This window comes from Tauraco erythrolophus, chromosome 3 (genome assembly GCF_009769465.1).
Source record: "Tauraco erythrolophus isolate bTauEry1 chromosome 3, bTauEry1.pri, whole genome shotgun sequence".
In the NCBI taxonomy this organism is placed as follows: Eukaryota; Metazoa; Chordata; class Aves; order Musophagiformes; family Musophagidae; genus Tauraco; species Tauraco erythrolophus.
In genome coordinates this window covers 72,734,045-72,805,529 of record NC_141467.1, presented here as the reverse complement: position 1 = coordinate 72,805,529, position 71,485 = coordinate 72,734,045, and the positions used below count along the sequence as shown (strand labels likewise).

The 71,485-nt window shown below is 43.8% G+C and overlaps 1 protein-coding gene across 3 annotated transcripts; it reads left to right on the top strand.

Moving 5' to 3' along the window:
- The first annotated feature begins 51,339 nt into the window (after positions 1 to 51,339).
- On the top strand, positions 51,340 to 70,132 carry TPD52 (tumor protein D52). Of its 3 annotated transcripts, XM_086609418.1 has the most exons (8): positions 51,340 to 51,478; positions 57,089 to 57,204; positions 58,892 to 59,040; positions 59,958 to 60,059; positions 61,101 to 61,127; positions 66,109 to 66,150; positions 67,534 to 67,582; positions 68,672 to 70,132. In XM_086609418.1, the coding sequence occupies exons 1-8, from the start codon at positions 51,355 to 51,357 to the stop codon at positions 68,786 to 68,788; spliced, it is 726 nt and encodes a 241-aa protein (XP_086465544.1). In that variant the 5' UTR covers positions 51,340 to 51,354; the 3' UTR covers positions 68,789 to 70,132. The 3 variants fall into 3 exon arrangements, with proteins under 3 accessions (XP_086465544.1, XP_086465545.1, XP_086465546.1); XM_086609419.1 differs by lacking the exon at positions 61,101 to 61,127; XM_086609420.1 differs by lacking the exons at positions 61,101 to 61,127; positions 66,109 to 66,150.
- Positions 70,133 to 71,485: the final 1,353 nt, after the last annotated feature.

Sequence of the window (71,485 nt, the reverse complement as noted above, 5' to 3'; positions counted from 1 at the left end):
CCCAAACAGAAAGTGTGGGATTTGTCCTCTTGTTTTCACGTGTATAAAACAAAATACACTGGACATACATTTCAGATACTGGACCACGGATCAGAGGCTGGAAAAGTCTGAATTAAAACCCAAATTGGCAAGGCTTTCTAACAAAAATGTTATTGTGCCCATCTGCTGCAGCTCTTAGACACCTGAAAGTCACAAAGTCAAAGCTGTTACAATATGGCAAAACAGACAGAAAATAAAACTTACACAGGTAAATATCGTTAAATCATTGTGCCAAGCCAGAAGCCTCTGCAAACACAGACTCCTGAGCAGATTTATCCAGCTTCAGAAAACTGCAAGTGGTGGGGAGGTACTCATGGCACATACAGCTCAAATTCAAGTACATCTCTTGTTGCTCGGAAGCCCTGTGGCCTAGCAAGTCAACCTACAGGACAAACTGCATCCTACAAAAGCAGTCTTTTTAAAACCTGAATATATTCTATGGCTTAACAAGCTACGGACTGTAGCTTACTTTTCTTTAACCTTCACCTCTGATTTCTGCAAGGAACCTGCTGCTCTGAGTTTGTCCTTTTCAAGGCTTCTCTGTCCATGAGCATCAGCTTTGAATTGAACCACAGGGAGATGGGAGAAGAAAAGCAGATAGAAATGTGCTTGGCAGCATATAGAGCCAGAAACTAACAGAGCTGCCTGCAACAGAGCATGGTGAAGTTTCAGCTTTTTTGAGACATCACCTGTGGGGTGAAACCACATACAACCAAGTTGCTGAGAAAGCTGGGCAGCAGGCATAGATTAAGACTATGTCTCTATTACACCATGCAGTTTGCTGCAGAGTTGGAGCTCTTTAGAGCTTGGGCACCAAAGGGAACTGATAGAATGTCTCAAGTATAGACCAGATCTACAGATACACAAAGGAAAACAATTTAGGTTAGTCCTAAAAATACAGCTGGAAATCACTAGTAGAATTGTCCACATTCCCCTCAGTGCTGGATATCATAAAAGACACCCACCACCTTTCCATTGTTCACTCAAACCTAACTGAGGTTCCTTTGTACTCATCAGATGTGGTCTTAGGTTGTAGCATCTCGTAATTGTGCAGGATGTGATCTACTCCAGGGATTAATTACAGCTCATGAGGAGGCTGTGACCCGTTTTCTGAGACCTTCACTTTAAATATTGCAAAAGTTTACTGTCAGAGCATATGGACGTGGAAGGGAAGGGGCCTCACTTCACACTGCAAGGAGGGCTAGAGAGCCAGACTCCACGTTCTCCTGGGAAACATGAAATTAAAAAAAAAAAAATCATTGACAGGATAGAGTAGAAAAGCCATGCTAAATATGACATATGAAATACGGGTTGATCAGCAGCATTGTATTAGTATAGCTATGGCTGAAGTGTAAAACAAGAACAGACCCAAACTGCATATTAATTTACATACTTGCATCTGCAAAAACTTCAGTATGGACTTATGCAAGGGTAATGAAAGTTATCTTGTAGTAGAGTTGAACAGAGAAACTGATATTAGCTGTACTAATGAAATAGCACTTTTGATAATTTAAGCTGCATCTTCACTAATCCTGCCCAGAGAAGCTAAGGGCTTTTGTTCTCAAAGAAATAATACTGTGGATTTATAAAAAAAAAAAAAGCCCAAGGAAAGGGTGTTGTTAGGAAGAAAAATATTTGAAGTGGAGATACTGCTGATGAAAGAGGGGAACAATTCAAACAATGGAGAAGAGATAGAAAAGAGCGGCATTCTTCTTATGTTCCTTTAGCAATCTCTTCTGAGGTGTCCAGACCCTCATTTGGGAAGGTATTTGTGCTCACTCAGATATCCCTGCTCTTTCATCCTCTGTCAGGCTTCAGCATGGCACTTCCCACATCTCTCAGGTGTGCTCTGCCGGCTTAACTTTGATGGAATAAATGGGCCACAGCATCCAAGGTGGAAACGTGATCCTGCTATCATTGAATGTGTTTACTGGGGACTGAGAATACCTAGAGGAGAGCCCGCTTATTCCTAGGGTGACAACCATCATTATAAACCTTCAACCTGTTACTAAAAACCCTGTAAAAGAATAAAAGTCAACTAGAATGGATAATCTGAGGTATTCACTAGCACTTTCATTTGAACAAAATCTCATATAATTTCTTCCAAGACACAAAGACTATTAAAATCTCCTTTGGCGTGGCCTTTAGGATGGTTAATGACGGGAACGAACATTCCTTTGGGCTACATAAAGAGGAAAAGAATAAAAATCATCAAGGGCTTCACTGCTGTAGCTACCGTGCAATTCTGTTTCCATGAAGAAAAAACAGACCCAGAAGGGACAGAATTTTTAGCTTCACTTTCACCAGAGGACAGATTTGATTTGAGGAACAAGGAGTCTGGGGAGGAAGGAAAACACCAGGAACAACGGGAGTTGGGGGAAGAGGCAAGACAGGAGCTCAGCTTTTAAATTTCAGAGTGTCCTGGGGGACTGGGCCAAAGCCCCTCTTTGACTCAACCACCTTAGGGCCCCATTGGTGATGGTGGGTTTCCTCACATCCCAGAGGAAACCGGTGAGCACAGTAGCTGGGTCCTGCCCCTGTCGAGTGGCTTTACAGCCCACCCACTTGCTAGGCTGGGCCCGTCCCACCACCCAAAGAGGTGTAAAACCAGCAGACCTTCAGTGCGGACCTCCTGGTGCCAGCCTGAGGAGTGGGCAGCCCCTGGAAAGCAGGGCATGAGGGTCAGCAGGAGGCAAGACAAAGAAATGAAGGGAGGATGATGACGGAGGAGGTGTTGACTTGTGGAGTTGCAGCGATAGCAGTGTCGGAGCTGTGGTACTGTGGAAACAAAAAAGGAGCAATATTTGGGGGAGAGAGGGATTATTCTGAAGGATGAGGTCGCTGCTTCTTCCAGTTATTTCAAGTGCTGCAATAAAAGCAATTACTTTGTACAAACCTTTGCACACTGCCAGATCTAAGGTGAAAGAAAGAGTAAACAAAGAACTGGAGCAACATCAGCGTGGTGCGTGCACCTTCCCCTTGCCCCTTATATCTGCCTATTTAATTTATTTATGCATTTGAACTTGCTACATTTCCCCTTCCTTCCTCTCCACACCCCCTCTCCCTGCAGGGCTCTCCTTCCCCTCCTGCCTGGTCCCCCTCACTGCCTGCCTTGACAGTCAGCTGCAGATATTTTACATTGTGTTAGTTTTCATGGGAAGGGTGAGTTAATTAGCTCACTAAATACTTTCTTATCTCTGCCAGGCAAAATTAGGGAGTCATCTTTACGGGAAGCATTTCAAGGTAAAAGAACTTCAGTTCTATTTTCTCCTTGTTTCTCTTCCATACAAAGCCCAGTGTTTTAAAGCGCTGATTGTTCCAAACTTTAAAGTAGCTTGGGTTACTTTTTGGTGTTTCTTTTGGTTGATCATACCAATTCTGCCTCAGCATTTTGGAACATAAAAATATAATTTTCTTCTTTCCCCCTCTGCTACTGCATGTATTATCAGGAGTCTATAATCATCCTTTTGGTTTCTTTTACCTATTTTACAACGCAAAAAGTCTTACCCATGCAACACAAACAATTTAATTTGAACAATAATAGAAAAACAACTTAACTGGAACCCACTGCCATAATTCTAAGACTTTTTCCCAGTAAGTGCTTTGAGGAAACAATGGTGACTGGAGCCAGCAATGATTTGGTTTATTTTCCAAAAAGGGCTGAGCTCTGCTGAGTCAGTAATGCGCAGGGTTGAGCTGAAACTGCTAAAAATATTTTCCAAACAAGGCCTGATGAAAAAGCTTAGAATACTATTCTCTAAAAAAGAAAAATATTGTTCCCTATAATGGCACAGCTATTTAGTTTTTATTGCCTTGAAAATGATTCAGTACTTAGGAATACATATAGGAAGAGTTATATCATAGACTCTGTAGCATACATTTAAATTGTAAGTTTTCCTTCATTATTTCATGAAACATGCTTCCTATTTTTATTATTTTGAATAGGCTCCTCTGTTGGAAAAGTGTAAAGTTGTTTTCAAACAGAATTGATAAATTCCTTAGTTTTAGGTTCAGATAAACTATGGCTGAACCCCCAAACGCATTGCTCCCAAAATTGGCACATACATTTTGAGGAATAAAAGGAGATATTGGATCTTTATCTGACTATAGAATTTAAAATTTTCAATTCTAGTGGCTGAGACTTCTCATTTTCAGGCTTTCTCAAATGTAAAGGAGATTTTTCTTTAAATTTGTTTTGTAAAGCAAAGGTTTGAATTCTTACCAATGAAATAATTCCTGGAAGCTGAGCTTTAAAGAAAGCCCTAGACACTGGAACACATTCTACAGAATTTTAAAAAGTGCAAAACAAATCTCTTTGGGTTGAAAGGTGTTTAAAGCAAAAAATACCTATATCTACACTGTGGACATGTAAATATCCCAGCCTTCTCAGACAACACTGGTATTCTTCTCATGCACCTATTGATCTGAGGGCATTTCAAAGACTGGGGGCTTGTGCGGTGGGCTTCATGGGTTGTGCGGTGGGCCCTTTGAAGTTTCTCCCCCGCCGTGTTTCAGTTATAAATTGTAATTTCTGAGTGTGGTATTGGTAACCTCAGAATATTCGTTATTCTCTGCTCTGCTATTTTGATACTTTATACATAAACTTCATCTCAAAATTAGGTTAAAAAGTAGTCCTTTATATGAAAGTAGGTTTCTGAAGAGCTCTTTTATTTACTTGCTTGTTTGTTTGCTTGGGGGACAGTCTTTAGCTGGACTTGCCAAGCCCTCTTCTGTTTTAATTAAACAGCACATTGGGAACAAAAGAAAAATATGTAGTGGATTGTTTATTCAGGAGGAAATGTTTGATTTAATTTAATAGATTATATTCTTGAAAAGACACTGAACCAAAAATAGATCCTGAGCCAAATTCTGCCTTAAGCAATCTTAAGTGCCGCCAGAGCTTTGCTAGGAAGAGGGTCCCTGAGAAACTGCAGAGGCTGTGGTGGGGCTGTGTTACACCTCTGCGGGACTGGGAGGGGAGATAATAACCTTCCTCCGACAGCTAGAAAAACTGGCCTTCAGTCTGCTCTTCTGCCAGCTGCAACTTCTGCCTGTGCCGAGGAGAAAGATTGGGGAATGTGACACCCCCATGGCAGGGAGACTCCCTGGGCACATCACAAACCAGCTATGAATGACTGCAGAGAACAGGGAGAGCGACTGCCTCTGGGGCAACTGAGAGATACCAGCTGAAATCACCAGTCTGATAAAAAACACCATCGTTTTGCACAGTCACCTTGAACTGAGTATGGAAAGTTCATGCATCTCTTCTTTGGTGCTGACTGCCACAGGCAGTTTGAATGCTTCATTCTGCTCTTGGAGATGCCTATATAAACCAAGAGCCTGAAACAATTGTTGCCAGTTGTCCAGTAATTTAGTCTTCAGATCAACGTTTTCTATAATAAGGGCCCTTTCTTGCTCGGTCTTGAGGTACCTCTGCAATGCAGGTACACGTCGCTGAGCTGGCGCTGCAGTGAGGAGCATGCTGGCTTCCTGCTCCCACGTAGTGTAGCTCTATTCAGCAAAACAAACAAGGACTAGTCTTGGAAAGGGCATGAGGTTAGTAAAGGGTAGTAAAACCTTACAAATTTTGATTGCACTTAGAGTAATTCTTCCCCTTGTTTTAAAGACAGACGAAACATCCTGTATGTATTACAATGAAAACATCCCATGCCTACTTATCTTCCTTCTCAACTCTAGGTCTCAGTGAACGCAGAAGCAAGGGAGAGGTGGGGAGTGGGAAAGTATGTAGGCCATTACGGTGAACGTTTTTGTCTCTTCCAGAAAAACCAAACCACAAATAAAGAATTTAAATTGCTGGGAGTCATAGCTGTATATTTCAGGAAATTGGGAAATATCAGTCAATTAGGAAATAAAAAGCAGAAGGGAAATAAAAGATTTCCCAGTGTCATCAACTATGCATTGTCATGATGTAGCTTTTCCCCTTTTTGGGTGGAATGAGACGAGAAGAGAGCATTTAATGTTGTCAGGTCTGGGCATCCTAAAAGGCAAACCGATAGCAGTGGCCAGCACACCAGTGGGTAGTTTTCAGCAGCTTGCTGGACACTGTTAGGGAGCAATGGCTGCTGTTGAGGATCCTCCTGTTCAAGTTCTGCAATTTTATCACATTAAAGCTTTGATCTTTCAACCCTCATCTCCATCCCTTCTTTACAGAAAGCAAAATGCTGAACAATAGCGGATACCTAAGGAAGCATGTAAGAACAGGAAAAATACAGAAACAAAATACATTCCTTGTCTGCAGCCATTTGCATCTTGGGACCACCTTAGACAGAAGGGGCGATTTGTATTAAACACTATTTGATGGCTTTTTCTTCCTTTTTTGTCCAATTACTCCTTGAACTTATAGAAGCTACCCACTTTCTCAGTGTCCTGTGACAAGGAGCTCCACAGCATAACGCGGTAATGTGGCTGAGAAGTATCTTACATAGCTTTAACTGTTTTGTTTAGCACCTCCTGATTTTTTGTGTTGTAAGAGAAAGTTGTTCTCTGCTTTTATTTTCTGCATCAACCATGATTTTATCAGCCTCTGCCATAAGTCCTCTGCCCCTTCAATTTCTTTTCCCTGAGGAACCTATGACCTGGAAAATAGAAGCGCATTAAATTCTTCCAGGTACATTTAACAGAACAAGGAATCACAAAGTGTCTGCTCACAGAAGCAAAAGCCACAGCCTTAGTCTGTGCTGCAGAGTCTTCTTTCTTGAAGGAACGTCTTTGTGCAGGATAACACTCAAATTTGAGTCCTAAAAGCGAGACCTTGACCTTCTGCCAATCCAGTTAAACTAGCTTTACAAGCATTGTAAATCCTGGGCTAGAACAAAGATTTTGAACAACTACACATCATTTTGAATCACAAGCAGCAACAAAACCTTCATGTTGCATTCGTATGACTACTTTAGTGATAATTTTAAACTTTGGAGATATAAAATGTTACTTTCAAGGCTTTTAGAGAAAGGATATATTTCAGGAAAGTATTTTTAATATTTTCAGTTAGTGTTGCTCCTCTTTGGCTTTTCTCTCTTTAGTATTAATTGTACCATATTTCCCAACGAACTGCAGCTGCTCTCCAGTTTGGGGGGGCTCTATTTTGCAGCTGTATTTGCCATATACAGGAATTTGAAGGTGTTAGGAGGGTCTGATCCTCTTCTGCAATGTCTCTACTGCTCCACCTGCAGGCCTGGGGCTTATCTTTAAATGCCCTTTAGGCCAAAGACTTTTGCGTTTCAGAGGCAGAGCTATGTTGAAACAGTGCGCGTGTCCTGACTTCAGTGGAACTGAAGACCTGGCAAGAGATTTTATTGCTATTCAGTTCGGGAATAACTTTACACTGGAGAAAGTGAAAACATTTATCTGGCACCTATAAACCACAATATTTGGTTGGACTACAAGTGTTTTCCTGCATCGCTTTGCCCTCACAAGCTATTCTGATTACATCTGCAAGTGCCTAGGACAATTCTGGAAAATGGCTTGCAGGTGCGTTGCAAGACAAACCCAGCTCTGCCGTAAAACTTTGGCATGAGACCCCAGACTGAAATCACGCTTTATCACAGACAGCTGAGAAGCTCAAGGCCAGAAGGAAGGATGAGACCAGCTGGGAAACACTAAACAAATCAGCCTGAACACCCACCCTTCATTCTGCTCAAATGGCCTTGAAACGTGTTTACAGACGAAAGAGCTGTGAATTGTGCTATTTGACTGTGCCGGGAATTACTGTAGGAAATCAGAGTAGGAAGCCCGGGTTAGCTTACTACCGTCACAAAATTTAGGAAGTCATTTTGCTTTCTGTTAAAATACTATTTTGCTAAACAGCTTTTGATAGCAGAGCCTTTTCTACGTAGCATTAAATTTACTGCTGGCCTTGTTTTGGTAAGAAGCAAAGTACAAGGAAGGAGCACCTTGCAAAGCAACGCCACAAACCCCTCTGACTCTGGAACTGCTTGCAAAACAGGATTGAAGACCAAACAAGGAATCTGATCATGGCCACAGCGAAGATAAAATGATGTTTCATATTCAGAAAGGGCTCTGGCAAGGTGCTTTCATTGCTGGTCAAATCTTCCTTTTCGCTAGGTTGGGAGAGATGCCGGTGTCACCCTGGGCTGAGCACACTGGCAGGAGGCAGCGGTGTGATGAGCAATGGCACCTCACCATGCCTAGTGGGGTTCTGATGACTGCTCATCAGTGTGCTTTCTTTGCTGGTTGTTAGCGGTTCAGAATATGGTGTCTAAGAAGCAGGAAAGCTTGCAGAGGATAATTACAGGACACTTTTTTTGCCTGCCTTCATGAGCACTTCTTATAGAATCATAGAATGGTTAGGGTTGGAAGGGACCTCAAAGATCATCTAGTTCCAACCTCCCTGCCATGGGCAGAGACCCCCCCCGCCATCTCATCCGGATGATCTCTTAGACCTCCTTTGCTTATCATGCTAATTAGACTTCTAGTTTTACAGCTTCAGAATCAATGCAGCCTCTGCCAAGAATCAATAAAATGCAAAGCAGCAGGCAGCCAGTATGCAGCCCATTAGATGCTCATGCCAGGATGCTTTCCTATATGAGCACACCAACAAACCCGAGAGGAATATCTGACAAGGGCTCCCTACCTTTAGGGTCTTGCATATCTATGCAATGTCCTTGGGACACAGCCTTCTAGAATTGGATGTGATGTGATTTTTAGCATTGTTACCACAGAAACTAAGAAACCTGGAATGAGCTAACTTGTTATCCCTCAGACCTATGCTGCTCCGGGCACAAGAAACCCCTGCCTGGTCTCAAACAGAAAAAGCATCCATTGTGGCTGTGAGCCTTCTCCCAAATGTCCATCATCTCAGTGTAAATCATTTTTATTCATTAATTTAAACCCCTCTGTTTCCACAGTGTACATGTTGTCTGTATTTGTGCATTTACTGTTGTTTGCTCTGAAGCTGTGTTTTGTTTAAGCATGGGAATATTTTTGTGAATGCTTTGGGTTTCCCACACAGGATTCACAAAGCATTTACAGGACAGCCTTTGTGTAGATTATGAACCTTCCTGGGCCTTGTACCCCAGTGTTTAGTACTCATAGGGCACCAGAAGCACCGATGGTTCATAACACAGACAAATGTGATGCGCCATGAGATGTATGCATCTCGTATAACGTGTCCCACATGGTCGAGTTTTCACAAGGGACATTAAAACCTCTGGAAAGTCACTGAGCCTTCATGTCCCAGTCATGGCAAAGCTGCCTGCTTTGCTTTCCCAGGTTCTGTGCAGGATGCAATGCATGATTATGATTTGAAACAGCTATTGATCTATTACCTTAATCTTACTGTTAATGGCTACTATCTGTGGCTCATTTTCCCAGGCACTTTCAGTCCTAGCTTCAGAGAGGAGAATTGAACAAATTTTGCTCTGTCAGGCAGCAGCAGACTTCATTGCTTGCTCCAGGAGAGGCCAGGATGCCTCAGGATGAGAGCAGGAAGGCTGATTCAGTTAACATGCATCAGATAGAAGAAGAGATTAGGGTGCTTTAGGCTCCCACGTGATGAGGACTAGCCCATGTGTCGGACATTGACAGGATCCTGTGCTCATGTAGCTACATCTGCCTGCTGTGTGTGGAATTCATTCTCCCTTCTCCCTTGGAGAAAACACCCGAGAGATCTTGAGACACAAGCAATGGCATTTACTGCCCTAACACCATCACAGCATGAAGAGCTGCCGTGCCCATAGCCGTCTGGTAGCAGGTTGAAAATGTCACAGCCTACCTGAACAGTTGGCTGGGATGAGGAGAGAAGAGCCCTTCAATTTGTCCCAAAGACTGGAGTGCAGTTACCTATGCCATGCATTCCACTGAGACTCACCGAGCGAACCTGTAGCACACAGGGCTCAGCACCAACACAGTGAGCATTGCCACACTGGGTACACACATGGTGGCAAATTTCCAACGAGTTCCCAGGGAAGCAGTGAGAAGCTCTTCTGTAGAAGATTGTTGCTCGTGGAGATGCTCCATTTCATGTCAGATAGTATCAATCTGAAGGAAATGACTTTGAAAGCACATCCACGCAGGCATGAGAGACAGACTGGAATCTAAATAACGTAGCTGTCCTCGGGGCGAGCTCTCCCCACACATGCCTCAATATCTGACCCTTTCACAATATATTTGTGGGGAGACATGCACATCAGGAAAGATGGTGAGCGAGAATTCCTCTCTCCAGCACTTTGGGCAAGCATGGTTCTGCTCTTAAAGTTAAAAAAGGAGGAGAGAAAAGAAAGTGAGAGAGCCCTCGCAGCTGGTTCCCCTCTACCTTGGCTAATGTTTGCACAGGACCAGGGGTACGTCAATGGGGCTCAGAGAATCATTAACTGCCCCTGGAAAGTTTCGTGGCCTCAAGGTCACAGAGCAATAGTGCGCTGAAAGACTATAGGAGTGCAGCAAAACCTACAGGAGTGCAGCAAAACAAGTCTGTTGGTGATGGGGTGACCAGAGTACCTTGTCCATGAAAGGCAGAGCTCTAAGCACACCTATAAAGCTGCAGCCACGTTTGCTCCTGGGATTCTTCATCCCTGATGCTGACACAGCACAAAGACGTGAACATTGGACCTCCTAAAAGTTTTTTCTTTTTTTTAAAATAATTTTTATTTTTCTTCTTTATTGCAGTTCCAGGGAAAAATTAGCCCTAGATGCCTAATTGTACTTACATCTGCTAAATTTCTGGCATCCCAATTCTAGTCGCCTTGTCTTCAAGGTCTTGTTTTCCTGACTGGACAATGCGCTGCTTGCTCTCTGGTCAGTACCAGTGTTGCTGGGAAGACTAAACGCAGCTCTCCCCCACAAACATCGGACAGCTCCCTCACTTGCAGTGCGATTAATGAAATCTCTTTCCTTGGATGAGAGCAGAAAGTCACCTCCTTTCCTCGTGTCCTTGAGCACATGCAAAGCCCTTATCTGAGGTCACTTCTTTCTTGTAGCCCACAAAGCACAGGTGAGAACTGTCCTCTCAGTGTGGGGCTCATATTTTTCCCCTATTTCTCACTCCACAGCCCAGGTGAAGATTGATGTTCCGCAAAGAGCATTCGGAGAGGAGGAATGCAGATTCATCTCCCCCTTCCCAACTGTGTGCCCTCACCAAATAATAGGTAGGTGTCTGTTTCCTCTAAGTACATCCTCTCTTCTACCTTCCTGACTATGAGTCAAACTGCACCTATCCTCCCTCTGAAGTGCTGGCATCCTATTTCCAGGACAGACCTACAGCTTCTGTGCTGCTTTGAGTTGTCTGGTGGCTGAGGTCCCCAAGCTGAGGATGAGTCACAGCACTGCAGCACAGCTACCCTGCAGTGTCCCGTGCTCAGAGGTTCATCCCCAGACATCAGCTCAAGGCCACAGCACCTTCGTCCTGTCCCACATCCTCCCTCATTCCTTATAAAATCACTTGGTGCACGGCATCCCTGTGCACTGACATCCAGCCAGAAAGGTCTCAGTCTTAGTATTTACAAACTTAGAGGTCAGTACATCTCACTTGGCATGAGCACGAAAAACACACCAACCTTGTGGGAAGACTGATTTCAGATCACAAAGAATCAAAGAGTGGTTAGGGTTGGAAGGGACCTTAAAGATCATTTAGTTCCAACCCCCCTGCCACAGGCAGGGACACCTTCCACTACACCAGGTTGCTCAAAGCCTCATCCAATCTGGCCTTGAACACTTCCAGGGATGGGGCATCTGTGTGTAAGTTTACTTTTGTGCAAGGTAAGCATGATCCTGAGTTTTCGAGGCGTGGTCTCACCTGTTTTTTTATTACAAGGAAGATGCGGCCATCAGATGCTGCCGGCGTGCAATGCCCTCATACACTGTAATTACCATTTTGACCACTGGATGTTACTGTTGCTCCAAACATCTGCAGAGGAATGCAGGGCAATGTAGTCTAATTTTTTCACCTAGAACCTAGCTAAATCAGATAGTGACCCGCGGATAGGTGGATCACCTGTTTATTGTTCATTGTTCAACAAGGCCATTGTTTATTGTTCAACAAGGCCAAGTGCAAGGTCCTGCACGTGGGTCGGGGCAATCCCAAGCACAAGGACAGGCTGGGCGGAGAATGGATTGAGAGCAGCCCTGAGGAAAAGGACTTGGGAGTGCTGGTGGATGAGAAGCTCAACATGAGCCGGCAATGTGCACTGGCAGCCCAGAAAGCAAATCATATCCTGGGCTGCATCCAAAGAAGCGTGGCCAGCAGGTCGAGGGAAGCGATTCTGCCCCTCTACTCAGCTCTCGTGAGACCCTACCTGGAATACTGTGTTCAGCTCTGGAGTCCACAACACAAGAAGGACATGGAGCTACTGGAACGGGTCCAGAGGAGGGCCACAAAGATGATCTGAGGGCTGGAGCACCTCTGCTATGAAGACAAACTGAGAGAGTTGGGGCTGTTCAGCCTGGAGAAGAGAAGGCTCTAGGGTGATCTTCTAGCAGCTTTCCAGTACCTGAAGGGGGCCTACAGGAAAGCTGGAAAGGGACTTTTTACAAGGGCGTGTAGTGATAGGACAAGGGGAAATGGATTCAAACTGAAAGAGGGCAGATTTTGATTATATATAAGGAAGAAATTTTTTACATTGAGGGTGGTGAGGCAGTGGAACAGGTTGCCCAGAGAAGTTGTGGATGCCCCATCCCTGGAAGCGTTCAAGGCCAGGCTGGATGAGGCTTTGGGCAACCTGGCGTAGTGGAAGATTTCTCTGCCCATGGCAGGGGTTTTGAAACTAAATGATCTTTAAAGTCCCTTCCAACCCTAACCATTCTATGATTCTATGATTCTATGATTCTATGATTGCCTGCCCATCAACTGAAGATTAATAATTAGAAAGTCGTTATTCAGATATAAGGGAATGTCTGCACTCAACAACATGCAAGCAAATGATTCAATTAATGGTACTGGACTGAGATTTTAGTAAGGAAGCAGCAAGTTATATTTTAAAGCATTAGGGTTGGGAAGTCTAGCACATTGTCCAAGACAGACAAATGGTTTTGTATGTATTATTCTAGTGGTACACAACACCTAGAAATAAACCACTATTTAGGTACCTTCAACCACTTAAACTGCACTCTACTCATTAATACACCTCCCCTGAAACAATTAGTAAGCCTTACGTGTAAGCAATCTCTTTTAAAAGTTTTGAGTTTTATTATTATTGTTTTAATAATATGCAAACATTTTTGAACACTTCCCAGGTGCCTAATTATATTTGCTCTTTACTACATGCCTCCTCCCAGCCTTTCTATGTAGATCCCACACACTTTGTGCATGCAGCTTTCACTGATGTATCCTAAAGAAAAGTCATCCTATCAGATGAGCACAGTTGTTACAGTTGAGATGTGCCTAGAGCAGTTCATCATTTATTGATTGACACCTCTGTGGAATACTTCCTTTGTGCATACCGTGTTGCAGGAACTCCTGTTTTCATCTTCCCAAAATGAGAAGTGCCTTTTAAATAAGCATGATAATTTGTCCACTCATAGGTGCAACACCATATGGGTGGACAACGTGTCCACCTATAGGTGGGCACAATCATTATACACTCTGCTGAAGCTGACAGAAGTTCAGTACGTGACTGCACACCAGTTGTCCACAAAGATGGTTCTGCGGTTTTTGGTGTTTCCTCTGGGTTCCTGACGTTTCAGGAAACATCCAGGAACTATTCCCCCAGCAAAGCAGTGTTTTCTTGTAATATCATCTTATGTGTAGACCCAGTAACTTATTTATGCATTACCTTATCCTTCCACACTTTGAGTATCTCCAAGCAGGCATCTCGAAGAACAGGTTTTGCACACTTTTCTGAGATCTCCATGTGATTTTGGAGCCAGTTTGTCATGTCTGAAGGTACACCTGGCTTGAAATCAGAGGTAAAACTCCTGCTCAAGATGTGAAAAGTATGAACACTCACAGCCAATACTCAAATAGGGAACTACTCGCTGAGAAATTGCTTCGCCTATTTTAGCTGCTTAATGTAAATGATTAATGCTCTAATGTGTTCCATTTAGGTTCAGACATCACTGGGTTTGATGTCTTGGTCATAAGTAGGTCATCTAGCTCTCTTTTAGTCAGTCAGCAGGAAGAAAGAGACACCTCCAAAGGGGTGAGCCAACTGATCTATGTATGAAACCTAGTCCAGAAAGAGATGAAACTCCATTTAATGTGTTGAATGGCAAAAGGAAGGCTTCATCACTGTGCCTACCAACACAACACAGTCATTAAAAAAAAAAAAAAAAGGAAAAAAGCTTTTGACTCAATATTATTGCTTAAAAAGTGGTTGGCAAAAATTTTCCTTTGATCCTGAACTACTTTCTTTACCTCATCCTAAAAATTTCCTAGAAACTTGATACTGAAAATAGTTTCTTTATCAAAATTTCCCTGTCCCCATTTTGTATGCAGAAGTTTCTACTCTGTCCCTGGAAAACTGCTAGTGGGATGATGGGATATTTTAACATAGAAAATATAGGACCTTTTTAAACTGACATGTAAATGTTTCTCCGTATTTGAACCTCCTAATTTAACTCTGCTTGCTTGCTGGGGCAGATCAGTCTATACCTTTTGCTACACACTTGCTTGTTGCCATGATTTACACGCTGGATTAACAGGAAGGATAATAAATTAACAAAGTGTAGTTCCATACGGCATAATCCTCAGTGCTTTAAATTAAAACTGTCTGCTGTGGGCAGGAGAATGATCAGAGCAGAACTTTGCTCTGCAGGCACATTTTTCACCACCCCATCTGTTGTTCCAGACACTAGGGATGGAAATGCCCATTTTGGTCATTTTCCATTTAGAGGATCATATTTTTTCCTCTTTAAAAATGTTTTTCTTCCATTTTCTTTCTTGAGACTGTTGCAAATGACATATGAAACAAACATTCAAACCAGGGCACAGAAGTGGAATGCATGCTACAAGCCGGAGCAGCATAAAATATTCAAGAATGAATACACGCATATTTAGGTCAAGTAAAATGAGAGATCCCTGCAGTCGCTTCCTTTCTGTGACTTGAACATGTTGTTACTCCTTGGTAATATTTGCCTGGGATGTGTTCTTCTTTTAACTCTCTTCAGCTGAAGAGTTGGTAGCCTAGCATTCAGTCCCTGGATTCTCTTCCATGTGATCTGCCTACATCCCACGTCAATCCTCTTTCCGACAGCTTCGGGAAGCAACCTTAGCCTACTGTAACCCAGCATAAGTCATGCAGGATACTCAAAGTGGAATAGATCAAGTCCAAAGCATTAGATTGCCCAGATCCCCCTGAATTTCAGTAAGAACTGGTTTCTTGATTTCTTTGGAATTCTCAATGAGTTCATTGAAGTGAACTCTTGGCCAGATTGGCTCTGAAAGGTTTGGACAGGTGAATCCAACTGCAGGCCAGAGCAGCATCTACAACAGCTTTATCTACAAAGGCTTTGCTTTCCCCTCTCTCTGCTCTCTTCAGGACCATTACTTCCTTTTATGGGCTGGAAAAACATCTGTTCTGGGAGAACGTGGAAACATGGGACACAAATTATTGTGAATTATTTGCCTTTTATTAAACCCATTTGATCCTCCATTCTGACACATGCAGGGCCAACACAGTCTCTTTTGAGGGTACCTAATTGTGCAAAATTCCCTCCACACATGGTTTTGTCTCTTTTCCTTCACATATTCTCTACATGAGATTGCAGCAGTGTTGAGCCTCTTTGCCATATCTGAATCTTGCTCTGAGTGACCAATATATAAGATTCCTGATGAGAAAAGTTCAAACTGCTCATTTCCCACAGCAATTTACCCACTTGTGAAATGAAAACTGCTAGATCAATACATATACATAGTCCAGTTTTTAAGCTTTGCACACAGAAATACAGGCAGGTCTAAGTGAATGCTTGAAAGCTGAATGGTTGGACATTCTCGCATTGATCATTTCATGCAATTTTTCAGATACATATTCCTGAAATATTTCTGAGCTGTACTACTTTGCAGCTAAAACTTTGCAGTTTCCTCCTACCTTATATAAAAAGCCAGCAGGGACTGAATGCCTGTCTTGACAGATGTAGGATCCCTGTAGGATCTGAACATCAAATGGCAACGTCCAGGCTTCGGGTGGTACCAGCTGGTGCTGGGAAAGAGTTGATTGTGGGCTTCTGTTGTTAGATCTTAGCAATATGTGGAATAAGGACGGAGGAAAACATCCCTAGTTTTCCTGATGTCCCAATTACCTGAAAGGAAGTTGTAGGGAGATGGGGGTCAGTCTCTTCTCCCACGTTATGAATGACAGGACGAGAGGGAATGGCCTCAAGTTGTGCCAGGGAAAATTTAGGTTAGATATCAGGAAAAATTTCTTTACAGAGAGGGTCGTGAAGTATTGGAACAGGCTGCCCAGGGAGGTGGTGGAGTCCCCATCCCTGGAGGTGTTTAAAAAACGTGTAGATTTGGTGTTGAGCAACATGGTTTAGGGACCCTGACAGTGCAGGGTGAATGGTTGGACTCGATGATCTTGAAGGTCTCTTCCAACCAGACGATTCTATGATTCTACGATTCCATTGTGTTCTGTTTTCAGGTGGGACAGAGTTAGTCCTTTTTAGCAGCTAGAAGAGCTCTGTGTTTTGGTTTCAGTCTGGGACGTGTTATGAGAAGAATGCTGACAGCGCACTGATGTTTATAGTTGGCACTGAGGCCTCAAGGACTTTTCAGCTGCTGTGTTTTTTCATTGTGCAGGAGCACAACCGGCTGGGGGGAGCATGAATGGTACAAGGGGTCCACAACTCCCCTTATAATTTGAATTTAGACTTAAGACTGAGGGCCAAATTGACCAATTAAGTATTCCATATCATGCAATGTCATGCCCAGTGTAAAGATGAGAGTTAATCGGAAAGAAGGGCCTTTGCTATTCCAAGAGCTCTCACTCTCACACTCTCAGAGTTCTTTCTCCCTTTCTGTGCCTGTTGTCCTCTCCGTTACTACTTCTTCTCACCACACACATTTATGTCAGCACAAAACATAAAATGAATAAAATGCAAGCAGCTACATTAATCAGATTTTTTTCTGCCTCTTTCCATAGGTGCTACCATTTGTATCAAAGAATGGGGAAGGAGAGTTTGTTCCATATGCATTTCCATACAGCGTTGCTGGATCCAGCCCCAGCACTGTTGTGCAGAGCCGTTCCTCAGAGTCTCTGTGCAGGGAACTTCAAAGGGGTGAGGGAAGCTGCCGGGCTGCCCATCTACTTCCAGCCTACCTGAGATATCTGTCCTCACTTGACATTAAAGTCACATTAACAGCATGGCCCCTCCACACAGTACTGAAAAGGTGGCAGATGTGTTTAGTAGTGGGAGCAATAGTAGCAATAACGTATATTTTGTGGTTTTTTTTTTCAAGGACAGACCAGCTCCTCTAAATGGATTACTTTAATCTATAAGGATAACCCCCTGGGTTTTCACAATTTTTGCAAAGAAGAGCAAGCAGTGTGTTAAAAAGCTCTTCCTGGTAGCTTATCTAAACCTGTCTTCTCCTAATCCCCTGGTTTTAATCTTGAAATTAAAATACTCTTTCTCCTTTTATCGTGAAGTCACTCAGCAATTAGCTTGCTGAAGATTGGGGTAAATTTTAATTCACAGTGATGAGACACAGTTCTCTTCTGCCTGCTATCAGTCCAAGTTGATCAGGAGAAGGGGAAGAAAATGATGTTTCTAAATGCGGATGGAAAAAACGAACCTTGTTCCCAGGGCGCTGAGCACATCCCCTTCTGGAAAGCAGCTGGCTGCATTCAAGGTCAGCTCCTCTGCTGATAGGTGCTGTTGTGAAGAAATACAGAAGCGAAGGCCTGCTCCTCCTGCCTCGTGGGAGCTGCTTTTTAGCTGAGGCTTTACTCCTGGCCTGGTGACTGCCCCGGACCTGGTCCTGCTGCAGGCTGGTTGCTCAGCATCCCGGCTCCTTGTTGGTGAGGGCTCTGCCCCACTGCCCGCGCTGCCACAGAGCAGCATCGCAGTCCTTGCTGCACCCCAACTTGCTTTTGGCTTTGCGGAGAAGGATTTAACCCCATTCACTAATATTGCCTCCACTTCAAAACCCAAGTGAGACTGAATTGGCCTTGTGTAGCCTGCAAGCAGTTTCTGCCCAGCTCATTATTTTCAATGAGTAACAGCAGATTTGTCAATATTTATCCTGCGTCCTCAGTAAAAGTCAGCTCGTTTAAACTGAAGTCAATATAAACTACACTGATTCACGCCAACTGAAAAATCTGTCCACATTTTCTGAACACTTCAGTTGAGTTACAATCTCTGCATCTTCAGAACAATAAATGTCTGGTGTTAATATCTCTGTGTTAATATGTTCCCATTATGTAGATCAGAGACTTGGGGAAATGACATTAGCACTTTCCTTCAATGTCATTCATAGCTTTTGACAGCTTCCTGACATTGACAAAGCGTGTTATGAAAAGCAGTCAGCGGGCTGAAGACACTGCCTGAGTTATGTTTTTATTAAAAGTATTATTCAGCTGTCATGCAATGTCATGTGTAAATATCCTCACGAGCTTCTAGTGAAGCAGCGTCATATATGCAGATGGTCTCTGTTTCCACTGTTTCCTTCACAGCAGCTGTAAGGATTCCACACCAGCAGACACAGAAGTGAATGGGGGCCATGAAACTCAGATGCACCCCTCCTGGTTCACGGGTGACCCTGGGCAAAAGCACAGGACTTATGAAGTCCCAAGCTGTATGAACAGTGGTGTTACCTTCCAGATGGATATATCAAGTAGTGAACAAATATTTAGAGCCACCTTTTTAATTTCTCCTGTGAATAAATGCTCTCAGATTGACCTGCTTTACAAAACTCAATTCTGAACTCAGTTGCGATGTATTATGTAGAGATTACGTGGACATCTCCCATTTCAGTGTGTACCTCATGAAAAGTAAAGATACCTCTTTGCATAATGGACTCACCACCACAACTGTATCTCATGGAGGCACACTCTGACTAGTTCGGGGACTGATCATGGGTAGCTGAGCAAGCCTAGGACTCAAGCTGCACTCCGTATTTATGCTGCTCCTTGGGTAGATTTTACAACCTGCAATTCAATTCCTTGCTCTACAGCTACATTACTGAAAATCCTAACACTAGGTGCTGTAGATCTGACCTGAAGGCACTGCAGTGATGTAGCACAGCACGTCCTTCAGCCTGCCATGACACAACAGAGCGATGGACAAGAGAGATAGCAATAGAGTACCATGATTGACTGGGCCTGGGAAATGGGTTTCCATTTGACTCTGGCATTGTTTTTCCAGCAGACATAATAGCAATAAGCTTGTAGGAGTGATCTAAAAATGGTAACTAGTGAGTTTGGAAAATGAGTTCTGAGTACAAGGCATCAGATCTTTGGTGAGCAGGTCTTGCAGCCTGATATGTGAGCCATAGCGTTTGGTGTTTTTTCTTTTAAGTCCCACCATCTCCCAGATCTTGATTATGTACGGCATTCACCTCAATTTTTCTTCTCCTTTCCTTTATGGAGTAGAGTTTTGACTCTAATGCACAGGCAATTTAGATGAGGACAGCACCATGTCATTAAAACTTCCCAGGAGGCAGAAAGCTGAGTTTGAGGACGTGATCACAGTGCTCCCTCAAGCTTCTGGATCGGAAAAGAAAGTGAAGAGAATCAGAATGATATCAAACACCTTTTTTTTAGCCATTTTGATGATTTTGGAGATTTTACCCTGTCTTCAACAGTGGCAATAAGAAGGCGGCTATTTGGGGTGAGAACATGAGCCTGGCCGCTTGCACTGCTCACTTGTCCAGCACACACAAGTACATTAAGGCTGTGCAAGGGTACATTCTTGCCAATTCCTTTTAGTGTTTATAGCCCTGTTGTCCATGAAGAAGAAAAGATAAGGTATATAAAGAAAAGCTGTGTAAGAAGCCTTGCATAAAAGGAAGATTGTTGGAGCTTTGTCTTTTTTCTCCCTCACCAGAACCACCTGAGGCTGCCGGTCTCAGGGATTGTTTCTGCCCTCTGGTCTGCTGTCCTCTTCTCCGCTCCTGCTCTGCCCTGAGTGAGAGATCCATATGGTTTGCAGGCTGGGAGGCTGCAAGCAATGCATAATGAGCAGCGAGAAGGGAATTTACTGTCAGCAGACCAGACTGCTGCACTACAGGCCCTGAAAATATTCATTGCACAGCGCCTGGAGCTGCTCCAGGGGGAAGCCCATAAACATGACGTGGAAGGTACCAGCATTTTCCCTGGCTTTCATAAATGAGTACGTGTATGTGTACCTTCCAAAGGGTGCCCGATGACTGTGAGACAGGGTAACAGTGGAGTGAGGTGGCAGTTGCTACAGAAACAGGTCGCTGGAAGGCAAGCAATTAGGCATGTAAAAGCCACGGTAATCATCCATGTGTAAACTGACTTTGTAAACATCCACACCTCCTCTTATTGTATACACTTGTGTGCACACAGATGGAGCATGTAAATAGGTGGAGTATTTATCATCAGCCAGTTTGAGATGTTCTTTTTTTTTTTTTTTTCCAGAAGTGTACATCCTCTTCAAAAATGAAAGAAATGATCACTTAGAGACAGAGGAAGCTTTGCTAAAAGGTTTGCCTTCCCCTGGCCTTATTTATTATTTAGTTCTTCAGCTGATGTATTTAATACTGTAAGGCACTTGGAGACTCTAGTTTGTAAGAAATATGCTGCACAAAATCAAGCTTCCTCACAGGAACAAGAAACATCTTCAAAAGTTAATTGCTTCTTTTCACAATTAAATAAACCTCTTTATTACTGCTCTGTTCAATAAGGAAAAAGAACATGCAGCATATCTTTAAAGATGCATGTTATATGGGAAGCTTGATTCCCCTCCCCTCTCATTTTCTGTTTTGAGAGCAGTGAATACTTCACACCAATGAGTTGACTCTGGCTGTATCTTGGTACATGCAAGAAGAGAATTAGGCATGTTATGTGTGGTATTTTCTCTTAATGCTGAAACTGGCTGGGGACACACAGCCACGTGCTGATTTACTTCGTAAACCCTAAGGATAAAGCATAGAAGAGCTGCAAAAAAAACTATGGACTTTGTCCCAGGCTGTTTTAAGTCGACAGTAGCAGATAATACATTAAGTAGAAAGCACACTGGGGATACCATTGTGTACTGTCATCACAAGAGAAACAGAAATCTGGAGTTCAGTGTTCAGAGAGAACAGCCGCAAGTATAAGTTCTTCACCCAGGTAAGCAGGTACTGGCTCCAGGCTGAGCAACAAAACCATTCGCACGCCTCTTTCCTTCACAGCAAACCAAAACATTGCTCATAAAGCTGCTGTGAAGACCTCGATTAAATGATTAATTATCACAGACGTGTTAGGAGGTGAATTGCAGGACATGCTGCCTTATGGCTTTTGAACTCACACACTCTTTTACACCCTCAAACTATGGCATATTGAGATCTCTGCGTGTGTAGGGGGGCTGCCATGCACTGACTTCTCCTGATTGTGTGGAAGGAGGGACCTACAAAGCCTTTCAGCAGAAGAAGAAACAACATGCAACCAGCTGTCTTCTGAGACCTCCTTTCTGGTGCTGAGGATGTTATTATTTGTTGTGTTTTGCATGCTCCTAGTGTTACCCAACAATAAAGGGGTTAAAGTTTTTGTGTAAAAATTTCATGAAGGGTTTAGTCAGCAGTAGGTGATTTACGCATACCTAAAGAAACTAACAAGATGTTCATCCTTGAAGCTGCCAGGTGTGATTAAAATGGAGACTCTTTATCAAGAACTGTCTGCCCTTGGAGGGAACATCCCAGAAACTGCAGAAACTTTGTTATCATGTTTTTCTGAACTGTGAACATGCAGTGACTTGGGGGAAAAGGTAATTCCGGCAGGGGGAGATCGCGACCACTGACTCATGGACCACCTACCCTAAATACACCCCAGACCCAAAAGAAAGGGGCAGAGGAGGAAAACTGAGCATGTGAAGTAATTTACACGTAAAGCGAGAGAAAATTAACCAATTGTTTCAGAATATGTAAATATGTTATGAATTATGCATGATTGTAGTGTATAACTAATTTTCTGTCCAGAAGCCAGGTGTGCACGCTAGGAGAAGAAATCCCCCGTGCACCCAGCGCTGTAATAAAGAATACCTGCTTTCTAAAACAAGTCTTGGAAAGTTCAGTTTCCTTTTCAGGTATCACTAGGGCTTTTTACAGAATGGATTAAAAGCTTGACCTTGGTAGTAGTCCCTTACCACATTGCAAAGCAAGTGGCATTGAGTGTAACATGTCACTGCTCCGAGCCAGGAGCCCAAAGTTCTCACCTGGTAGAGGTTTAAAAGGACAAGGCTGTGACCAGAGTTCTGGCTTGCATTGTGGGATCCTGCCCCTGGGAACCTGACCAAGATCCCACAGCTGCCATCTCTGACTGGGAGGATGCGAGAAATAGGAGTAACCGACTCGAAGTGACCACATGTGCTCATGGCTGTGTGAGGGAGAAACGGAGCAGCTGGGACTTGATGCATATGCAAAAGAGAGTGAACAAATGTGCACAAGGGGCTGGATGGGTGTGTGAACAGTTAAATTACAGAAGGAGACAAGAAGGTTAAACAAATCCAGATTGTAGCTGTGTCCCCTGCTGTATTGCACACTAGGAGTTCTGGAAAGAGCTTTATGTTATTTAACTTCCAGCCACTTCCAGTTAGCAGCAAGAAGCAGCCACCCTACAGTGGGATACATCAACATGCCTGCAATGACTTTCCTCCAAAATTCCCATCCATGCCTGCAATCAATTTCCCTCCAAGGGAAAGCCACCTTGCTAACAGCACGCTAGGAATGCTCAACAGCCTCTGCATCCATGGAGGGAGTAGAATCTGTACTGAAACCAAGTCTGGCTGTTAACTGGATTCATAACAGAAACTCACACTGTTTATTTAGTGAAGTAATGGAAATTAAAAATGTATAATGCAGAAGTACAGTTTCAGAAGAGTAGGAGGATTTTTCAGGCACAGAGGTTTCATAGCTATTCACCCAGTTTGCATTTATTCATCCATGTGGAGAGCTGCTGCTGTGGTGAGGGCTGAGACTGGAGCTCTCAAATCAAAAACATTTTGGGCTGAAGGAAATTGCTGAGACATGCAAATTTGGAATGAGGGAGTAAACATCTATATGTGGCCCAGCGAGTGCTGCAGGAGGGCAGGGTACCACTCTAAGAGGCATAAGGTCTCCTTTAGGTTACTGGTCAGATAACTGCACATATGCTGCCTGCAACAGGCCAGCAGTGCTGCTTTGTTGTGACTTACACACACACGGCCTCAGCGATAGCATGGGCAAATAAGAACACCCTCATGCTTGTATTTAGTGCAGGCACTGATGTATAATTCAGGTGCAAAACATATAGTCTTTTGCAAATGAAACAAGTATTGGTATTTTCTTTTTGATGGGAGAAAAAGTAAAACCGAAACCCACTCAAGAGCCACATCTGTGCCTCTTTGCTGCTGCTGAGCTGGAAAGTCGCTGCCCCATTTTTTGAGACCTTCTGGTGGAAGTTTAGATCACTGAGCAACCAGATAAATACTGCACTGCTTTTAAACAAACAGATACATGGTAGGAAAGGAACCCAGGAGGCCTGCTTTATCTGTTTTGTTGCGGCTGAAATTGAAAGTAGAGCATGTCTGCTTCGGGGAAATTTCAAGGCAGGATTTTGCAAGGAGTTTCAAAATGAGCTTTGTAAGATCAGGTAGGAACAATGTCAAGAGATGTAGCATAGCTGGCTTCAAAACAGTCTGATGGAAAAACTAACTTACTCAAGTTATATCTGAGTTGTGTATCTCGTGTTGGAAAAATATTTCTAAGTGGGATTGTGATAGAACTGCCGACTGGCTGGGTAATGGCAGCAGGGAGTAGAGTGTGTTGCTAATAAAAGATTAATGAGATAAATGAATCTTTAATCTCAGCATTTATAGTCTATTTTGTTGCTCTTATTTTCACTTTACATTGGCTAGCTCAGTGAAATGCCTCATCAATGAAAACAGTGATATGCTTAGAAGCTTGAAACAAAGATCGCCTCTCTTCAAAAGGCTGGATGATGCCTTATCGGGGAACTACAAGGCTTGACTTTTTGTTTGCAAAATAGGGAAGAAAAAAATGTCTACTGAGGGAATTTAAAGGCTGGAGTTCTGTGGCTTGCATTATGCAAGTGAGCAGGCTTTCGCAATAGGCTTCTTCTGCTTGTAGAACCCATAAACAATTTGCAGCAGTTTTAGTTAATTGAGCTACTGCTTTTTTCTTTTTTGTAACCTTTTAATTGGACTCCTGTATATTTCTTCTGACTCTGGTTCTGCTTTTTTATGTCTGCTTCTAGAAAATTATTTATAATCTTTGTGTTTTGGTTTACCAATAATAAAGTGGGCCTGGTAGTACCTAGTCATCTCACAAGAGTATACTGAAAGTTAACTACAATTTGAAAAGCAATCCTAGACTCTCAGGTTCTTAATTACTGTGTAGTAACTGTATAGCACTGCAGCCTTAAAAATAGTTCAGTAATGAATTTCTGAAGACATGATCTCATTTTATTTTTAGAATGTGAAAATATTCCATTTAGTTCATTTTCTGGAATGGAGTGTTTGTGACTGGCTAATCAGCAGCAGTTAGTTGACACGGATGTAGTTTAGCTAAAGCTTTATCTACAGTGTACTTACTAGAGCAATAAAGGTGCTTGCTGCAGATGCTAATGCATGTGACAATGAAAGGACTGTGCTCCCCAATCAACATATTTATGTCATGACTGGAAACAGCTCGGAGGCTTGAGAACACTTTATCACATCATTCCTGGAGCTATAATTGAGGAAACTGTGGTACGAAAGTAAGTAAGCAATGAGAAATTAGAAACATTTATTCTGCTCACAAGCGAAAGTAAAGAGGGGGGGTTGGAGGCAGGGGGGTGGAGAAATAAAAAGTATTCCTAAATATACATGAGTTTTAGGAACTTCGAAAAGGGCAAAAATAGTGACATTAACATCAAATTAACAGCTGCATGATATCACTTTCATGCAATGAAGCTTACAGCATTCATGCTTTTGTGTGTATATGCTGAATGTCTTGTATCTCATGCAAAATAGGGCTTGTTACGACTTTGGGGATCTGAATTAAAACAAGAACGTAGGTACTCCTTCTTTACTGAGAAATGATGAAATAACCAGGAGACAGAGAAAATCCAAACCTATGGGATGCTCTAGCTCTCCCTCTAGTGCCTCTGAAGCAGATTTAACACAGTTTGATTTTTTTTTTTTTAATTTTTATTTTTACCTCTTCTTTTAAGTCTATCTATCCCACACTTGCTAGCAGCTGTACAGAGTGGGTGTTAAACGCTGCTACAGATGGGAGGCATGAATTCCCAGCTAACAGCCTTTTGCATGCACCCAGTTGGATTAGTTACAGGAAATGAGTTTCATGCAGGCGGGTGTCGTGAAGTCCGTCCTGTGATGAAAGGTTTAGTTCCTGTAGAGATTTCCGGACTTCGCCCAGGACAAATAACTGTCTTACAGCAAGGTGATCACTGTGCGATGCTCAGGGAAGCTTCTCTATTGTGGACTACTCAACTGAAGACCTCCAGGTTCTTTTGGAGGCATCTCTAACAGCCCTGCCCTAAAAGTATCGACACCCAAAAGATTGGAACTGCAGGGTAACCCTCTTCTAAAGGATTTAACCAATTCAGAGTTTAACTCCCACTTGCAAAAGAGACCTTGGACTTGGAGACACTCAGGCGTTTAAAGAGGTAGAAATTTTCAGCATTGTACTGCACTTAGTTTGTGGTGAGGGTGGAGTCTATGGGATTTTAAAATCCCACTAGACATCTGCTTATCTATCTCAGTGCTTACATAGGTATGATCTTGACTTGTAGGCACTACAAGGTGTGAATGATTTATTTTCCACAAAAGGCTTTTAGCAGGAAATACATGAGTCAAAACTACAGACTCTTTGACTTGCTAGTCTGCTGATAACTAGCCTTAAAGAGCCACTTACATGTTCAGTGTCTCTTTTTGATGGTACAGTTAACTGGGCACAGGCAATTCTGCTTTTAGGGATTTCTAATGCTGCCTCAGGTGGGATAGATTGCATAGGATTTCTGATCCAATGTATGCCCTTTGGCTGCCAGGACTTTGATCCAGTAAGTGCTTTCAGGGTATGCCTGGTTCATCAGGCAGTAACATAGAAGGAAGGAGCGTGCTCGCTAGTCTGTTTTCCTTCCCCTAATATCCCATTGATATTCACCTAGCATATAGCAAATATAGGTTCACTGAGTAGCTACAGTTGTTCCTTACCCATGGTACTGACGGTTCAGTATGTACTCATCTACTGTGCTGAAGGAGTTTTGAATTTGCACCATGCAGGAGAGTGCCCGAGCCAGCAGGTTATGAGGAAGAGGCTACCAGGTGAGCCAGAGAGCAGTGTGAGTGCCATCCTGCCATCAGGGCTGTCATGTGGGGAGGGAAAAAAAAAAACACCTCTCTGTGTTCAGCTATGTCATGCTGAATATTTAATAATGTCCTTAGTGGAAAACAGACGAGCAACTAGGCTTTTCTCTCACTAAAATTTAATGTCAAACTCTGTTGATCCTGTGAACTTTTTTTGATGTGCAGTGGAATCGTTTCCATTGGAGGAACTGAACTTCTTCCTACCTCACAGCAGGGTGCTTCCCCTGAGCTTGGGACAGGTTTATGGGAGATAAGAGCTTAATTCCCCGACTAGAAGAGAGAGCTGAACTCAGGTTTAGGTTACCAAAATCCTTCCAGGCACTGACTTATAAAGGAGCTAAGCTGATGGTGCTCTTTTACTGCATTTTTAAATAAAACGTTGAACATGTTCCTTGGGATGGATTTCTCCCAGAAGATGACTCAAGGCTGTGAATGAACAGAGAACATTTTTTGCCAAGTACTACAACCCTGGCAAGACAAAGGATTTGGGACAGATTTCTTCAACACTTTCTAGTGCTAAGGTTACTACGTGATTCAGGTCTAAACTGCTTTGGGACTTGGCTCACTCAGTAGACACGGCCCACTCAGCACACTTACAGTTGTACAGCCTTGTTTGTGTTTGCCATTAGATGAGCGCAACGGCTATCCTGTATAACCAGTATAACCTCCCATCACCCGATTCAGCTCTATGAACACAGGGAGGTATCTGTTTGGAGGTAATTGCATTAGTAACTATGGCAGGAAAGCTAAAGGGCAGCAAGGTTCTTTGGAAAATAATTAGTTGTCTTAAATCTCGGCTTTTCAATGACCTTGGCAGTATTAATTCCTTGAAACTCTGGTCTTTATTCCATCCTGACTGTCTTGCCTGTTATTTGCAATAAACAGCTGATCTAGGGGGAACACAACTCAAAACTGGGCTCTGCCTGCACAGCAGGAGATCTGGCCTATCCATACAGCAAAGCAGTGCGAAGGCTCAAGCGCTGCGAGTGTGAAATGAAACATGATGTACAGCTATGACGTGAACTGTTTCTGCATTTGCCACTCTACACATATTCCCATACAATAAATGTACCTTGCACAGGACAGGCCCAGTCCTACTCAGGACGAAGCATCTTAAAGTCCTGTATTTAGGTAGGTAGTCTCAAGTTCAGATAGGCTTGCCTTCTATACATGTGCATGTTTGTTTTTATTTTTATAACTGACTGAAGTAAACAAGAATTCACAGGCACAAAGCTCAGTAGCTCACTATACCCCTAGTCCCACTGCCCTTCACTTTTGTCCTTTTTCATAAATTCAGTAAGACCTTCAGGACAGATTCAGTCTTTTCTTCTCAGTTCATGTGTTTATATTCTACGATCATAATTGGAGCCCGTAGGCAATATTCATACTACTTTTAATAGGCATCCGTTTGAGTAACAGATGCTCATTGCAACGATTCCATCTCCTTGCTAGTCAGGGCTATGTGTAAAAAGGGAATATGACATTGTATTTGGAGGTGGTGGATTTTGAGCGTCTTCCCACGTAAAATCTTTCTGGACAAGACAGCTGGGGACTGGCTGGGCTCTGATCCCACAGGTAGCTCCATCACCACTTTGAGTGGGCCACAGCTGTTAGGGCAATCAAACTGCAGAGTGCCTGAGGGAACCGAGAAGGGGGATTTCTAAACTTAGACATCGAGTTCAGCAAAATTGGTGCAAGGCCATGTACATTAAGGCTACACCTGTATTGAACAGGGCATTCCTCAGCAGGGTGAGCAGTGAGCGAGTCAGCAGTGCTCTGCTCAGGGCAGTGCTGTGGAATCAGGTGGGCTGGTGGGAGTTTCACTGCATCAGCTCTCCAGACAGCACCCCCTTCCTGATGGTTAGCTCTTGCTTTTTAGGATGTGCTGGTGAAATATGAAATATCCCTGCCCCTAAAAGAAGCAATGAGATGCTGACAGCTTCACTGCTCTGCAGGTTGATTCCTGACAAGGCGCTTCAGCGCTGCCAGGCTGCTTCTAGCATAAAGTAGCTGCAAAAGGGGACAAATTTTAATGCTGTTGATATTCTTCCACTGTGATTATAGATAATGTATCACATTTCAGTTGCTCAGGGGAAAAGCTTGCGACTTCAAGTGAAGTACTGTTGAAAAAAATCTATTCTTTTTTCCTTTTTTTTTTTTTTAAAAAAAAAAAGCAGATGTAGCTTCTCAAATATCTGTTCAAGTTTATTTTTGAAACAGTCATAAAATATAACTGAGATATGCAGGATGAGCTTGTGGTGAGAATCATATACTTGAACAAACTAATTTATGTGCTATGAGTTGAAACAAGGCATAAACATGCAGGGATCTATTCTGATCTACTTGATATTTTTGTGGCACCATTGTAAAAACCTCCCGCTGCAGCTATGCAGATCGTAGAGTACAAGCAAGCGTTCCTTTACCCTGGCAAAAGCTCACGTTCCTCAGCTGCTTTGTAGACTGAAAAATACCTGGATTTGCTGCTGCTGTTTGTTGTCCAGAGCAAGGACATCCTGAGTTGGCACCTCCTGACTCGCTATTGTGCTCTGCTTTAGCATGTGACCGTGCATGCTGAACGCTGGTGACAATTTGGCTATTCACACAGCCCCACGCTGTGGAGGCCTTGCCGCTTGTTCTGCACAAACATTGATCTTTTCGAACAAACGAATCCATAGATGTCAAGGCCAGGGATTTGAAAAGGGTGGAGTAAAAGATCTATTTGGTAGCTTAATGCTCTCGGTAGCCTCGCAAAGCAGCTTGCTGGGCAAACTACGTAATCAAAACTTCTCTGGACTTAATGTTATTTTAATAGCAAGAGCGCAGATTGCAGCTAGGGCAGTTGGTGGTGGTTTTCTTTTCAACTGCCAAAGTCTCTTTGATGCAGCCACAACGGATCGGTTTCCCCGGTGCAAGCGCTAGCGAGTCTCGCAGGGGGATCTCGGAAGTGAAAATTAAATCACAGCCCAATTTCTGTTAACGCCGTGCAATTTGTGAGGGCGCATACGCTTTGCCAGCAAATGCCTAACAAACTGGAGAACCGCCGACAACGGCGGCTTCCCCGGCGGCAGAACGGGATGCCTTCGCTCACCGCCCTCGCGCAGCCTCTTCCCGCTCGCAGCGCTACCTGCCGACAGCAGGTTGCTCCTGTCTCTCCTCATCCAGCCGGTGCAAAGTTGCGTTACCCACCGCGAACGGCGCCGCTGCACCGGCTGCTCCCGCCCCAGGCGCAGCAGCACTGCACAGGCAGCCGCACGCTGCCCGGAGTGAAAGAGGCTATGGATAAGGGCTTGCCGGAGGGGAAAGCGCTGCGGCTGCAGCAGCGCGGGCGGTGGTGGGACAAACCCCTACATCCGCCTGCAGGACTCTCAGAACCGGATTAAAAGCGCTGCGGTCGCGTAACGCGAAGACCCGCTACATAGAATCATAGAATCGTCTGTTGGAAGAGACCTTCAAGATCATCGAGTCCAACCATTCACCCTGCACTGTCAGGGTCCCTAAACCATGTTGCTCAACACCAAATCTACACCGTTTTTAAACACCTCCAGGGATGGGGACTCCACCATCTCCCTGGGCAGCCTGTTCCAATACCTCACAACACTCTCTGTAAAGAAATTCTTCCTGATATCTAACCTAAATTTTCCCTGGCGCAACTTGAGGCCATTCCCTCTCGTCCTGTCATTCATAACGTGGGAGAAGAGACCGACCCCCATCTCCCTACAACTTCCTTTCAGGTAATTGTAGAGAACGATAAGGTCCCCCCTGAGCTTCCTCTTCTCCAGACTAAACAGTCCCAGCTCCCTCAGCCGCTCCTCATAGGACAAGCTCCGGGCTCTTCGACATTCCAGCGCGCAAACAGCGCCAGGTCGCAGCGGCTGCCCCGGCTGCCGCTCCGCCACCCCCGGTCCCGGCCGCGCCGCGCTCCCGGCCGCGCTCACCTGGGCGGGGCGGGCCGGGCCGGGCCGCTGACTGACGTGCGGCGGCACCGCCCCCGCGGGCGGTGCCTCCGCCGCCAACCAGCCGCCGGCCGGGGGAGGCGGCGGTTGCCGAGCCGAGGCCGGGAGAGTCGAGACGGGCGCCGGGGCCGCCATGGAGCCCCCGAGGGACCAAGGTAGAGCGGGGGGGATGGGGGCTGCGGCCGCGCCTCGCCTCAGGCTGCTCCGCGTGGCGGGTGGCGGTGCCTGGCGCTGCCGTGCGGGCGGCGGTCCCTCCCGCAGCCCTGCTGCTACCGGCACGCTCGGCCCGGACCTGCCCTGCCCTGCCCTGCCCAGGCGGCCCGTGGCGGGTCGGGCTGAGCGCATGCTGTGTCCCTCCGCGACTGGGCGGAGGGGAAAATCGCCTCACGAGGTGACGCCGGCGGCGGTTGTGCGGGGATCCGCTGCGGGAGCTGAGCGCGCCTGGCTGAGGTAACTCCGCTGCAGCCCCGGGGCGGCGCGGGGCCGGTGCGGGAGGGGCTCCCCCGGCCTGTCCGAGGCTGCGCCTCCCGCCGGCTCAGAAAATGAGGAACCGGGGGCGGGTGTGGCTTCGCGCCGGGGCGGGCGGCAGAGCGAGCCCGGGGCGGGCCCCCGTGCGCTGCGGGTGCCGCCACTCTCCGGGCCGCCGGCGCGGGCAGTAGGTCCCGGCCTTCCTACCGGGGTTAGCGGGGAGAATAAACTTTCTGGTTTCACCTAGGAGTAAAAGTAGAGCGCTTCCATTTTACGAGTGTGTAACTTTTGATTAACCAGGGCTGTTTGTATGGTTTATTCCTTCTTAAGTCTCTCCATCCCAGGGCTGCTCAGCAGCTGGCAGCTCCATTTTGGCAGCTGCTCCTCGGCTTCTGAGGTGGCACCTCCGGGCAGTCGCCTGCGTGGCTCCGTCAGCTGCGGAAGGGCGGTAGTGCTTCACCAGTGTGTGTTTTGCCTTGGGAAGACTGTTCTAGCTGCCGCGGTTGTAACAGTCTCCCTAAAACTTCGTGGTTTATTTAAAACAAAAAGACCTTGGGACTGCTGCCCAAGAGAGTAGTTGGTGCCTTGATGAGGGCTGACCTGAGTGCGGGCAAAGCAGGATCTCTTACTATAAAAGCTTCTCCCACAAAGGTGTATTACATATATCCTAGTGATCCGTTTACCAGTTGGAGTCTTCGATACAGCGTAGTACCAAACTACACACCAGCTGCTTTCCACTGGACAAAGTAAGGCAGGCTGGGATCAATAAGCTACTCGGAGTAAGCTGAGAGAGCTGCTCGGCCCAGCTCAGTGCCTGCACCCTTGCACTGATTTTGTTCAGCTTTTTCCTGGTGAGAGTGCTCGGGATGGTAGGAAGCGTTGGCTTGTGGCGGCAGTGGTGTTGGAGTGGAGGCACACGAGGTGCCGGGAGTTAACTCCTGAAAACCGGCAGTCAGGCTCTGCCAGGTGAGCTGGTTCAGGCACGAACCTTGATCTCTATGTGCTCTCATTTAAGTGTTTCGAGACTGCTGTAGTACACTTGTACGATTAGTAATGACTTCTGAGTTTCTCTGTATGTAAAGAAAAGGGCAAGTTATCTTTGCTGGAGCAGAAGATAGTCTGGTGAGGGGCTGAACCTCCTCGGGGAGATTTCTTCAACCACTCTGAAGTCCTATGTCTATCTTCAATATATATAAATTAAGAAAAGAAAACAAAAAAGAAAGCAAACCTCCAAACCCTGTTCTTGGGGACTAACAAACAGAACCGTTCAGCCAGAAAACAATACAACTATCAGTTCGATCAGGATTTTTGATTCCAACTGCAGGAGTGTTAACACAGATTTCATTATTTGTCCAGAAGTTCTTTGTGTTTGAGCCTATTAAAAGGCAAAGACCTTTATTGCAACTGCAGAGTCTTGAACAACTTCTGATGGAAGAGGGGAGTAAAATACTATGATCTTTTGAAAAGCTTTAGTGAAAATGCTGACGCTTTCTAGAGGCTTATTTTGCTATTGAACTCATTTTTGTACAAATACTGCTTGGTACAAAGAGGGTACCACACCTCAGGTTGTATATCAGCATAATGTATCTAGTGTGATGTAAGTGTTATGGAGCAAACATGGTGCAACACCTTCTTCCTCTGCCTTCTTTTTGGAGGTAATTATGGTATTTTCTCTTTTGAGTGAGGTGCAGGTATGGCGGGAAAATCTAGAATAGCCAACACGCTTGTGTCTGTTCAATTAATGGCTTCTAATACACTGTTAGTTAGCCTTCAAAGGCCCATTTCCCTGGCAAACTGGAGTGCTTGTGTTCGAAATCGTGCTTGATGATACGGTATTACTCACCAAAGCCATGTACTTGGCTAAAATCCAGGCTGCCAGGTCCTGTCTCCGGGGCTGGTTTAAACTTCCTGGATTGCCTCCTCTAACCAGAAATTAATTTGTTTAAAAGTGTGAGTCAGAGGTTGTACTTTTCTTCGTTGTTATGATGACAGCTTTCTCAGCTAGCGAAAGTTAGGAGGTGGGAAGAAAATCTAGGTTATAGTTAAGATGGCAGCCAGACTAGACAAGGCTAATACTCTAGGTGTATAATGTGTTTAAGTTTTTGCTCTGTCTTGAGCAGTCAGGTATGGCAGCAGTTCTTAAACAATTGTTACTGACCTACCATCAAAAGCATTAGAACCATTGAGCAATTTTTCACTTGAAGTGTCTTTGTTTTCAGGAAAGAGATGTTTGGCCTGGCTGCATGCCTCTGCATGGTGCTTAGTGCACTCCAGCCGCTCTGGAAAGCTTGGGCTGTAAGTGCTTGAGGTCTCTTGCTCTGATTACAAGCACCAAAGCAGTAGTGTTGGCTCAAGCCAAATGGATATAATGTTCTCCTGAGATGAGGAGTCCCTTGTTCTGTTGGTTTATATTAAGTTGCCACAAACAAAATCTGGTCTCTCGCTGTGTGGATTCGGCTACTGAATGGACTAGTAACTGCAGTTGTGTTTTCACAAAGGTTCTAGCTTCCCTCTCCTCCCCCCAAAAAATCACATACCTGGTTTTGCTTGCAAGAGGAGTCTGTGGCTTGCCACTGTTACTGTTGGTGCGGTTCAGCACTGGAACAATGAGGATGAAGCTGCCCCAGTGGCAGAAGCAATGCGCTGACGTGCTCTGAAGGAGGAGACTGTGCCACTGAGCGGTGTCATGAAGGTGTGCAGCACGGCACAAACAGTTGTCTAGTAATACTGCATCTCTGGTGTTGTGTTCAGGGGATTCCTCTTACGCGTCAGCAGCTCTTCACTTACGTGACCTAGTGTCTTTCAAAATATTCTGGCTTTGTGGGACTTAGTCCCAAAGCACTACACATGATTTCTTGAGAGTATGTAAGCCTTTCTTTTCCTAGAGCCTTGACTGGTGTTTCTGGGACTGACAAAATGGATTTCAATCTTCCTTTTGTGCAGAAAGAACTTGTTGCTAGCTGCAGAACAAGATTTTCCCCATTGTCCTAATGGACAAAGCTGCACCTTTTTCTACTGCTTTGTTTGTTTTCTTTATCACTAGGTGTTTGCAGTACTGTAGGTAAGAATTTTTTTTTTTCCTTAGTGTGCAATTGTGAAATCAAACACTTGTAAGTAAATAGGAGTGGACAGCTGTTGTCAGAACTGCAAAGGAAGAATGATTTCACCAAACTGAGTGTCTGTAGCAATGACTTGAAGATGAAGAAGGAAAAATATAGCGCAACAGTTACATCAGTAGGTCCCTTGAAGAGCAGCAAGTCTTCGTCTCTCTTGCATGAAAAACTCGGGTGGGGCGGAGGGTAAGAGTCTCATTCTTCTGACTCAGGCTTGACAAGGTGGTGTTATGTGAGTTATTTAATGGCATCGCTGTCCTCCCCCCTCAGCCAGTGCATGAATGAGGTACTGAAATGCAGGGATCAGCGCACTGTGTTGGAGGGAAGTTTGAGCAGCTGATGCACAAGCAGCTGCCCATGCATTGGTGTGGGTGGACAGCCAGAGGCTGGAGCAGTGTCAGCTGTTCCTGCCCTCTCCAATGCTTGGGTATTGAAGGGTGACTTGAACTCTTCATTCCTGCTCAGACCTGCTTCAGGAGGAGGTGGAGGAGGGAGCCCACCCAGCTCTCCAACAGTGGAGAGTCTTTGCTTGTGGTATTCATGGATCTTCTGTCCCTGTTCCTTATAACCAGTGCTGTCACATGCAGTCAAGACAATCTTTCACCAAGCCACAGTAAAGCCTGTTCTCAGACCTTTTGGGGTAGAGAAAGCTTAGCTAAGGATCTGCTTCCTTTGATCCTCCAACGAGGCCAAGCTGTAACTGCTCAGGGCTTTTAAAATCCCAGTGACATGAAATTGATGCAAGGCTTGTTTGTTCCAGTTTCCCACACTTTGAAGCAGTGTGAAACAGCCCATGGGTTCCCCTTTCTCCCGCTGCAAATGCCCATCTATTGGACTAGATGATCCTTTGAGGTCCCTTCCAATCCCTAACATTCTGTGATTCTGTGATCTCAACAACAGGAGACCTCAGAGGCTCAGTCTGACCTTGCTGGCTCAAAACAAAGCACTGCCTCGGCTCTGATTTGGGGACTGTGCTGGTGCAGGCTGGGCATGTGCCTTGCTCTGCTTGATCTGAGTGCTTTGTGGATAAAGTGGGAACAGCTGATTTTTATGGCTGAAGTTGGCTGCCATATGTTAACACCTCTCCTAAAGCTGGCCTGGGCATGAGTGCTATTGAGCTGCTTTCAGCTGTGCCTGGAGACTTCTGAGCACAGCCCCTTCCATCTGCAGGGGCTGGCAATAACCATGTACTGCACTAGTCTGTCTTGGGAATTTTATTTGTATTCACTTTCTTGCTCCTGTCTACCTTGTACATGCATTTTTTTTTTCCTTGTCTTCTACAGCTGCTAAAGATGTAGCCCTTGACTAGCAGCCTCTGCTTTGTGAGTCAGATCTCAGCATAGTCCTGGTAGGAGCCAGGTGGCAAGGGAAGCGGATGTTGGAGCTTCTGATGGCTTTCTGCCATGCACTGACCCTGCTGGGTGAGGGCACCCCAAAAGCTGCTTTGACTGCCCTGAGTGTTGTAAGGTCTGAGGTGCTGGGTAGGCTTTGTCCTCTTCCTTCACAACTCATTGCTTCTTTAACAGGAAGAGGTCAAGACAGTTTTTATTGAGGGGAAGCACCTCAGGCAGTACAGAAAAATCTTGTGTGAAGTCAAGGGACTAGATTTGCCACGCAAAAACAGGAAGTTGTTTGTGGATTGCTGATTCCTGAGGATGTTGGACATTGCTGCAGGTAAGGGAGGATATCAGCTGTATTTCTTCAAAAAGTGACGTTTCCATGGCAGCATATACAGTGCAGGGAGTCTTCTTGAAAGCCAGTGTTTTCTTGACCATCTTTCAAAAGAAAAAAACCCAAACAACTCCATTCTTAGTTGAATAGGAAAGAACAACAGTGTCGGTTGCTGAACCCTGTGCAGCAGACACCTATTATAATAGGTGTGGGTTTTTTCATGCTTTTAAAAGAAGCTCACTTCTAGATGGGAAGATGATGACCCCACTGTTGTCTTCACTGGAGTCTTTGTGATATGGGCACTTCTGATTTGAGATTTGCTATATGGAGGAAAGGAGGTGTTTACCCTTGTCCTTTTAATATCCTGCAGTGAGTAAGCAGAAAAATGTCAAACAAAGGGTGACTGAAAGGGAAAGCAAGCATTAAGTGAGATTAAGCACTAAATTGAAATGCTCTTGTTCAGCCAAAACTGTCACTCTGTGTCAGCTTCAATTTAATACTCCAGAGGGACAGCTTTCTCTCCTGTTAAAGCTAGCAAGCATCTTCAAAGTCACTTGTATTTGGGTGTGTATTAGCCAGAGAGATTGAGAGCCTTCACTCAGAAACCTTGTATTGGAGGATAGGCTTTCAACCACAAGCATTCTTTATTGAAAAGGGTTGCATTAACAGACCAGCTACCCATGACTTTCTAATCTGGATCTCTCCTGAAGGTTCAATGTCACTCCTGCCATTTTCTCTTGCTCCTCTTCCTCTGTCTCCTCTGCCCCTGGTTAAGGGAGCTGAAAGAACACACAGCTGTGTGTTGGCTTTGACAGTGATCCCATGAGCTAGGATAACTGATGTTGAATATGGTTGCCCTGCTATGAAAACACTAATCTCTGGCAGAGGTGTAGACAGCTGTATGGATTTTTCTGCAATTGCAGCTGTAAGTGGTGGCGATCTTCTGTATGAGTCTGCAGCCAGTTGCCCCTGGGGTGAGGGCAGCACAGCAGGGAGTACGCTGACTGCTGGCAAATGCTGGTGTGTGGAAAAACACTCATTGTGCTATTACTTGCTCCAGAACAGGAAGGGGTAGATTTATTCTATCTAGCGAGAAACCGGCGCCACTGTTGTGGTGTGAATGCTGTCACTGAAGGAGGCAGCTTTCCTGTTTCACAAGCTGACTTCTCTATTGCAGAGTGTGAGAGCAGAACAGTAAGTGTCCTCGGATGCTCCGTGACAGTGTAGTGCTCTAGCAAATATATACGCTGCCTTGGCCAAGCCTGGGATGCTGCATTAATTTCTGCAGAACTGAGGTCTGGGGGAACATGCTGTGCCACGCACAGTTCGGAGTGACAGGCTTCTGAACTGCCTCTCTCCTGCTTGTGGCCTACCAGGAGCACAACAAATGCGTGCTATGCTTAAAAACTTAATAGGCAAAGAGGAAGCACACTCTGTGTGTGTGTGTGTTATATATACAAGAAGGCTGATAATTTATTGTTAGTGTAATTGAAATTTTAATAATCTAATTCAAGAATGATTATTAGCATAGCTCTTATTATAGAAAAAGACTGTTTATGCAGATGAAGTCTTAGTAATAATAAAAGTAACATTGTAGGCACTTAGTTTCTACACCTTTCCCTGGTGGTGTTCTCATCCTTCCCCTGGCTTCTCGGGCTGGTGGTGGTAGGAGTATTATACCAAGTTGTCAGTATTGTGACTCCTTTGTTGGGAGGAATAGGATGTTGATGGCCCCTTCCTCACTCTAGGAGCCACTAGGGTCCTTCTCTTTGCTTTTTACACATTTACTGTTTCTTCCATTGTTCTGCAAGCTCTATGCTACATCCAAATCTATTACATAAAGTGCCTTTTATGTATGTTAAATACTATTTCTTTACTCTCTTTATTACCTCTGAAATAGTTTTGTCCATCTGCAGATCTCCATTGGTGATTGATGACTTCCTTACAGCCGTTGGGTCTCCAGTGTCAACCCTGTACTCTCTTAGTTATCGTACCGTGCCTGTATTGTCACATCCCATGTCTCTACTTTCTGAGATACACTAAGTACAACAAAGATGCAGGCAGATAAAGAACAGTTAGTTGACACAGAGAAAGCCTGACAAGCCTCTAGTGCTGAGGCCTTGCAAACTCAGTTCAAAGCTTATGGCCTGTTACTAGCAATGGGAATATGGTATTGTGGGGTAACAGAGGCTGGTGAGCAGCTGCAGCTGGCTAGGGGTGGTGGGAGAGGCTAGCAGAGGCAGAACAGTTTTTTTCCTGTTTTGCTTTCCCTTCTCTAGCAGCTAGAGGGGAGTGGAGTTTCATCAGAGCTCCCGAAGCCTGGGATGTAGAAGAAAAGATGTGCCAGGGGAAGCAACCTGGGCTGGAGCTGGTGATTTCAGTCAGGTGCTGCCCCTGTGCTTCGCTAGGATCAGAGCCCATGCTTAGCAGTGATCTCGGTCTGTGAGAAAAACTTTAAAAACGTTGAAAAGGAAGCTTTGTAAGTAATGCTTCTTTAGCTACCTGTTAGTATGGCAAAGACTGCGTGTTTCAGCTGTGAGCACTGGGGTTGTTGCTCATGTCTGTTTTGCTTTGTTTACTTTTTCTAAAGTACTTTAATTAACCTGCTAGCAGGAGTCTTAAGATGGGCAAAAAGCAATCCTACTCATCCCTGTCTCTTTGACTGTTCTCTGCCTAAACATATATTGCATCATGGCATTAGAAAGTTTTGATTAATCTGATCAGGATAGCAGAATTTAAAAGCGACCCCCCTGATGCTTCCACTCAAGTCATTGCTGTCTTGATGCTCACTGCAGTGCTCTACAGGAGTCCAGTCCCTGGGAATACTTGTATAACAGTGGACATCTGTAGCCGCTGGCAGGAAGAGCTGCCTTTGAAGAAGGCCATTTCTGTAAACTTACATCTTCTGGTGCCTTGTAGTCTCTGCAGAGTAGTCTAGGGTCTTGATATGTCCCCTGCATTTCCTCACACAGGTTCCCAGGAGCGGAGCTGTACAAGGGCTTGCCTATAAGCATCTTTAACTAAGCTGTCCTGTACGTAGGAGCCAGTATTTCCAACCCAAAATAAGGGTTGGGGTATGAAATAGGCACAGCTTACGCTGGCTGAAGTCCATCTTGCACTCTATTTGCTGTATTGCTCTGTAGAAGACAAATCCCTTCAGCACAGCTGAAAAGTGTTTTGCCTACATCTGAGGAGTCTCGAGAAGCAGGCTGAAGGCAGAGCAGAAGCCCCCAAATCAATCACTGTTTTTAACTAATCTGCTGACTCTTCTCTGCACTTTGATTACTGTTTGCAAAGCTTAGTTTTATGCCTGAACATAGACAGGCTTCAGTCCACATGAGTGGATCACACGCTGCTGCACCCTGTTTCCATAGCACCACTCAAGTCTGTGCTAGGCAGTCCCTGAAAAGGCTTGCTAAGCAGCTGACGTGCATTCGGGGACGATGAGCATCAAGAGTAGTACCAGCCCAGTGTGTGGGGTAGGGAAGGAGCCTTATTTAGATATTGACTTTCCTGTTGCCAGATGTCACTGTTTTGGCGGAAGGAAAACAGGCAGTTTTACTGCAACACACTTTACTTGGAGCCATGAGCTCTTAAAAGCACCATTCATGCTGTGTGTTGCATCTCCTCAACAATCCACTTGCAGTGTTGTGGTACAAAACATTTTTTTTTTTTTTTGAAGGGATTTGATTTTTGAATAGAGAATAGACCTGCAGTGAGTTCTTGTCTTTCTCTTCTCCCAGGACCACTCTGGTGCCTGCCTGGCAGGCATTTGTTTTACCTTCTTGTCCACTGGGTTGTGACAGCCCTTGTGGCAACTGCCTAGGCAGGCTCTTCAGGTGCCACGTATCTATAGTGCCCTGAGGAGGTACTGTATGGACCCTTGAGCAAGGGATGTGTCCTAGATGTGTCCACCTGCTGTATATAGAGCATTGCCATGTAGTCCGTCAGCACCTGCGGGGTCACTTGAAGGAGCAGGTAGCAGAAGTTACTGCAGAGGATCCCCAAAAGATAGCTGTGTGGACATCTGAAGAAGGCCAGGTGACGTGTCTGAAATGGCAAGCTGGGGTTGTGCTGCTGCCTGCCAAGCAGTTGGTTATCCTTGCTCTTCTTACTGAGCACAGAATGGGTCCAGCTCCCTACTTCTTCCAGGTCTCAGGCCATGTTTGGACCCCTTGCATGCCATTTTCCTCACCAGCTCCTGCTCCAGGGTGTGTGAGGACCTTAGCCCCAAGCCTGGGCTGGGGATACACACCTCAAACCCAAGTTAAGAATGTGTGGTGGCAAGCTGCAAGGTGGTGGCAGCAGCATTTCTGAGGAGTGTGATGGCTCCTTAATAATAATACTGTATTGTAGTTCTCTAGCTAAAGTGCACACTTGGGGATTGACAAGTGGGAACAAGCAGTGTGCAAGTCAGTATTTGGACTTTCCCCTCTTCAATATCCTGGTCCAGTTTTTATCTAGCAATGCAGAATGAAAAATTGTGAATTGCATTATTAATAGCTATTTAAGCTCTGAATTATGCTGAGCTATGATGTGCCAAACCTGATGTAACAGTAACCTGCTGGGTGTCAGCTAGGCCAATCCTTAAGCATAAATTTTGAAAAGTTTACCAGGCTAATCCATTAAACAGAACTGATCCATTAAGCTCGGACTTGAGCATGACTGGTACTTAGAGTGGTTATGAATATATTTTTTTTGTTTGATGTTTACAGTTGTGACATGGGGTGTGTGATAAGTTAGCTTGTGCCATAGAGAATGACTCTAAACTTAGATTTTGCTTAGCAGTGCAAAGCTTTATTCTTGGGATTTGTAGTGGTGTTGAGCTCCAGGTGAAATACCGTGAGGAGGCAACTCGTAGAAACCGTGCAGTGCAGTTCTGAAACAGCTGTTCACTAAAAACAGTGGAAGTATACTTTCCTTAAAAAAACACAAACAAACAAACAACAAAAAACCCACCAAAACACCCACCAAAAAACCAAACTCAAACCAACAAAACCCACATAAACCCACAAAAAAACCCTTCCTCTTTCCTCCCTCCCCTAACTTTTAGAGCTGAAGCTCAATTTCCTTCAAGACACATCCTTCAAACTTTCATTCCTCAAGCCCATGGCACTTCTTCCCTCCCCCTGTAGTTTCCGTCACATTGGCTGTATCAGAATCAGGAAAAAATGTCTGCCCATCTTTATGTTCATCTAAGTATGTATTTACAGTTTTGTCCACTCTTGTATATTTCGGTAAAATAAATGATCTAACTTGTTCTGATTACTTTGCTGTGAAATATAAGTGAGCAGCCTGGAGATCAGTTTATCCAAGAATGCTGATGTTTGGGAAAACTTACCTTTGTGTCAAAAGGACACAACTAGATCATGTATAAATATATGAATACTGCTTGGAAATGTTGAGAGATTAGTACTTTTATGATCTGAGGTCAGTACTTTTCTGATTCGAACCTGTGTAGGCTGTAAAAAAAGCAAATACGGATTGCCTATAACATCACCCAGAGGCAAAGAGTGATGTCTCATGTTCAAAGTCTGACCTGATGGAAGGGGGTATGCTCAAGTTCTTCTAGGACCTGGAAATCCTTGAAAGCTTTATCTCTTTGTGGGGAATCCTCTATGGACAAACTTCCTTGACCCTTTTCTTGGCCTTCCTCTGCCTTTGGAGTGATTGGTGTTTTGTGACTGTTGATTTGTGTGACAGCAGTATCTCTATATACTAACAGTTTAATTTAATTTACTGTCCTAGTCTGGCTGGGAGTAGGAGCAAATGTCTCTTAACAGGATTTACTCGGTTCAAGCAGCATTAAAAGTCATTCAAGGACATATCAATCAGTTAAAATCTCAGAGTACTTATTAATATAATAGGAACAGCAGTGGTCATAATACTTTAAAGCTAGATGCATTATCTGCATTATATTAGAAAAAAAAAGCCAGTCAGTGCAGTTGGTTTGTTAGTGAATTGCTCCTGGTTCATAGCATGCACAGTTAAGGATTCTCCTTCATCTCTTAAATGAGATTAAGAGCAGTGCAGAAATATTCAATCCCCATGCCTTGAGTTTGACCAGTTTACAGCCGTGACAGAATGCTATTCAGGTCCGTTTGCTAGTGATAGCCGTTGCTCCAAATCAGTTTGGAAGCACTGCGGGAATTGGTGCTGCCCAGCTGGGCATGCTGTGTAGCAGTGCGGGCAAGTAGCAGCTAGGCTCCATGTGGAACAGGACACTTCAGGCACTATGTGGCTGGATGGGTGACTGGTAAAATGCTGGTCTGTAAAGGAATAGATAATGTGTCTTGTTTCATGCTGCAGAGAAAACAACACAGCTTACTCCGTGTTTTCAAATGAGAGATGCCCAGTAACAGTGAACTGTTGCATTAGTATGCAAGAGTACTTTATACCAGCAATCTGTTGGTGTGCCATTAACACTCCTGTGTTGGGTCTTACTTTCTTAAGTTTAGGTGGGCTTACCAAAATTCTGCAGTGGTGAGAAGTGTAGATGAATAATATGGGCTTGTCTTCATTATGGGCCCATCTGCTTGGACAAGCTATGTAACTGGCTCGATGTTGGCTTTTAAATACCTCATAGACAGGCTGATTCTCTGAGGGGTTTGTGGCAAAAAGCATTAATATTCTAAAGGTGTGATTTGACTGGATGGGGAAGGAGGATCAGGACCATGTTCTTATGACTTGAGAGGTTTCTGGGGCATATATAATTGCATATGTACTGTATCAGTGTGCTTGTGCTGGCTAGGCAGGGTTTTACAGTTTCATGGACATTTCACACTGTTCTTAGATAAGCCAAGAGCAAAAATGTTAATAGGATTTCGTCACAGCTTACTACTTGCAGTGGCTTATGTTGGAGAAATCATACATTGTGTTATGCAGTTACACTTGTTGGACAGCACCAGTCTAAATCTTAAACTTGGTTAGTCAAAGCCTAAGAAGGGAAGAGAGGATCAACCTGGTGGTTGCCGTCATCAGAATCATAGAATGGTTTGGATTGGAAGGGACCTTAAAGATCATTTAGTTCCAAATCCCCTGCCATGGACAGGGACACCTTCCAGTACATCAGGTTGCTCAAAGTCTCATCCAACCTGACCTTGAAGACTGCCAGGGATGGGGCATCCACAGCTTCTCTGGGCAACCTGTTCCAGTGCTTCACCACCCTCAGAGTGAAGAGTTTCTTCCTTAGATCTAATTGAAATCTACCCTCTTTCAGTTTAAATCCAGTGCCCCTTGTCCTATTGCTACATGCCCTTGTAAAACGTCCCTCTCCCTCTCTGATATTGGGGGCCCAGAGCTGAACGCAGTATTCCAGGTGGGGTCTCATGAGAACAGAGCAGAGGGGCAGAATCACCTGCCTTGACCTGCTGGCCATGCTTCTTTTGATGCAGCCCAGGATATGGTTGGCTTTCTGGGCTGCAAGCGCACTTTTCTGGCTCATGTTCAGCTTCCCAGAGCACAGAACTGACTCCCCCAGGGCTTTGAAGGGCAGGCTAACATCACTAGCTGAACTGACACGTTTGGAAGCTTTTGTGCCAGCTTTTGTCTGGACTGAGGAGCTGTGCTAGGAGAACCCAAGAGTAGGCACTGGGGAAAGTTGCTGGAGGAATAAAGAAAGCTGCACTGGAGTGGGTGAAGAATAGATTAGAAGAAGATAAAAAGAAGGTTTAACTTCAGCCTAGTTTGCCTGGCCTGTTTAATGGATTGATTAAAAGGTAAGAGGAGGGGAGGCTCCTGCTATAAAGTAGCTTTAGCATAGTGACACTGGTAAGTAATTTGTCTATGTCGAGCTTTTCTTCGTAGACAAGAGCAAACTCTTCCTGCTGCAGAGGCATACATTCACTTGCCTCCTGGGGAAGGGGGAGTCAGGGAGAAGTGGTTGGCCTTATGAAACATATTTGCCAAGAGCTACTTCTGTGTTAAAGGTCTGGAATCCTGTGTCAGGCCCAAGAAGTTGCTCATTCGTTCTTCTTGTGAGCAAAACGTAAGTCATCCCTGCCCCCCCCAATCTGGCCCAACTGGACTGGTCAGCTGCCTTTTTCCTGCAGACTCCTAACTGAGATCAAAATAGCCTCTACTGTGCTGAATGCTCTTGCCTTACTTGTCAGCTGTCATAATACTACTGTACACCGGGGAGATGAATGGAAGTGCGAAGTGTCCTGTGAAGTACCTGTCCCTACCTCAGTTTAGAAAGTATGGGAGAAAATTGAACTTTACTCTGTCAGCAGGTAGTTATTTGCAAATCTAATTCACAAATTCACAAGATGAAGGACTGGCCACTGACCTCCACTGGGGCAGGGCACCAGGGCTCCTTGTGTTCCTGAACAGTCTCTTCAGGGTTGCAGACCTTGGAGGATCTGGGTGATCAGCCTGTGACTTTGTACAGCCATTGCCTTAATCATAGAATAATTGAGATAGGAGAGGACCTCTGGAGGTCATCTGGTCCAACCCCACTGCTCAAGCAGGGCCACCTAGAGCCAGTTGCCCAGGACTGTATCCAGATGGCTTTTTAATATTTCCAAGGATGGATTTAGTGAAATACCCTAAACCCCATTGCTTGTGTCAAATTGCGTGCTGCTTGGTTGCTTAGGTGCTTCTGTACTTCTGTCCTTGATGGTAACTGGTGTAAACTCTGTGCTACACCAAATCCAGGCACGAACTTGGTAATTACGTGGTGGGAGCTAGTGTGTGCCTCAAGCATTGAAGAGTGTTTGCTGGTGTTATTAAGGTATTGCTGAGACTACAGATGGTGCTTTTTTTTGGTGATTATCCTTTCAGATATCACAGTGTGTGGTGCAGCCTAATATGTAATCAAATCTGTTTTGTTCTTAAAACTTCAGTATCATTTTCATGGTGGGACCTGATATTGTGGAGTGGGAACGGTGGGCTTTTCAGAAATGGAAGCTCTGGGGTGCAGTGTTGAAAGAGGGAGGTTTGCTTTAAGAGTGCAAAAGAGTGGACTTGTCTTCTGAGGGAGGCTGGGAGTTGCTCCAATCAAACTCACTCAAGTAAAGCTTTTAATTAGATTGCAAGGTTACATACTAAAACTTTGTTTAAAACAATCCTGTTCTGCACTGCAGCTTTTTCTTCTTAGTATTTTCCAAATGTCATCTGGCTGCAGCTCAGCACTGTTTCTCCAGTGTTTTTGACAGGTTCAGTCTCTTACCAGGGATTGGCATCTCTAGAGAATGGCAGCATAACTGGGATAAGCAACTGTATTTCTAACTAAATACATTCTTCTAAAATCTACTTGACAGTGTTTTGACTCTGTTAATCTCATTTTTAAGTGTTCCTCTGTATTTGTAGAGTTTGGTCTGACTTCTCCAAAGGCAATGCAGTACCCTACCTGATTGATCACTGGTTCTCGAGTGTTGGCTGCTGCATCCTTTGGCCTGGACTCTTCCCATAGGTTGGAAATGCTTTTCACCTGTTATTGCTTTGACCACTATTTGAGACACAAAACTTTTCCATAAGTCAGGGATTTCTGCCTAACAAAATTCTTAGTAAGTGCTGGAGCAGATGTCTTCAAAAGGTAGTGGAGAACCTGTGCAAATACAGAGCCTTCTGTCTGATACGAACGGGTTAAGAGCCTTACTGTGGTATCAGCTTGTCTAGCGGCAAAATGTGCTGGAGTGTGTATCTGCTCCCTCACAAGATCTCAGGAAATTAGTCTGAGTTTCTAATTGGATTGGGAGGAGAAGAGAAGAGAACTGCAGCCTGTGCTAAGACATGCGTTAGCTAGCTGAGATGCTTTGGGCTGAGACTTTGGTTTAAGAAAAGAGCAATACTAGCAACCCCGTAGTCCTTAACTGTAACACTCAGAAGTGTTTGTGTTGGAGGGTGATACATCAGGAGAATACTGATCAGTTTAAGAGGGTTTTGTTTGTTTGGGTCTTTTGGGGAGTATGTTTCTGTGGGGTTTTTGTTGGGGTTTTTTTTGGTTTGTTTGTTTTTTGTTTTACTATGTGTAAGCAGAGGCAGGCAGCATTTAGTCTTAAGAAAATGCTGGTGAAGATATTTCTATACAAACAACCATACTGGACAATGCTGTTGCATCAGAGAGAGCTAGTCCTAGAGAAAGCATGTGGGGGGAGGCTGAAGTAATGAGATTTTAATATGGTAGTGTTGAGTTGAACTCTGCTAGAAGGCAGTAAATGCCTAAACCATTAAGTCACAGTCTGCTGACCATTACTAACAGGGCTGCAGAAGCCTGTACTCATACTGTTCAACAACTGGTATAGCTGTGCACCTCCACTCATGTCATGCACAAATCTCAGGGGCTGAAAGATCTATCTGCGGTTAAAGGGAGGGGAGAAAGTACAATGTGGAAATAGGAGCATGAACATACTAATATAAGGCTTGCTTAGTGTTTGGGCTTCTATGCTATTGCTTCATGGCATCTTTCTCTCTTAGTGCAGTTTTAAGGCCTTGAATCAGGTGCTGAAAGGCTTTACTCATCTGTAAACTGGTAAGACTTTGAAGATCAAATTGATGCCACAGAACCTAGATTGGCTTAAGATGCTTAAGTAGGTTTATAGCTCTTAAAATGGCTTATGGCCTATAAAACTCAGTTGCAGTGGAGCGAGGAGGTTGACTGTTGCTGCCTGATTGGGATCTATCTGGGAAAGATGGGGGTGGAGGAAGACCTGGCTGGAAGCCTTTACCCCAGCGACAGTGACTGCAAGGCCTCCAGTCAGTCTTGCCTGTTAGTAGCCTGCAGAAGATGCCAATTCAAACCAGGTATAGGCTGAGCAGGCATTTGAATCTTAACAATTAACCTTGAAATAAGATTGATTTTTTTTTTTTTTTTTTTTTTTTTTTTTTTTTTTTTTTTTGCTATGCTCCCAAAGCAGCAAGCGCCTCTTCCCCTCTTTGGCAACAAACTCTTCCCTTCATCTTCCCCCATCCTCTTCTGCTTGCTGAATTAAGTAGTGGAGTCATGGTAGGCTTGCCTAAAGTATGGGCTGTGGTGCACAAGTTTGGCATCCAACCTAAATGATCCTATGATTCTATGATCTCTGTGCTTATGCAGGATGTCCAAGATGATGAAGGTGCCTACATAGCAGCAGGACTGATTTGATTAGGCACAGACCTTGTGGATTGGTTATGTAGGTAGTTTTATCCAAAGTATTGTTTGGAGCTTTTCATGGCGTAGCCTCTGCATTCCTCCAATCCAGAGACATTAATGGTAGCCTTTTCATTTTGAATTTAATTCTTTGTATGAAACGCTACTAAATACATAGCTTAGTTTCTTCAAAACCCAGAGATGATACTCAGTTGTACTTGAGCTGGGTTAGGTTTCTTTAGGGAAAGAGAGATCTAACTTTTTCATGTATAATAAACTATTGTTCTGCTAGACCTGAACGTGGGAAAAGCAGCTTCTCTGCAAGGCTACCGTAACATCTTATCCTTGCTTAGCTGCCAACAAGGTGGAAGTGCTTTAATACTGTATTGCCTTATGTAAATTGCTGCTAGAGCCTTAGCCTTAGGAAGCTACAGACCTGGGTAGCAGGTGGTATCTGAAGAAAGAATGATGTCTGAGACTAGGCAGGCAAATATCTGGTTAACAGTGTTTGCTCAAACCTAACAGCTTTTCTAGGTGTGCAGGAAGTTCCCTCCCTTATGATTCATGATGTGCACAATCTGTTCTGACTGTTGATGCTAAATAGTGAACCTGCGAAAGCTTTAAGCATGCTCTCTAACCTTAACAGAGGAGATTACAACATGATTAATGGTAGGAGTTGTGATGGTAATGCTTTGCTGAGGCTTGTGGAGCCTTCCTGAGCCACTCTGTGACGTTCAGTTGAACTTGTCAGTAATTGGTTCAAGCATCCTTGACAGGAATTGTCTACCTTCATCCCAGTCTCTCACGCACCAGCTTCCAAAATGGCATGGATGGCTTGAGTACCAACCTCTCCGTTTGCCCTTAACACTCAGGATAACTAGTTCTTGTACTGAAGAGCAAAATCCTCAGTTTTAGCATCTTGCATAGTGAGCAAAACGCCACTGCTACTTGTCTCTGGAGCAGGTGTGTCTTTAGGCTTGAAGATCTCTTTAGGTATGGCTTGCAGCTGATACCTGCAGTAACAATCAAGGTACACCTGTAACAATTGAATTTGCTATGCAGGGCAAAGAACAAAGATACTCAAGCATGCACAATAACTACTCCAAGCCACATAACAGAAGTCTAAACTTAAGCTTCAGGTCTAAAATGTATGTCTAGCACTGAGAAGGCAGGGCACCTCTAGCAGAGTATAGCTGTACAGCCTCAGTTCCACCACCTCAAGCCAGCTGCATGAGCTCTGAATTACTGTGAAGAGTGAGGAGGAGGAAGGCCATGAAGCGAGATACTTGGGTCATGGGAGGGCCCTTTAGAAAGGCCTCATAAGGAGCCTGTTTTCGTAGTGTAGAGAAATCTTGATTCCTGCCATTGCTTAGCTTTGTTCAGACTGTTGAGAGCTGCTAAACTCGTCAAAAAGCATCATGCTGCAGAGCAAAACCTTTCTTTTTGGTTCCATGTGGCTGCTGTGTGTCATCCCCATCCTGCTTTGGTTCCTTGGGGGCCATCTAATTTGGAAAGTCTCTGGGAGAGAAATTCATTCCTTCTCCAAATTCACCACACTAACAGCTAGCAGGGCCTCTCTTCAGACTGCCTTTAGTCAGTATGAGGAGAGTGCTATCTTGCTCTGCCCAGAATCTGTGAGTATGCTAAGGAGCTACTGGGAAAGAAGTGGATAAACTGACTGTTATGGCTGGTGGGGGAGTACTTGTCTTCCCTGAAGTGGATGAATGAGGGGTGACATAGCCTAGAAGTTGTCCTACAGCAGGTTGGGAAGGGTGGACTGCAGTCCTTTCTCCTTACAGCTGGATTGGCTTATGCTTCAATGTGAAGTGCACCAAGCTTCCCTAGATGATGAGGAAGAAGCTTGCTCAGCAAGACAGCTTCCTTCATCACCAGGTAGAGTTTGTAGCTGAGAATGAACGAGGAGCAACACTCCTGTAAACTCTTGCAGGTAAAAAAGCAGGAGGCAGCTGTGTTTAGGTGGCTTGTTTGGGAGGCGCTATAGCAACCTGACTGTATGGCCACTGAAAACTAAATTAATCTGAGTAAAGAGGCTAGTTTGAAGCAAGGATTACTTGCGTGGCCCCTCTTGGCAATGATCTTAGTACAGTAGTGTTTCTAAAAACTAGAGAATTGTCTCGGTTAACTTCTGGGCTCGCGCTCAGGCTATGCATAAGCCAGGGCAAAAGCAAAATTTGGCCTCTCGTGGAGGCTCAGATTTGTAATTCAGCAAACCTTCTCTGTAGGCTAAAAGTATGTTCTAGCGGTGGACAATGTCCTGTACTTGTCTCTCTGACTACACTGTAGATGTGTTGGAGACTTTGGCCCGTAGACACTTGTCTGTAGCGATGACAGGCCAGGTCAGCAGTCTTAGACTGGCAATCCAGTTGTCTCTAGGGACATGAAACCAACTTTTGCATGATGAAGATGCGGGAAGAGTACCAGATTTTTTTGGATGGATGATACAGATTAAAACTGAATGCAGGGAGTTTCCTGTAAATGACAAGAACGTTAAGTGTTGACTCCAGTAAACACCCTTGGCCAGGAAATGGTATTCCTGATTGTTAGCAGTGGGTGAACGGATGTTCAGAGGTGGTTTTTTCTCCTATTATAGCTACTTTGAGTTGTCACAGCCTGCTAGTATTGACTGGTATTATGTTGAATGAGTCTCTAGGGTTGGGAAAAAGTCCTAGGGGGTAGCCTCACCTTCACTCTTTCTGTGCTGGAAAAGCTATGGTAGAAAACACCCAGCTCTTCCAGTATGCCACGTCTGGTAACTTGTCATTTTGCCTAATCCAGTTAGTACAATTACTGCCTGAGCCTTTTGTGCAGAAGGCAGTCCCTGTCTGCTGAGTTACACGAGGGGAGGCTGCAAAGCAGAATCAGTAGCTGATTCATATTAGTGTGCTTGGTTAATAGAGATATTATTACTGTAGCTGTGTTACACTTCTCTCCTGCCTCTGGATGCTTTAGCTGGAATCTGTGACCAAAGTTTTGACCTTTATCACGTGAACTTTGCAGTATTTCTGGCAGATACCACAGCCACGTGTCAGAAATGCAGAGGGGCATTATATTTTCTTCTTTTCAGTGGGTTTGGAAAATAGCAGTGTCCTGTGCTTCAGGCTCCAGCACTCTCATTGTTACGAGCCTGCAGGTAGTCTGCACCAGAAACCAATGTAGGTCTACAGCCTAAAGGAACTGCTCTTTAATTAGCTGGAAAGTCTGTTCCTCTGCCTGCGGACTGCAGTGGAAATGAAAAGTTAAAACTTCACAAGTGATACACTTTCTTCTTGTGTCTCCAGGGGTACATTGCCCAGGCTTGACTTGGGTATGCTGCAAGACGCTCTTGCTTCTGCAGCTTTGAGCAGAGGGTGGTGTAATGTCTGTGATCGGCTCTGTCTTAAAACATCACTCTTACCGTAGAGGAAAAGATTAACTTCTGTTTGATTGTGCTTCTCTGTGTGCAGGCAGCAGTGGAGAGCCCAGGTGAAGGTGTGGGGTTGGGAGGAAGTAGTTGGTCAGCTGTAAAGGTGATATACACTGCTAGTAAGCTTGTGTCTTCAGTGAAAGCAGCTGACCTTGGAAGAAAAAAAAAAGTAGTGAAGTGCTGCAAAACTGTGCTGAGTGCCTCTTTTAGCTAAGAAGCACTTAACTTTTCCCAGGGCTAAATCTTATACCCCCAGCATGAAGTCAGATGGCTTACGTAAGTTGATCTTCCTCTATGGTATACGTGTCAAAACATAAATACATTTCATCAGGACAGTGCATTCCAGTGTTACCAGTTCCTGGCTGCTCTAAATGACACTGGCTAAAGCACTAAGGACATAGGGCAGCACACTTCAACAATCTTTTTTTTTTTTTTAAAAGAAACAACCAACACTCTCATACCCAGATATATTTAGCCTCATGGGCAAAAATCCTAATGTACATTAGCACATTCATTAGAAAACTTAGGTGGTGTTTATAGCACAACCTTCAGAAATGAGTGCTGCTTTCTCCTGTTCTGAGTTCACACTACAGTGTGATACCTGGGCAGCAGAGACTGCGCTCTGGCTCCTGGTTACTACATTGGTGGAAGCAGCTGGAGAAATAGTTACGCGTGCAGAATTTTCCATTAATCAGAGGAAAAAGTCCTATACAGATGGTATATAGGATAGATTACGGCTAGTAATCCTTTTGTGTCCTAGAAGATTAAGGATATCCTGGTGTAGCTGCAGTCAGCTGACTTTTTTTTATTTAAATGATCGAAAATTCTTGATGCAATTCTGCAGAGGACCAAGGCTCTTCCAGAAGCCATGAACAGTGCTCTGTGAATGTTTGTTAAAGGAACGGTCTGTTTAAGTCCAGCCCTGATTATAAATTTACTGGAACTTAACTTTTTGCCATGTAAATAGCAGCAGCTACAAGATGGCTAAGAAATCACTTGCTGGATGGCTCTATGAAATCTAACACAGGCATAAGAGAGCTGAATTTTAGGAGGCGATATAGTGAGTGTCATGTGAAGAAACAGAGCATTTCTGAATCCTGCTGTCCGGGTCGCCCCAGAAAGTGAAGATGAATACTTTGGTGGAAGAAGAGGACGTCTGAGCACTCCGAATTTTCTGGCATGGATCTGTATGAGGATTACAAATCGCCCTTCGATTTCAATGCTGGAGTGAACAGAAACTATCTTTACCTGTCGCCTAGCATAAACCTTTCTCCACCTGGATCACCTACACTGGCAAAGTCTGGTAACTTCCTTCTCTTTCTTTTTCAAAACCTCTATGTGGAAAGCTTAGTGATTAATACCTGTAAAAAGTAAAGCTTAGTGATTAATATCTGTAAAAAGGAACTTCTCAAATTAAGAATCTATAAAATTTGTCAGAAACACAGGTGTAAATGAAGGCAGAAGTTGACTTGCTGTTAACTTAGCTTTGGTGCTGTTAACTTAACTTTAGCTGTTTATTAGCTTTGGTGTGTCATGTAGGTAATATCTCATGTGTTACGCATTTACCAGCTTTACTTTCTTTGTTATTTCTTAATTCAGTAGAAAGGCAGTTTGAGGGAAAACGAAGTGAGCAAAAAAATTAGGAACAAAAGAGCAAGTTCTGCAAGATAGGAGTAATTGGCCTAGTTTGACTATTAGATTTTTTAGGGGGCAGGTAGGAATTGCATACTTAGTATGACTCCAGAGCTCTGGATAGCCTAACTTCTGCTCTTGCCTTAGTACTGAAAATATCACTGATTAATGAAAATGACCTCTCAAACCTTTACTGTGTTCCACCTAGCATTTAAAATGCTGCAAATCGAAACACTTGTGCTCCCCTGAGGAAGTGGCTGTTGCGTGCGGTGCTGCAGCGGCATCCATCTAGTTTTTAGCTGGTAACCTGTAGTACAGAACACCTCCAGCTGTGCCTCCCAACATGTCCTAGTCTGGTTTTACCACCTTTCCTTTGCATTCTTCGCTGCCAGACATATCTTCCAGAGTAATTAAAAATATAGAAAGCTTAGCCCTACTTCAGGTGTGACAAAGCAAAGTTATGAAGGTGCTGATATATTTTTTTTAATGGACTCCTTCTTCAAAATCTTACAGAAATGTACATCCTGTGCTTTCCCTGGGAAATCTCTGTGTGAACTCAAACAAACCCGTCTGTGAACTCGATGAGCTAGGGGCCTCTGGGGCAGGGTTGTCAGCTTTCACTTCTGCAATTACTGCATCTTTCACCTCTTCTAAAGCAGGGGGAGCAGTCCTTTGTGTCTGGTGGTGATGCATCACCATAAGCACCAACCTTTGCTGGGCTTCTTTGGCTATTTCATTGACTTTGAATGAATATACGATATCTGTTTGGGAGAAGCCCAAGAACTTTCTTCCGCAAGTTGAAGAAATGTGCCTGGCTTTGGCTTTTTCACCGAGATAAATGGGAAGCGCTTAAATTTGATCTTTCTTACATATTGCAAAATAAATATTCTCTGTAGCACTGTACATTACTCAAGTATTGGAGTGATCTTATACTCTTGTAGCAGCTTGTTCTCCTAAACTCTAACAAGCACCTTTTTTCTTTAGCTTTGCCAACTTATAGTGATAGCCAAAATACTCATTCTGAGTGTCTGACACAGAATACATCAGTCTAAAGATAAGCTCTGTTAAGGCTAACCCTCCTCCACCCCAAAGGCTGCTCATATGAAATGACCAGTACTTCCTTAAACTGCTAATGTTTACAGCTAATCTCTGAATTCAGGCCAGAAAGAGGTAGAAACTTCTGGTCAAAATAGTGCACGAACTTGGGTTGAAACCAAACCCCAAACCAGAAAACCTGAGTGAATTGAATGACTGTGATGCTTTGCCTACCCTGGCAGGATAATGAGGACTTAAGTGCCATTTCCCTGAATGTGACCTGTGGAGTCCTAGTCAACTAACTTCTTGTCTTTATTTGGTTCATTTAAGTAGATCTAATAAACTGCTGGGATAGTATGTTAATCTTAGAAATACAGACACTTAAAAAATGGCCTTAAAAACTAGGCAAGTTTTCCCAGTACCAGATAAATATTCCAATTTTTTTTTCCCCAACAGAATTTTTATGCTGTTTCAGAGTTGATGTGAAGTGCTCAGCTAAACTTGGTTATAGCAGTCAGAGTACCAAATGACTGAGTTTTAAGTACTTTGAGAGTCTAAAGATGCAAGAGAACTAACGTAATGAAAGGTAACAAGTTGGAAGCCAGTAACAGCAGTTCTCCTGGTGAACAGAGAAGACCACAAGTGAGAAATGCTCTCTTAATAACAGATTGAGCCATTTCCCTGGTTTCTTGCCCCACACCTCACAAAAAATATCTAAGGTGGGCTGTATTCCTTTCCTTACAAAGCTTGCTCAAAGCCAGGATCTTACTGTCTGTCAGCCCTAGTTTATGGGATGCATTTGTGTTGTAGCTATGCTGTTTGCTGTGGCTTAACCTATTTTCTCACTCCTCTGCAATGGGATGGTGGAGAGAATCAAGGAAAAAAGGTAATACTCATGGGTTAAGATAAAGACAGTTTAATAGGACAGAAAAGGAAGGAAAGAAATAATAATGATGAAAAAAGAATATACAAAACAAGTGATGTACAATGCAATTGCTCACCACCTGCTGACTGATGCCAAGGCAGTCCCCGAGCAGCAGCCACAGCACCCCAGCCAGCTTCCTCCCCATCTTACTGTTCAGCATGACGTCATATGGTATGGAGTATCCCTTTCATCAGTTGGGGTCAGCTGTCCTGGCTGTGTCCCCTCTTACCTTCTTGTGCACCCCCAGCCTCCTCACTGGCAGGGCAGTATGGTAAGCCGAAAAGGCCTTGACTTAGTGTAAGCACAGCTCAGCAACAGCTAAAACATCAGTGTGTTACCAACATTATTGTCATCCTGGATCCAAAACACAGCACTATACCAGCTACTAGGAAGAAAATTATAGAGTCATAATCAAAATTAACTCTATCCTAGCTGAAACCAGGATACCATTATGGAGTTCTGTGGGTTGTTATCTGTATAGACAACGGCTTCATGGTCAGGCTGCCCAGCGTGGCCTTCCTGTAGCACAGGAGAACCCTGTGTCCTGCAGGTATTGAAGTGAACAGAGCGAGCAGAGAGGTGAACAGTAACGGGATGGGAGGGGAGATGCCAAAATAAAGACTGATGGGAAGGTGCTTGCATACTTCAAATGCAGCTAAATAAAAAGTAATAAATGGGTGGCGGGCAGAAGACGAGGATGGAAGAGAAGAGAGAGGCATGGTTAAATGTACAGTGAGGTACGGAGGACTCTGAGTAGCAGTGATTTCCTGTCTTCCTAAATGTCTGGAAATAGGAAGGGGAGGAGTGATCATTCCCTTGCGTCATAGCATTGTGTCTTTAAGTTCAATGTAGGCAACAAGCAGCACAAACTCCCTTAAAACAGTAATTTTCCAAAGAGAAGGTACATTCCCAAAACAGAAGCTATTGCTGTGGGAGGCAATTCAGCGTGTTTTCCTACTGCTGGATTCACTTGATCTATTTTTGGTGAGATAATCCAGATGACTCTTCATAACCAGATTGAACAGACTTTTAGCTGGATGTGCTAATGCTCTTGGAGTCAGCGTGGTCTTTGGTTCTTGCAAACTTTCTGAAATGGCTTTTGTGACGACAAGCTCTGTAGACCTTGGAAGGCCTGCAGATGAAGAGCAAGGTCAGGAGTCGGAGGCTAGCCTTGGGGGGTTGTGGAGTGTCAGGGGAAAATGCAGTTTAAATTGTTAGTTTTCCTTTAGTATAGGCATATGTAATTAATAGGATAAACAGCAATTTGACAAAAAGCCATGGCATTCTTAACTGTTTGATGTCAAGAAAAGGAAATACGTTGATGTATAAAATAAAAATTACCTGACTGTGAGAGACGAGCTGCTCTGCTTTGATTTGGCCGTTAGACTTGAACTCTTTTCTGCCCTAGATTTCTGCCAGAAAATAACACATTGGGAAACCTGTAGGATCTATGTTAGTGTTTCTATAGAAGACAGATAGTGATCTCTGGAAAAATATGGTATAGATTTCATAAATAAATGCAGAATGGGGTTTCAGTTGCTTTCTGTGTGCTTCCTTCTCAGTGTACTCTGCGGTAACTTAACATTTACAAATGTTCTGTCCATGTAGCAGTGTGCTTCTAGATGACAGGTGTTCTGGACACAAATACAGGCAGAAAACATACTGTTTTGGAAAGAATTTGTGGAATTGAACTTCACCTGAGTTCAGTAGCTTGATCAAGAACTAGGCCTCTTCATTTCTTAAACTTGACAGCTCCTAGGAATGTGTTTCATAGAATATCTACAACTAATTACAGACTTGCAGAATCTTTTTTTCCCTGACTTTTCAGTTGATTGTGATGTAGCTATTTGATATCAAGTCTCACAATGAAATCATAGTAGTGGCCACATTCATGAGTTTTTGGATTCCCAGACCAAATGGTAGTATGGAGCCATCAGAAGCTGCTGAAAAGAGGATGAAATTTTGTCTGGTTAATTACTATAATGACTAGTAAGGGACCATTACGTAATATATCCTCAACTTGTTTTAGTTATGTATTTATATACATATATATACGCACACACACTCTCACCCTCTCTAAACAAACAATCCTCCTGGCTTTTTTTTTCCTTCTACTTTAAGATTTTTATTTTGGTTTTGTTTTTGTTTTTACTATCTGTAAAGCTATATTACCTCTTGAATACAGAATTAGTTCTGGGAATCCACAATCATTCCAGCATGCAGTCTCTCTTTAGAGAGAATTAGAACAGGATTCCTTTATTCTGGCAAACTATATGTTTAAGTGTCAGCTACAGAGATTCAAAATGGGAAATGTTTTGCTGGAAAATCTGTTTGTTGCATTAAAAGCTGTTTAAAGTGATCTTGCTGCAAGCACTAAGGACTAAGAATAAATTAATCTTTAAAGTGAGCGCATCATAGTAATACAAATAATATTGTTCTCTTTCCTGTCCCTGAAGCTGTGAAGGCGAAAGTTGAGGAAGACCATGGGGATGTTTGGGATTCATACAGAGGAGATTGTCAGAGTTTTGGTTTCTGGATTTGGAAGGGGAAGAGGCAGAAGTGTGAGCACATCCTCGCCAGTCTATTCTCAGCACTCCACTTCTTTGTCTGAAGTGTGACAGCCTTTTGTTCCCGAGCTCCTTCTCCAGACTTTTATCTGTCCTAATGTTTAGGTGCAAAACAGCAGCTTACTTCTAGTTCCGTGTTGTCTGTGACTTTCTAGTCACGGTGGTCTCAGTTACTAGGGATAGAGAGGTTGAGCAGGGTATGGAGGAAGAGTTCATACTTGCAGTGCAACGCTTTTCTCCACTGTTGCTGGCCTTGCTTGTTGTGATGACTGCTCCCGGTGTGCTGAGAATGGGCGTTTTGTTAAATCTGATCCACAGAGTAGTTAGGGAAGGAGCTTCTGCATTGGTCTTGAGAACCTCTAGCTCTTCCAGAGTTTCTGTGCCGCATCAGCAAGAGAGAGCAGAGCACGCACGGACTCCTTGGCAGAGGTTGTGTAGGAAGCACTGCTTGGAACATAGTGTTCTGCACCTTGGTTTCTATCAGAGTAGTGAGACATGTTGTTCTCAGCGTTTTTCCGTCTCCTGTTATAGCAGCAGTTGCAATTATATTGAGCTTTAGTGCAACTTGATAGAATGAAACAGCCAGTGAAACGCCTCTGGTTTTTCCTGTATGCTGTAGTACTTGGGGAGTGTGGCTTTGGTGTCTTCTCATCAGTGTTCTTCGTGCACTGGCACAAAAGGGCTGTATATTAACATTAGCTGCTATCTGGCAGACACGTGATGGTCTGACGTTTAGTGGTTTATTCACCTCAAGGGCTGCTGAGAAGTGACTCTATTCCTGAGGTTGGAGAGGATGCTGCTGCTACAGTTGGCATGGCAGAAACACTCTCAGAAGAAGAACAGGATGAGCTAAGAAAAGAGCTTGCCAAGGTAAATCTTTTGCAAATAACTCTTAAACTGGTTTTGAGAATGAAAATCTGGGATAATGCCGTCTTTGAACATACAGTTAATGCTTTGTGTATTTATTCTGAGTGTCTAAAGCTGGGTATGGCACTCCTGTGTACTGTGGGGAGGGAAAGGGAAGGTGTCAAGGAGAAAAGAACATCCAGTTCTAGCTATGGGGAATTAAGCTAGAAGCGCTGAGTGTACAGATCTTAAACCAAGATGCATAAACGCCTAATACTTTTCTTCCTCAAGTGAGAAGAGGGTAAATAAGCTGTCAAAGAGAACATGGTTGGAAGCCAAAGCCAAGTATTGTCTCAACTGTTGTGCAGTACCTAGAGCTGTTGTTTTCATGCAGGACGCTTTGCAGGAATATCCGTGTTTTGCTAATGTCTAACCATGTAACTATTCTTGTCCATAGCTCAGACAGCAGAATTTTTTTTAAAAGCGAGTTAAAGTAGTACTTTTCAAAGGACAGTCAAATACTCAAGCCTGAAACATGCATTTCAAAAAGCTGTCTAAGTCAAGTTTTATTGAGTCACCAGTCCTTTCTTTTGTAGCTCTATGTGACTTTAGGACCCTAATAAAAGACACTAACTTAAGCTGAAGGTTGGCAGGGGAAGGTTAGCTGTGAAATAAGCACATTTAATGCAGTCTTGGTTTTGGTAGTCGTGAGTATTATTTCATGCCAAACCAATCAGCTGAAGATAATGAAGGTCCTGCTAGGGTACATCACGGTGGACTTCAGACAGTATCCAAAACAAAGGTGCATTGAAGATATTGGTAGTTCCTCAAAGGGGCAGCCTGATAACCTAAAGCAGGGTGGTCCAGTCTGGATGAGGAAGTAGGGTGGGATGTATGCCTTCGCTTTTGTACATACGGCCTTAGTGCCTCTGTCTCATCTATATAGCCCACAGAATGGCGTCATAAAACTGTTTCAACATCTCTGATGATGATCTGGTCATGCCTCTGTGAGAGACTTAAGTGACATCTGTGTAAAGAAGGAAGTATACAAACAATACAGTTTTCTAGTTGCTGAACAGCTGCTGTGTGTTTTTTTGGTTTTTCTTCATTGAGTGTTTAGGGGTTTTTTGTTGGTGTTTTTTTCTGTTTGTGTGGTGTTTTTTTTTTAACTGCTCAGTCTGCCACCATTTCCACCCCTGCTCTGGGGAAGGCATTGCTGTGGCTGGACCCAGCTGCAGTTGCTGGCTTAAGCCACGAAACAACCTTTCTGGTCAAGCAAGGAGATAAAACTTGTGTATGGATCAGACATGCTCTGAGCTTCCTGATACTGGTCATGCATTGGGATCCCTTCTGATGTGGAAGGAGAACACAGGCTTGGCGATTGTCCCAGGTTTGACTAATCTTCAAGCTTCACAGAGGCTAATGTTGTCTAAAGATAGTGATTTCTAACTATACAGTCTTTTAGTTACCAACTTCCTGTGCATATTCCAGGAACAGAGCTAGCTGCAGGTAGATTACTTTCTCACTGACTGGCTCTTGTTGTAGACTATGTTGGATTTCTCTTTTGTTATTTAGAAACAACTGTGAAGCAATGTTAAAAATGCATTAGCCCTCCCATTACTGATGCCTGTTAGATGTTTTAATAAATACCCAGCTATTTAACTATGTCTGTTGCTTGTTAACTTACCTCTCATCAACTCTGCCGCCACAGGTGGAAGAAGAAATCCAGACGCTCTCACAAGTGCTAGCTGCCAAAGAGAAGCATCTAGCAGAAATCAAGAGAAAGCTGGGAATTAACTCATTACAGGAACTAAGGCAGAACATTACCAAAAGCTGGCAAGATGTTACATCAACCACAGCGTATGTACCAGTTCACAATGATTGTCTCAGCTGTTGAGGTGAAAACTGTGTAGTTCTTGTGTCATAGATAAAACCCTCTGTTCTTGCGAAATGAAGTGAGTGTAGATAACGCAGAATTTATCAAGGGAAGTTTTAGTGCAACTTAATCATCATAGATTTCTTTAAGGAAGGCCACTATTAGCCACATCATCTCATGCAAAATACAAATGATTGTCCATGATATGGGTGATTCTACTACACTTTTTGTCTGACAGATCTGAGATACCAAGGTGTCCTAAGTCCAACAGCATACCCTTCTTTTCCAGCCTGAAAAATTGTTGTAAACTGAGCTCATGCAGGAAGAGTGCAAAGTCACAGTTAATGTTCTTGCCAAACACAACTGTTAGCTTAAGGTCTAGAGTGAACTGCCTTCTGCAATTAATGACTACACAGAATGTAAGAGGATGTACCTCCGGCTGTTCATGGTGAAGTTTATTGACAAAACCATTCATGTTTTAGATGGCACAAGAAATAGACCTCTGTTCTTTTTCAGTGTGTGTGCATTGTGTGTATGGCACTGGGTTTTTGATTTTGTTTTGTTTGGTGGGGTGTTTTGTTTTATTGTTGGGTGGTTGGTTGTTTGGTGTTGGTTGGTTGTTTGATTTTTTTTTTCTTTTTTTTTTTTTTAAGTCCTACGATAGATCTGTTCTGGTGGTGGGGTAGTAGGCACATGTTGGTGAACCCAATCTGAAGTCTGAGGTGGCAGAGATGCCGTAGCCAGACGGACTGCAATGGCTTAAAATAATCTCTTAAGTAGCTTGTCTGTTTGACTTCACAGTTGAAGTATACCTTTGGGTTTGATACAAATATAAATACACTAAAAGGTTCCTTATTTGTTCTATTAAAATAACTACAGACTTAATTTTGTTTGAACACAGGTACAAGAAAACGTCAGAAACCCTGTCTCAGGCTGGTCAGAAGGCTTCTGCTGCTTTTTCATCTGTTGGTTCAGTCATAACCAAGAAATTTGAAGATGTCAGGTAGGTTTCTTTACCTTTTCCCAAGTAGTTGCATTTTCGATTCAAGCAAGTGATCACTGAAATTAAATTTATGCTGTTAATGTACCTAGCACTCCTAAAAGTTAATCTGTGAAGAGCCCTCAGCATCTGTTTTAGGAAAGCTGAGTGACTTGCTGCAAAATCTGCTTGCATGTCCTAACTGATGCAGAAGAGTTCTGTGGTGTGTATCTTACGTATGAAGGAGAAGCAATGTGCGCTCTTGCCTCCACTGCTGCTCTTAATTTTCTGGTAGGATTGCAGGTGGCAGCATCTCTGCCTGCCTCTGTGTGACGCACATCACATAGCATTGTCGTTCCTGTTCTCTGACTTTCTCAGCTTGTAGAATACTATATTTAAACAACTACTGTCTTTTACTGTTTGTGGTTTAGTTTGACTGTTGGGGTTTTTTGTGGTGTTTGTGGGTTTTTTTTTTGGTCTTGTGTGTGGATTCCTTTCAGGTGTGTTATTTCTTTGTAAGCTTTCTACCTCATAGCAGTGGCTTGATTTTATTACCTTTTTAATAGACTATTGGCACTTTTTAATTAAAAATTCTTAAATATTTGCATACAACATATTTTGACTTCGTGTCAAATGACATAACCCTTCATGCAAATTAGGTAAGTTTTGGTGGTCATTTTTAGCACTATTGGGAGCTGGATGCAAAACTCTTCCTGGATGCAAGCCAATCAGATGCTTAGCTTGTAATTCTTTGATTATGTAATTTTTACTACTAGAACGTATACAGCTGTTAATCTCTGATTGTAATTTGTTGTGAATAGTGAATCAAACATTTTTCAGTTATTGGATGAATAAAAATTCACATATTCTAACAGAATATTGCTGCTTTGGAAAGCAGTGTAATAAAATCAGCCCTGTGTTTTAAAGTGCTGCCATTAACCTCCTTCTCGCTTTTTGAAGTCCAGTGAGAAAACACTTTGAGGTGCAGCTACACAGTTACATAATTTTCTTCAGATTTATCAGAACTTCCTTTCTCTCTTTAATGCTTACTCTGGCATTGTGCAGACTACAGGCATTTTCACATTCCTTTAGGTAAGGTGGGCGCAAGAATTGTTTCTGAAACTAAGCATGTAGTCAGACTGTCTCCATAAAAATCTTTAAATAAGTTTTGTCTGTAAAAGGTAAGTTTTTTTTTTCTCCAGTGTTAGTTAATGTAAAACTGAAGCTCTTTCAATGTCAGGGAAGACGTTTCTTCATGTTCGCCTGGTAACTATCCCACAACATGAAATCTTGCAAATACATAATAATCAATTAGTCTATCTTCCTTGTAAGAAAGGAATCTGTTAAAATTATTCTGCAAATTTTTTTTCTAAAGAGACAGAATATGGTTTTGAGGTCAATGGCATGCAGAATTCCTCCTTCTCTTTGTCTGTACGGTGTTTTTTTTCTTGACAGAGTAGAAATTTTCCCTTTTTTGCGTCTATTACAATGGCTGTTCAGCATTGTGACTCTAATCAAATCACTAGAGTCTAAATGTGAAATAGTTTATGCATTCCCTGTTCATAGTTTGTCTAGTGAAACAGTCCTTATCTTTGAGTTGACTACTTTAGCAGCTCCAGACACTGAGTGTTTTAGTTACTTTGTCTGCATTGCTTTTTTTCTGCCTAGTCTAAGCAAATATTCCATGTTAAGTTTTTGCTAGAGTTAATTCCTGTGTAGCAACTTCTGTCCGTTGCCTCTCATCCTAGCTATGCGCACCTCTATGTCTGGCTTCATCTTTTTTTATACTCTCCCACCAAGTAGCTAAAGACAGCAGTAGGATTTCTAGAAAGATGTAGGGACAGTAACTAGAATACTAACTCTGTAGCTTCAGAGGCAGTGGCTGGGGAGGAGATGGGCAGCAGAACTCAGTCTGAAGTGAGCTCAGTTTGCTTAAGTATAAGAATAGCAGCCTGTCTGAAATGCCTTCCCTTTAGCATCAGTAAGACAGAGGGAGCCTGGAAGATGTCTCTGTACCTTCTGGATGCAGACCTCGGCTGCTCACGTGACCGGGTTTGCCTTTCTTCCTTAAGGCCATGGTGTTCCCCTACTATTAGCCTATTGCGTTTGACAAGGACAAGCAGAGACTCACAGCCCTCTTCTGGCATCAGGAATTTAAAACCTCAAAAGGAGAGTGTCCTCGTTACTCAAGTTAGTGACTAGGTGGGCACTGAGTGCACTCCATCAGGAACTGAGCCACTGGGAGCGAATGTAACAGGGCCAGATGAGTCCACATAGTTGGTGTGCTTCTTGGGGAGAATCATGGCAATGGAAATTCAAGGTATTGTAATACAATCAGAAGCAGCTGGGTTTAAAAACAAAACAAAACAAAAGTGGGAAGAATTAGTGCTGTTCAAGATCTTAGTTGCACTTAACAGGAATTTAAAAACTTTTGAGGTTTTTGCTTTCATGATGACCAGGTTCATGTGGGATTCAACCAGTGTATTCAGGTCTCAGGGTTATGTGACGGCTCAAGTGGTGTCTGCTTTTAAGACTGCACAAGTCTGAACTTTAGAAAGCTTTAAATGCCCAAGTTCTTTCCTGGAAATGTAAATTGATGCACCTGATGCTTGAACAAATACTGAATATGCAGGTGCATTTTTATTCTTAGTGTCTTACGTGGTTTCTTCATGATGGCTTCGCTTTTAGTTCAGGGCCTTCTCAGCTATAATGGCATGATTTCTTCTGTGCTGGACTATTGGCACATGTTTCACGCAGCAGACATCACATGCAGGTCTTCATTCTTGCACTGCAAAGTGGTTTTGGAGGGAGTTGTGAAAGGGAGTAGGGCAGATCGTGGAGCTGTGAACTTGGAAAGTACTGAAATAGGAAGAGAGAGGACTGGTAGTGCAAAGTCAGTGCGTTATTGTTTCCTTTTGTGTTTGTTTCCTCTTTTTGTTATGCTGAAAATGAACTCTGTTCCTTGTTGTGTTTCTCTTAATACCTTTATTCTTCTCTATAAGAACGTTTTGAAGTTTTGATGAGGTAGCCATGCTTGTGTAGCCAACATCCAGTAGTATGTGCAAACCAGCAGTAGTGCCAAGATGTAGCACTCGGCAAACTTTATGAGCAGTCATGACTTTGCACTTAGCTCCTCTTGCACTGCATCCATGTTGAGGAGCAGAAGTCCTCATCTTCGCTCTGTTCTGAGATTGCAGAATAACTTTCTTCACTTGCTTTGGAAGTCTGCTATGATCGTGGACTCCTAAATATCATCATTTATTAGCATATCAGCTAGAAATCAGCTATGAACAAAAGCAAATAACTAATGCTATGCACTCTTAAGCCCATGTTTTCCAGGCAGGGACTCTGGCATACCTCGTTTTGCCTTTTCAAAATGTGAGGCAAAGTAGTAGCTATAAAAAATAATCGTGTAAAGGATAAGAAAGCTTTTAATGTGATACAAGATATGTGGAAGGCTGGAGAGCAACTTACTCTGTTTTGTTTTTTTTTTTTTTTTTTCTTTTAAAGCTAGGGGTTTGCTTGTGAGCATTGTAAAAAGGGCTTCTCTTCTTCAAACTGCCCAACTGGATGGCCTAGTTGAGTGAGTGCTTTGATGTGGCGTTGTCATTTGTGAAAAGAAATACAAATTCTCTTCTTTGTAAAGCTTTCCAAGGCTTAATTGTGCTTTTTTGCACTACTTGAAGAACAGGCGATTTGATGCTAAAAAAAGATCAACTGCATTTATCTAATTCATAGATTCATAGATTTCTAGGTTGGAAAAGACCTTAGAGATCATCGAGTCCAACCATCCCTAATCCCCATTAAACCATATCCTCAAGTAGATCATCCACCCTATTCTTAAACACATCCAGGGATGGGGACTCAACCACCTCCCTGGGCAGCCTATTCCAGTGGCTGACAACCCTTTCAGAGAAGAAATACTTCCTAACATCCAACCTGAATCTCCCCTGACTAAGCTTATGCCCATTTCCTCTTGTCCTATCACCCATCACTAATGTAAAGAGTCCTTCCCCTACCTCCCCACCATCTTTTCTCAAGTATTTATAGGCTGTAATCAGGTCTCCCCTCAGCCTCCTCTTCTCCAGGCTAAACAGCCCCAACTCCCTCAGCCTCTCTTCATAAGTTTTATTTTCCAGCCCCTTGACCAGTTTAGTTGCCCTTCTTTGGACTCGCTCCAGGAGCTCAATATCTCTCTTAAAGCGAGGGGCCCAAAACTGGACACAATATTCCAGGTGCGGCCTCACCAGTGCCGAGTACAGGGGCAGGATCACTTCCCTGCTCCTGCTGGTCACACTATTCTTGATACACGCCAGTATCCCATTGGCCTTTTTGGCCACCTGGGCACACTGCTGGCTCATATCAAGCCGGTAGTCAACCAACACCCCCAGGTCCTTCTCCGCCAGGCAGCTCTCCAGCCACTCTTCCCCAAGCCTATAGCGATGCTTGGGGTTTTTATACCCCAAGTGAAGGACTCTGCACTTGGCCTTATTAAAGCTCATGCCATTGGCCTCAGCCCAACGATCCAGTCTATTCAGATCCCTCTGAAGGGCCTCCCTACCCTCGAGCAGATCGACACAGCCTCCCAGCTTGGTGTCGTCCGCAAATTTACTGAGAACATTCAGTTCTCTTGCAAACTAGATCATTCCGTCATAAAACTATATACTGTCTTATGGTGACATTTTACAAAATGGACACTGAGCATACGTTAAGCGTATTGTACAGCAGCAAGTAAATCCTTCGCAACTGTATGAATACTTCTTCCATTAAATGGTCTCTATGAGATTAAACTGAACTTCCCTGGATACCTGTTAAAAGATCTGCAATACACCATAGGTGGTTGCTTTTCGGTGTGAGCAGGTCTACAGTAAATATATGTGGGGAAAAGAAGGTAACTTTCACCCTCTTTAGCCTTAAACTTCTTGCAGGGAGGCACTTCTTGCAGGGTGAGGGGAAATGGCTGCGCATGGCTGGACAAAGAGAACTAGTTAGTATCAGCATAGTTCCGTGCTAAAACTTGGCACGTAGCAAGACCAGAACTTGTAGTAATCCATATCACAGTGAGGAATATAAATTACACTCCAGAAGATAGCTTCTATGGCTCTGGAAAAGCTTGTGGAAGTCAAACTATCGGTGAAGATGAAACACAGCAGAATGGGGTTGGGGAAAGGGATGAAACATGGCCACACATTACTGATGTGTGTTGGGTCTGGCCTTTGTGTATCTGTTTCTCAGTACACCATACATACAAAACAACCTTCAGTTGTGCATCTGCCTTAAAAGATCCTAACCTTAAGGGAACTTTACGTGTGTTATTTTTTTTGTCACTGTTTTCTAGGCATTTTCTAGAACATAGAACTAAATTAGATTCCAAGTGATCTTGAAGTTATTCGGAAGCTCCTTAATCTATATCCAGTCACCTTCTTAGGAACAGATGTGTGTTGTCGCTAAACAAACAGTAACTGTATAGCAACGCTGGCAGGTTACAGAAATTCTCCATGAATTTCAGAACAGGGTTGAGACTAGGACTTCTCCCTGCTTCCAGCATAAACCTGACTTTGAATAGAGGTTGATGTGACTGCTCTCGCTAGGTAATTTATATTGATGAATAGATAATTTGTACTGATGAGTATGGAGATCTTAGACTGAACTGAAATGGAAGCCTCCTGAATGTAGGAGTAATGAGTAATTATTTCAGTAGGAAGGTTAGTTGATCAATAAGACTCTTGAGCGTTCACTTTCTACTTGTATCGTCAAAACTGTAAATGCAGCATGACTGTCATTGCTTGAGAAACTGAACGAGTAGACACTGTTGCAGCTAAGCAGGATATGTACTAACAAGCATGGCACTCGAATCTTTCACAGAGGAAAAAAGTTGTTGCAGCTTTTGCTCTGATGTACTTGTGTGTTTGCATGGCTAAGCAATTTAAAAAAGCAAAACCAAGCAGTTACTATGTAAGACTGGCTATTTACAAAAGATAGTATCTAGAAGTCAACTCTCTAAGCCAATGTCTTCTTGGTCTGTCACATAAACTAACTTCTTGCTTTCTTTTTTCTTAATGCTGGCATTTAGTATACGCTCCATACAACATTCAATTAGCATGCCTATTATGAGGTAATGTATGCATAATCCAGCTGTTGGGTTTATTTATTTTCATGTGTGGAATCAAGTCAAATTTAACTTAACTGACAGATTTAAAACAAAACCAAAAAACCCACCCAACTTTGTAATGGATTTCCTGTACTAACATATAGGATAAAATTTGTTTTATTTCTGCTTAATGATGGTGGTTATCGCCCATCTGGAATGTGACCAAGTGCACTTCCCTTCTGTTTGAAGAACTAGAACTTTTCCCTGCTCATTAGAAATATAATGCTACTGAATGATTCCAAGTTTAAAAGGCAATAGCCTGGCATCTGTTTTACAACAGTGAAAGTGAGTAAAAAATACTGTGGTTTCACAAAAAATCTCTTGCAGACTCGCAGTGCTTGCCTTTTCTCTCTCCTTGCTTGGCACTGTGTCCTTCAATCTCCTGAGAGGGTCTGGTTTGGTATATGCATGTCACTGTGTGCTTCCCCAAATGAAAGAGTGCTGCTAAGTGTGGCTGACCTACACAAATACCAAGAAGAAGCAGAAGGGAAGCTTAAGACCTCTTTTGAAAAAACTCTCCTGTCTTTCATCTTCATATATTAGGGTTTTTTTTTGAGTCTGCTACAAATCCTTAGTCCTGGTCCACTGAAGGCAAGCATTTTCCATCCTGCATAAAGGTAGAAAAGGTGTACAAGCTGTTGCACAAACTTGCAAGTGGCAGTGACAGCTAGTCGGAGCATTAAGCCACTCTTCTGACCCTAGTAAATAATACACTGGCCCTCAGCATTGAAAATCCTAAGCTGTCCTGCTCTTCATATGCAGAACTACGGCATTTGTAATCACAGCTGTCTCCAGCACTTAAAAGGGGAGTCTCCCTTGAATTTAACACGTTAGCAGAACATACCACTGTGAACTGTGTTTTGTTAATTGAACACATAACCTATTAAATTAAACTAGTTTTCCTATAACAACAGAAAAAACTCTGATGACAAGCCTTCTTCAGTAATAAAGTGCTAGGCTAACCAGAAGTGATGACTAAGCTTTTCTGAACAAATCCTTTAAGCCAGAAACATGTTTGAAATGACTGGGATTAATAAGCTAAACCTAAACCACTTGCTATTTCTCCCTTCCATGTTGGGATAAAAGATCCTATCAGTGAGCCTGGCAATGCTTAGTTGCCAAAGATGCAAATGAGCTGCAACTTCAGTGTGTTTGAATTTTAGTTTTGGAGTACTTGGGGAGATCCAGATCTAAACTATTTTTAGGCTACCCTTAAAACAAGGAAAGAGCCCCAAACAAACAAAACTCATGTTGACATTGGAGAAAGCAACTGTCTGCTTGTTTTCTGATATTTATAGACTAACCAGATATGTTTTTAATTCCGTGGTTCCTCTCTTATTTTCCTAGAAATTCTCCTACTTTCAAATCCTTCGAGGAGAAAGTTGAAAACTTAAAGGTGAGCATTACTAAAACACTTTGGTGATTGTGGAGCTGTGGATGTGGAGAAAAGACTGAAGTGGACTCCGGGTGGCCTGTGTTTTATTTATTGGTGACCTGTTGAAGATGCTTAAGATGACATCTTTTTAAGTACTGTGGAAATGGCTTCTCTGCCTAATGATTTGAGAATAAAAAATGTGTTTCCTGCACCTCTTACAGGAGGATGCCTTTATCTACAACTAACAGTAGGTAACCTGCACAAACCTAGTGTTATGTATCCAAAGTGGTCTAGGCTTTTATTTCCATGCCTTTCTAAGGACTAGTATCCTGCACAGAATAGCTTGAGATGTTTCTCTTATTTCTGGCATAAAATATGCAATGCTTTTGTACCTTAATTTAAAACTTACTCATAAAAGCCTCAAGTGCCAGAAACAACCATTAGTAGCTTCTTCAGGTAAAAAAAATCACTTCAAAAATAACTAATACGTGTAACTGGAACCAAATTTGATTGTTCTCGTGGGCAGACTGGGTTGGCTGAGAAGCATGAAAGTGAGAGGCATTTCTTTGCAAACTAATTGGCATTAACACTCCTGCCGCCCCATGGGGTATATACTGTAGAGGGAAGGGAAAAGGCAAATGCATTGCCTGGAGAAGATAAAATAGTTGCTGTGCTCCGCTAAAGATCTCAGGAATTGCTGTTGAGGCTCAAAACTGTTTAAGGTTCTTTCTTGAGCAACACAGAAGTGAGTTTTAACTTTGAATCTTCCAAAGCCTAAATGGCCTGAAAGAAAGGCTGCATACTTGTATCCATTTTTAGCTGAGGCTGTGTCAACCTTCAGACTCCGTGGAATCAGGGCTGCTTCACGCTTCGTGTATCTTGAAGTCAAAGGGAGACTGCTATGCTAATCTGCTGCTGGTGATTGTATCTGGCATGATACTTAAAGGCTTGTCTGTTGGGTATTGCGGAGTCAGCCCAGCCCTGGAAAAGCTGCTCTGCTGAAGACAGTCATTGAACTGAGTCATGCAGAGGCACTGGTTTTGTAGAGTTACACGTGTTTGGCGTGCCAAGTAACTGCAATTTTATGTTGAGGCTCTCTCTGTGTTCTAGTTGAAAGTTGGAGGAAGCAAACCTGCCGGGGGAGACTTCGGAGAAGTTCTCAACTCTGCTGCCAATGCCAGTGCCACAGAAACTATTGCAGAACAGACACAGGAGGAGACCCACTGAGATTCCTGCCTCTGTCCTGCTACCCACTGCCAGATGCTGCAAGCAAAACCTAAGCACATTGTAACGTTCTTTGCGCTCTTTCCACCAGATGTGCTTTTATTTAGCACGTAGCTGTTTTACCAGGATAACTGATACCAAGCTTGTTCGTGGGTTCAAAATATTTTTGAAACTAAAATGCGTTGTTTGGGATTTTGTGTGGGAAGGGGAATTTTTATGCCTTTCAAGCATTTAAAGGACTTATCTGTAATTTGAAGGCAACCTTTAAAAAAAAGCAATGGAAAAAACCTCTTTTGAGAAGTTAATTATACTGTACATATACTGTGGATACATAATTTCTTTTGAATCTGTAACTACTGCTCAAATTAATCATACGAATCTACTGCTGCTGCCAAACTGAAGCTTGTTACTTCACTCCGTTGTGATTATTTCAGTTAAGTGCTGCCTGCACAGGGCACCAGACTAGGAGGATCACTCCCAGCTAAAGAAAGGACTTCTGCTTCAACAGGCTTTAAACTAAAGTTATCTGTAGCAGGATTATGCAAGGGTAGGGACATGGTGTCTTAGGAGTGCATTCCTCATACCACAGATGCGGATAAGGTAATACGTAACATCTGAAACTTACTGATTTGTCTGTGGATTATCCACCCAGGAAACTTCTGACCATCGCAGATGGAAGCAAGATGCCTAGTAGTGCTGGTTTGGTTCAGTTACAGTAACATTTTCAGTCTCATTTTCTGTCAATGTGGTAAGATATACACTCTTCTGAACTTTTGATCAGTTGTGAATAGTTTCATCTTAATTCACATGGTGGTGTCAGATTTACACTAACAAAGCACGGACTGTAACATTAAGCCTGAGCACGAAAGTGGTTCTTTTTTAGGCATCAAGAGAATTGCTCTCAAATGCTAGTGTTGTTTCCTTTGTAGGCTGACCACTGAAAACATCTGCTACACTGTCTGTTTCTTCTTTATGTGTTAAAGGCCTGTTCCACTAGCAACCCTATTGCTGCTGAAGACCCCAGAGATTTGTTTTGAGGTGCACTGCATCATACTGCAGCATAGCTCTCTTAAAAGATCTGCTCTCCTACATGTTGCTTCATCTTATGTACTCTTCAAATTTCTTGTGTTTTGTATGTTTCTGGAACATGGTGTCAGTAAGGTTAGAACTTTTCACAAGTGTTTTATCACTGTGCTTAGAACTGGAAACAAGTTTTGAAACACTTGTATGAAATCCATGAAACTTCAACCACCACAGATGTCTGGAGGAAAAAATAGTTGGCTCTTGACAACCTTGTTAGCATGTCAGATGTAGTATATATGCTTAATTACATACGAGAAGCTTAATAAAAACCTGTATGTGAGGAATGGATTGTCCTGTGAATATGGAGGATTATATAAATAAGTAAGAAATTTTTATTTCCAATTGGAACAGTCCATTAAGTTTGGTTTCAAAGTAGTGCTGATGTATACTACTGCACTAGGGGGAATCGGCATGGATGAGTTTGGCAAATCTAGAGACGACTAGGCCTAGATGGACTTTAGTGGCTTACATAAAATTCAACTGGGACGTTGAGAACGTGGGTTGAGACATACCCACAGCCTCCAACAGCTACACCTTAACAAATGGAGAATTGAATGGCACAGTAACAGTGGAGCTCTTTCTTTATAGGATCAATACCATGTTTAGGGCAGGTCCTTCTGGAACACGATCCTTGTTGTATGGGTTTGTTTATCTAACTGATGAGCAGAAGGGTCATCTAGCCCATAGTGTGTGGCTTTCTGCATTAGAAATGGAAAGTTTTTGTTGCTTTTTTTTTTTAAGGACAGTGGCTGCATCATTGGTTCTGTAGAACATTAAGCTTGGCTTTGCAGCTGCAGCCTTACACAACCTTCAGGTACATCCTCCTCTGCCTGCACCTTCCCGTCGAGTGCAAGGAGCCTTATGGTGGCTGTTGCAACTCGAATTTTACTTCAAGGTGTGCGTGTTCATGTCACAGCCGACATCCGTTTCCCGTCCCCTGAGGCAGGGCTGCCGCCGTCTCCGGTCGGCCTGCCAGACGCGGCCGAGCCCGTACCCCCTTCCCCTCACCCGCCTGCCCTGCGGCTGGCTGCTCGCCCCTTCGCCGGGCCAGCGGCGGTTCGGGGCCGCCCCGCCTGTCCCACTACCGCCCCGCACGGAGCGGTCGGCCGGGGCGACTTTCCCTGCGCTGCCCCGTACCCCCGCGAGCCGCCTCGGGCTCGCCGCGGCGGGAGACCGGCAGAGGAGAGCGGCCGCCGCAGTCAGCCGAGTCCCCTCCTCCAGCAGGAGCGCCCGGGCCGTGCAGGACGAGGCCGCCCGGGCGGCACCTGTCTCCCCACGGCCGCCTCCGCCGCGCGTCCCTCAGCCGCCATGGCACCCGCCGCGCCTCGGCCGAGCGCTCTGCGCTTGCGCCCGCCGCGTGCTGGTGACCCGCGCGTGGCGCGGCGCACGGGTCAGGGTTCATGCTCCGCCCCGCACGCGGACAGTCATGGCGACGCCGAGCTGGGGCCGCACCGCCGCCCGGGCAGCGGCTCGGCCGTGGCGACTGCGGCTGCCGGCGACGCGACGCTGCAGCGGGGCAGCGCCGGATGCCGGGACCCTCCCGCCGCAGACGGAAGAGCGGCCGGGCACCGGTAGCGCGGCCAGTGGCTCCCGGCAGGTGAGGGCACGGCGGGGGGC

Coding starts and splice junctions, on each gene's coding strand:
- TPD52 (XM_086609418.1), top strand. CDS start 51,355: ATGGATCTGTATGAGGATTACAAATCGCCCTTCGATTTCAATGCTGGA. Junction 51,479..57,088: donor ACCTACACTGGCAAAGTCTG/GTAACTTCCTTC, acceptor ATTCACCTCAAG/GGCTGCTGAGAAGTGACTCT. Junction 66,151..67,533: donor ATTAGCATGCCTATTATGAG/GTAATGTATGCA, acceptor TTATTTTCCTAG/AAATTCTCCTACTTTCAAAT.